Source organism: Helicoverpa zea, chromosome 9 (assembly GCF_022581195.2).
Source record: "Helicoverpa zea isolate HzStark_Cry1AcR chromosome 9, ilHelZeax1.1, whole genome shotgun sequence".
Taxonomy (NCBI): Eukaryota; Metazoa; Arthropoda; class Insecta; order Lepidoptera; family Noctuidae; genus Helicoverpa; species Helicoverpa zea.
Genome location: NC_061460.1, coordinates 88763 through 149710, shown reverse-complemented (window position 1 = coordinate 149710; position 60948 = coordinate 88763). Strand labels below are relative to the sequence as shown.

Genomic DNA, 60948 nt, shown 5'->3' with positions numbered 1-60948 from the left:
AGCGTTTAACGCTGTCCTTAAATTGCAACAATGGCCGCCCAACTGGTCGTTTGGCGTCTGAGATTTGTCCCAGGAGAGTTTGTCTTGGCAAACGAGAAGGCTCCATCCGCTACACATGCCCTAGCCAGCGCAATCTTCTTTGTTTAAGAAGTGCGGTTATGCTAGGCATGCCCGCGATACTAAGCACCTTCTCGTTTGTTACTCGATCCTTCCACGAAATATCCAGTATACGCCGGAGACAGCGCATATGAAAGTTGTTTAATTTCCGCTCCTGTTTGGCATACGAGGTGTATTGTACGCTCATTTTATTATGTTAATCGACTCGCCAACGCACCACCACACAGGTCGACAGTCTGACAACGACCGACTCCCCACCGCTCGATCCGGTATTTATAACCGAGTGACGTATGCGCACGAGGCGTCATAATAATGACATAACCTATACAATGATGCACATGAACCTGCATACACTACATCTCTCCCTTGTTGTTTTGATTTTAACCTTGTTTCAAAAAGTTCAACAATCAAACTCATAAATATTTTGGTAATTTCTTAAAGATCTATCAAACACCTGCAGCACAACAAAACCACGCTATCAGATCAGTCCACCGATCACACTGCCATCAAACTGATTTACTTTGTTCCGTTTCCATTTCATTTCCCTTTCCATTTAAGGAGACGACAGATATCGGTGATACTGCGGGACACTACATCCCTTCCCTTGTGAAATAAACATAAATAAAAATCCGTCCCTTTGCAGACGGTAACATACCAGCATCTGCTTCAGGCTCAACAAGACAAATTCGTAGCAGTGATATCAGGCCGGCAAGTTTAACTTCAGGTTTTGTAGCCGCTGTTCCGGCCCTGTATTATATCTACACTAGAGATGATCCGTCCATTTGGCAGACATCCCGCCAATCAGTCCATGTGAAATCAAGCAAATCTCAAATATTGCTGTACCTTCAGATAATGAGCACTCATCTTGCTTGGTTCGACTTCACTTAAAACTGATACAGAATGCATTGTTCCAAGGTAAAAGATCGGCATTAGGGTACCTCATCAATGCTTTTCACTCATTCAAAACCGTACGAGCCGTACGAGGAAAGTAATCACATAAGATCGTCCCAATTGAATGGTGACCTAGATGGACTGTTTCCAATTTGATGATGACCATATACTTTGTCACCCATTTAATGGTGACCACATACTTTGTCTCCAATTTAATGGTGACTCCATACTTTGTCACCCATTTAATGGTGACCACATACTTTGTCTCCAATTTAATGGTTTAAATTGTAGTTCTATGTACGAGTTAAGTACTTTGTGTGCCTTGTAAGCAAGAGAATGCTAACTCAACTAATTTTGGTAATATGTAGTTTTTAATTTGAGAGTGGAATATCAAAGCCTATCATTATCTCAGCAATGTAACAAACAATCTGGTCTTCAACCCTATTGATCAGCGCTGGTACTTTGCACGTTTCTGCTAGTACACTCGCTGAAATTCTGATATAGGCTTTAAATACCCTACATCAATGTATGTCCAATATCTAGTCAAGAAACTGTAAGCTTCTTAGCATTCAACACCCAACATATGAATACCATACTGCATATAATAGTGCGATAGGAATACTTATATTTCGGTTAGGCATCCAAGAACACTATTATCACCGGACATTGCGTTCTGTAATGTTTGTTTGCTTTTCCTAATGTGGTTTTCAAAAATTTAAGTAGTCAAAGAATTATTATGCTTTGATGGTAAGCTTTTTAGTGTCATGGTTACATATTGATTATAACGAAGGTGTAAAGTAACATTACGAATCAGATTTTAACTAATTAGAACCATGTTATGCAACGAACGCACTTTAACAGGTGTCACTAACTTTGCACTATATATTTTGAAGCTGTGACATTCTGCATCACCATAAAATAGAAGAGTCCCTGACCCTCAACTCATGCTCTTCTTCCTTTCAACAAGGTGACAGCAGCTCACAAACAGTTTTCTAGTCGATGCAATTTTCCTTTTGCAAAACAACCGCTAACCTTTCTAAAACATTTGTCTACACATAGATAAATGTGGGATTCTAATTCTATATCTCAATTTCATGAGCAGCTATGCTGCTCTCATGTCATACTTGACCTCATCAATTTGATGATCAGCTTTGTGCTGCTTCCATTTTTAATATTTTACGCTTTTCCAATTTCATGACCGCGTATAGGTAACGTAATATTTTTTTTGTTTTTATGTAAGTATAGTTGGCTGCATAAGTATGTTTATAGTTTCGTTCAAAAGCGCTTACCCTTTATTGCAGCTGACTTTATCTACGTTGTTTTAGTTAGACAACCAGAATATAAAAATATTATTATCTTTTATAGGGACAGCACCCCAGTAAATTTTTAAACGATTTGGTGACTAAGGGCAATTTTACTTCCTATACTTTAAGGAACACTTACTCAGATTATATATTGCAGTAGGACTTAGGAACTTAATAATATTTTAGTTATTATTAACCAAATGTCGACGCAACTGTGTAGTTTAATTAGCACAAAAGAGTAATAAATGTCGATAAATGTAAATAGTGATAAAGTTCTTTACCTCTCGTGCGAGTCCAATTGTCTTACGGTAACCTAAGATTGGTGTTCTAAGATCAATTATTATTAACCCTAACGCTATGGACACAAGACATTATTTTGTTAATAGATATCCATCCCACCACCCATATGGATCTCATCTTATGGGATGGGTTGAGGAAATTACACAACTTTATATTACAAGTAGGTGTGCACTTCAAGAATATATTAATGTGATGATTTATTAACTTGAGATCAATAAATGGATTCTATTTCATATACGTTCATATATGGTTATGTTATTCGCCCCTATGGAAGCATATTCTTCCACAACTCTCAATGTACTTATACTGCTTATTGGTACTGCAATACTGTAAAACATAATTTGCAAATAACAATATTATAATGAGGGCCACTTTGTTAAACTATTTGTAAACACCAATGTAAATCAATAAAAAAGAGGCTAAGATACCAATTAAAATTCATTCAAGCCTGAATCTTGAAGGTTTTAAAAGCACACGCAATCATCAACTTTTGAGAACTTGATTGCAACAATCATCCATGAGCTAATCATCATTAGACAGTTCCCAGAGTAAGTATCTACATTGGAACTCCTTCCAGGTATCATCCTTAAAAGATTTTTTGTCACAGATGAGAAGGCCCAGTTGGGTAAATGATGATGATGTCCTCCTAGCCGATTATCGGCTACGGCGGCTGTACTCACGTAAGGGGATTAGCCAACTGCGCAGGACATATTATAGTGCACAAGCATTTGCGCAGACACAGGTGCACTCACTGTTCCTTCACTCTCATAACCCGATGGGACGGCAATCCGACACGACCGGAAAGAGATCAGGCGCAGGACCGACATTTACGTGCTTTCCGATGCACGGGTGTATCAATCACCAACTCATCAGCCGCGCTTGCGACAGCTAGACCAACGAGGCAGTTGGGTAGATAAAGTAGCATTGTCAAATAAATCACAGATTGCTCCAATGCTTAGTTCCATATTCTTTTGATCTAAGAGTTTTATATCAACCTAAAGTACTGAAATTACAATTGTGAGCTAGCATGTTTACCAAAGATTCTATCTATTGAATACCGAAATTTTGATCCACATTTTCCAGCTAGTATTGCTGCTTGTATGCTGTTCTACTGTTCTGTATCTTCTGGAATATCTCTGTTGTATAACAACCTCTTTAATACAGCAAAATAAAGTAAAAGTATTGAAATTATACCTAGGGTGACTGAGCAACTGTTATAATTAACACTATTATGGGTAGGCAACCCACTAGAGGTGTTGATGGACTTGGATGTTGTGCATAGGTGAATACATACCAGTATAGCTGGGCGAGTTCTTCAACATCCATGGCCAACCCACTACGGTCCCTCAATGTGCTGTTTGTTTAACTAGATACCTAGCACATGTTTGTCATTTGTAGAACCGTTGAGTATATAACCCACCAGTTTGTTCTTGTAATATCCTCTATATTGCAAGCACTTGAATTAAGTTAGTTAAGTACCAGAACAATATAGCAGGTATAAGTTGTTGACTAGACTCTGAGAAGTTAAGTTTGGAAGCTTTTTATGATCCAAATCACCGGGCACAGAAAATATAAAAATTAACAAGATTTACTATTTAGTTGTTGCAGTAGTTGACAACTATCGCCAGATAATTTATGCGTGTACAGTCAATTGAATGACCAGTAGACGTTCACTACCGTTAACTGTCAAGCTGTCACTTTAATGACCAGTAGATATAGACTACTGCCAACTGTCAAGCTGTCAATTTAATGACCAGTAGATATAGACTACTGCCAACTGTCAAGCTGTCAATTTAATGACCAGTAGATATAGACTACTGCCAACTGTTAAGCTGTCAATTTAATGACCAGTAGATATAGACTACTGCCAACTGTCAAGCTGTCAATTTAATGACCAGTAGATATAGACTACTGCCAACTGCCAAGCTGTCAATTTAATGACCAGTAGATATACACTACTGCCAACCATCAAGCTGTCAATTTAATGACCAGTAGATATAGACTACTGCCAACTGCCAAGCTGTCAATTTAATGACCAGTAGATATACACTACTGCCAACCATCAAGCTGTCAATTCAATGCCCAGTAGATATAGACTACTGCCAACAATCAGGCTGTCAATTTAATGACCAGTAGATACACACTACTGCCAACCATCAAGCTGTCAATTCAATGACCAGTAGATATAGACTACTGCCAACAATCAGGCTGTCAATTTAATGACCAGTAGAAACACACTACTGCCAACTGCCAAGCTGTCAATCTAATGACCAGTAGATACACGCTACTGCCAACTGCCAAGCTGTCAATCTAATGACCAGTAGATATACACTACTGCTAACCGTCAAGCTGTCAATTTAATGACCAGCAGATTTTTGGAATAGAATAGGTCTTTATTTGCTTAGAATGCAGGCACTTACAAAATAGGATTGTAAACAACATAATAAGATCCGTGTACATTCCGCCTTGTTGGCATGCAAGCACAACAATTATTAAACACAATTGATTATAAGGCAAATAGGTTATTGTATTATATCCTCTAGGAAATCCCACCACTGCTAAAGTCGTCTTGACGACAATTCAACAACCAGCAACTTTATATTGCTTCCAATAAATGCCTATTATTGAATAAACTTTGATGCAGGTTTAAGAATGAGTAAACTGATCACCAAGTAATGATTTTGTATTATTAATTACTCATTTGATAAATATTAACACCTGCAATAAATATTGCTACTTCCATTAGAATTGTAACAAGGTAAACTTAAACAAAGAATTACGTAAAAAGGTTAAAATTTGTTTGCAATTCGGGTGATACATACATGCAACATAAAAGTTATGTATACTTTGTCATTCTACTCTCTTCCCTTCCTTCTTTCCTTTTGCTCTTTTTAATATGATTGAATATTAACATCGGTCAGAGGTTACTTGTTGTCAAAGCTTATTTAGCATACATTAATTTGGTATAGGCATGAATAGGACAAATTATTTAGTATAACCTTGTATATCAAATATTTTTCTGGATCACAGAACTAATAGGTAGTTCAAAATTAAAAAATTAGATAATAGGTAACTGTTGGTCCAAACACTCACGGTTTTATCCTCGTCGCCAATGTATTGTACGCTCATTTTATTATGTTAATCGACTCGCCAACGCACCACCACACAGGTCGACAGTCTGACAACGACCGACTCCCCACCGCTCGATCCGGTATTTATAACCGAGTGACGTATGCGCACGAGGCGTCATAATAATGACATAACCTATACAATGATGCACATGAACCTGCATACACTACACGAGGTCCAGGTCTCCGCGCCATACAAGAGTATGGACAAGATACATGTCTGATAACATGGATAAGTTTAATAAGTATGCCTGGTGCAAGTGTTGCAGTATATAAATATGTTGTTTGGGACCATGAAGCACGTATTAACGTTGCGAACTGTACACGAGGTGTCTGCTTTTGTATAACAAAAAAACTCACATAAAAAAATACTATATCCTACTTATATCCTACTTATATTATAAATGTGAAAGTTTGTGAGTACAGTTGTCGGCACGGATATCGAGCCATGACCTTCACCTGCGCAGAAGCGATTTACTGCCTTATTGCCTTATGCGTACGGGTGCGCAAAGCGATCCCCACTCACACTCTTCCGCCGAGAGCCCAATATCCGTATGGATGTATGTTTGTTATTTAATCACGCAAAAACGGCTGGACCGATTTGATTGAAATTTGGTATGTAGATAGGTGATACCCTGGATTAACACATAGGCTACTTTTTGTCAACACACCACGTGGGCGAAGCCGCTGGCGGAAGCTAGTAATACTATATAATACCCTATGTAAAAAAATTCTTAGTTGTATTCGATCATACTTCAAGTCAACAACGTCAACTGTCATGATGAACGTTATGAATTAATGAATGTCATGAGTCATGATATGAATGAATGTGTGACTGACAGTGTCATTACTCGACAAATTCTGTTGTTTTATCTTTGCAAAGATAGTCCATCAAAATCAAATTAAAGTGAGAGATATTAATAGTCTATTTACATACAAAAGAAAGAGTGCAATAGTACTTTATGTTGATAATTAGAGTTAATTCCCCGAAACACTCCTTGTACTGTCTGTCAGTGAATGTGTCAACCAAGTGAAGATTGTTATGTCAGTGAATTGTTGGTGTTTTGAGAATAAATTACTTCTAGCCAGGAATGTCGGGATCAAAGAAAATGGTAAAAAAAACTGTTATTTCGATCACTATCAAATACTTGCAGAGAATAACGTGTAAATTATTTACTTACGAACGGTTCGTAGATTACGGTAAATTCTCAAGTTTTCTGTTGATCCACTAGTCAACTTTTCGAACTTGACTTTTTCTGAGCTACCTATATTAGTAGTATTTATTAGCTCCCGACTTTAGTTTTCAAATGGCAAGGCTGTCGAATATGTTTCAAAAGGAAAGGTTAGAAGTTACAATGATCGTGCAGTTTTGTTAGGCAAGTTAATTAGTGGTTGTCGGTAATCGGTATCGTTACTGTGTGCAGATACTGCGCGTGCAGTCGGCCGAGGGCACGGCGCGCGTCGAGATGCTGGACACGGACGTGACGGCGCAGCTGTTCGAGCGCGTGCACGAGAGCCTGCACCTGAGCACATTCGCGTTCGCGCTGCACAAGGACCGCCAGCGCAAGGAGGAGGTCACGTCCAGCAAGTCGCGGCGCCTGCGCGACTACGGCCTGCAGCACGGAGACATGCTATACCTTAGCCCTGTCAATGGTGCTGTGCTCTTTGATCAGCCATCCACCAGTGGAGAGGTGCTCCCATTCATACAAGTGCTATATACAATATTTAGTTATGCCTGGAACTGTTTCTTACACTTGCCTGTTCAATTGCAGACTAATGAGAATAACAAACCATTTGGTGAGCCTGTTGAGGCTGGTCCCTCAACTTCTAGTACAGTGGTTGCAGCCCAGACCACAGCTGCTCGGCCAATAGCAGTGGAAGAGGATGAGGTAGATTTACAATTGTACCGCATGTCAGGCAACATTCAAAGGCAACGAGATGAGAAGCTGTGAGTAATATTAACAAAATATCATTTATTTATGTGGTTTCATAAAAATGCCTATGTCACCCAAGTTTAGGGTGCCGACTTCCAAAAAAAGTGTTTTTGGAAGTCGGTTTATTTTTTTTGTAGTAGAGTTTTTAAATATTTGAAATGTCAAAACAAGCCAGACTTCCCCATTTACTGTGCATACAGTGCTTAAAACCATATAAAAATTAAGCAAACTATGTATATCATTGGGTCATAGATACATGCAATTTTAAACTTTGTCACTGCAGTAAATAATATTTTGTAGTTATGGCAGGAGCAATTATATTTTTGAATGTAACTGAACACAAATGGCTTTAATTTTTCAAACTCTTTTAATCATAAAATGTCAAAAATCAAAATGCCTTGACATCAGTGCTTGATTCGTGACATAGCAAATGATACGGGCCCCATGCATTAAGGCCTGCATTCCAATATGTCTTGTCTGACTGATCATCAAAAACAGAAGGTGAGAAGTTCTTAGGATGGCATGATTGTATCAAAATCTACAACAATTTAAAGATGTACCACATATCTATAATTGAGCACTGGCCATGTGAGCTTGATTATTTATTCACTGATACATTTCATATTTTTTGGTTACTTAACTGCTGAACTAGTTATTGAACATGCCATTCATAATTTTGAACTTACCAAAACTCCTATAAATTTAGAACTGCTTCTTTAAATCAGTGCCTTTGAAAAACAGCGAACATTCGCTGTACTTCGACTATATTATATTTTTGAATAAATGCTGTGTAGCTGAGAACATGACATAAACCTATACAGAAGAACAGTCTGAGATGTTATTTGATTGTAGATGCCGACATAACTCCAAGGGCTGTTGCGTGCACTGCTCTCCGCTGGAGCCCTGGGACGAGGGCTACCTCAAAGAACACAATATCAAGCACATGTCATTTCATGCATATTTGCGCAAAATCACATCTGGCAACTTTATCTCATTAGATGAGCTCTCTTGTAAAATTAAGCCAGGTGAGTCTGCATTGCTGCCATAGATAATAATTAGTTCAAACATATAGTCTATGTATATTCCAAGTGTTGGTGACAATACAGCAATAAATGAAAACATGGACAACAAGAAATCATCATCCTCCGAGCCAACAATGTTGGGGTCGGCTTCCAGTCTAACCGGATGTAGCTGAATACCAGTGCTTTACAAAGAGCGACTGCCCTATCTGACCCCTTCAACCTTTGGTTAGACTGGTGTCAGACTTACTGGCTTCTGACTACCCGTAATGACTGCCAAGGATTTTTAATGACAGCCTTGACCTACAGTTTAACGTGCCATCCGAAACACAGCCATTGGTGTCTATGATATACTTAGAAAGTACATCCAAACTTAGAAAAGTTGCATTGGTACTTGCCTGACCTGGAATCGAACCCGCGCATTTGTCATTTGTTCTACCCCTATGTCACATTGTCGATTGTCAGATTCTATGATATAATTAGTACCTAGGTGGCCTAGGAGTCATGGTGGCCTAGTGGGTAAAGGATCAACCCCTCACGTATGAGGGCGCGGGTTCGATCTTAGGTCAGGCAAGTACCAATGCAACTTTTCTAAGTTTGTATGTACTTCTAAGTATATCTTAGACACCATTGACTGTGTTTTGGATGGCACGTTAAACTGTAGGTCCCGGCTGTCATTGAACATTCTTGGCAGTCGTTACGGGTATTCAGAAACCAGTAAGTCTGACACCAGTTTATCCAAGGGAGTATCGGGTTGCCCGGGTAACTGGGTTGAGGAGGTCAGACAGGTAGTCGCTTCTCGTAAAGCACTGGTGCTCAGCTGAATCCGGTTAGACTGGAAGCCGACCCCAACATGGTTGGGAAAAAGTCTCGGAGGATGATGATGAATTAGTACCACAAATATAGTATAATGAAACCGAGCGACGGTCGGTGGTGGCGCGCAGGTTGCTCGGAGCACCCGCCGTGGCCGCGCGGCATCTGCTCCAAGTGCCAGCCCGGCGCCGTCACGCTCAACCGCCAGCCCTACCGCCACGTGGACAACGTGCTGTTCGAGCACCCCGCCGTGGTGGAGCGCTTCCTGGCCTACTGGCGGGCCACGGGCCACCAGCGCGTCGGCTTCCTGCTCGGCCAGTACGAGCGCCACCCCGACGTGCCGCTAGGTGGGTGTGCCGGGGCCCGGGCGGACCGCGGCCCGACCCCCGCCTGACCCTCGCCTGCGCAGGTATCCGCGCGCGCGTGGCCGCCATCTACGAGCCGCCGCAGACGTCGACGCGCGACAGCGTGGCGCTGCAGCCCGACCCGCGGGCGCCGCTGCTGGCGGAGCTGGCGCGGCGCCTGGGGCTGCGGGCCGTGGGCTGGATCTTCACGGACCTGCTGCCGCTGGACACGGCCACGGGCACGGTGCGCCACATCCGCGGCGTGGACACGCACTTCCTGTCGGCGCAGGAGTGCATCATGGCGGGCCACTACCAGAACCTGCATCCCAACGCCTGCCGCCACGCCTCCTCCGGGTACTTCGGCTCTAAGTTCGTCACGGTCTGCGTCACGGGTACCGTCTCTTACTTCTTACGACACTCGATCTTACTCGAAAAATACAACCTTACTGAGTATGCTATATTCGATGCATGTATCTGCCCAAAACGGTCAAAATGCAGTTGAAATATTTAGAAGTTATTCAGAAATACTTTCCAACAAAGTTTTCGAAACAGTGCCAATATTCGATCATTCACTTTTTTTTTGGAAATGACCAGATGATTTCAGCTTTGATTCTAACCAATTTTCATCTCTTCAATAGCACTATTATAGTATCGAATATTGAATACCTTATTTCGTGAAATATTTACGCTATATCGGAAGCAGGACGCAAGCAGCGCCGAGGTGGCTCAACTAATTTAAACTAATGTTGAACATTGAACGCGGGGCGCGTTCATTTCACCTTTTCATTTTATAAGGGACAGATTTTGGACATGTTCTGATAGATATCCTCAAGGTACGATTAGAATACCTGAGATTTTCCTGAAGTATCCCGAAAGAATTGGTCAAATGGTTTCAATTTACAGGCACAAACAAATACTGTTTCCCTGTATTATAATTAATAGTAGACAAGCTGTTGATTTGCATCCATGTAATATTAAAGGACGTAATTATCCTAATGATTCTCAACCCAAATCAACAAAAAAATTGGTGCGTATTTTTTTTCGTTTAATTTTTTTTCGGAAAGCCGTCAATGTCACCTGGCCGTATTTAAACTTGGCGCGTGTGTTACTGGTCTTAAAACCGTGCTGCGCCCTCACACAAACGCAAACACAAAGCATACGCAACGATCATTCATAAATGTAATTCATAAGATTGGGTTACTTCTGAAATACTACATTACAATGACAAAAAAAGCAGCGCATATTAGCTATTTACCGTCTACTGTGATTCAATCGATTATTTACGTATGTTATGTCCACTTCCTGAAATATTGCACAAATGCAAATCAACACCTAGTAGATTAGTAGGTGTCGAAAACGGCGTGGTGGCATAGTGGGTAAAGAAGCAACCTCTCAAGCTAAAGTGTGTGGGTTCGATTCCAGGTCAGGCAAGTACCATCAAATTTTTCTAAGTCTGTGTGTACTTTCTGGGTGGGCCCGGCTGTCATTGAACATGTTAGGGTCTTTACGGGTAATCAGAAGCCAGTAAGTCTGACGACTGACTAGAAGCCGGCCCCAACATAGTTGGGAAAGGGCTCGGAAGAAGTAGGGGTATTATTATATTATTATGGAAAACAAGTGCCATCGATGTTACTAACATACCTACCTAGGTTGTGTATTTGCTTAGTTTTGGCGTATTTATTGGTTTATCCAGTGTCAAATAGCACGATCTTCAAGTTTTCTTTTCTTGTAGTAAACTAGATATTCCAGAAACATGAGTATTTTAAGTTTTATGGGTTTGTTGAAATGCCTCGCCTATTTCAATAATAAAGCTAAATTTTTGAGTAGACGTTTGAACATTAGGCAAGTGTACAATAACACATTTTTATGGAAAGTTGTTCTTTACAACTTAATGTGAAGTGAAGCGCTCGATGGAGCGGTGTCGGAGGTCCCTCGTGGTTGCAGGCGACAGCGACAAGCAGGTGCACCTGGAGGGCTACCAGGTGTCGGGGCAGTGCCAGGCGCTGGTCCGCGACGACATCCTGCTGCCCACGCGCGACGCGCCCGAGCTCGGCTACATCCGCGACTCCTGCGACGCGCAGTACGTGCCCGACGTCTACTACAAGGTACCGGCCGTGTCCGCGGCCCCGGCGAGGTGCTCATCGACAGTCACTCATATTCCTACAATAACTGCAGGAACGAGACGCGTACGGTAACGAGGTGGGCGTGTCCGCCAAGCGGGTGCCCGTGGCGTACCTGCTGGTGGACGTGCCGGTGGGCGTGGCGGGCCCCGGCGCGCCGCCCACGTTCTGGGCGCAGGCCGCCTTCCCGCCCGCCCACCGCGCGCTGCAGCAGCACCTGCAGACCCTGCGCGCGCTGCACGCGCACCTGGCGGCCGCCGACAGCTTCCTGCAGGCGGCCTCCGACCTGCACGCGCTGCTGTTCCTGGCCACCAACGAGGCGCTGCCGCTGTCGCCCGACGCGCTGCAGCCGCTGCTGACGGCCGTGCGGGCCCGCGACGCCGCCGCCGCCGACGCCTGGCGCAGCACGCCCAGCGCCGCCACGCTCGACACGCTGTGCCGCGCCGCCGCCGACCACGACGCCGACAGGTACCCTTACCTCCACCTCGATATTCATTTGTTCCTTTGTTACGCTTTTTCGCTAGAACAGTTGAACCGATTTGGATTTAGATCATAGACATAATATTAGTAAACAGGACTGCGCATATAAACCCAAAAAACGAGCCGAGTGAAACAGTTAGTACGGAGGCTGTCTGTCCCTTTCTAATAGGGTGACTATGAGATTAAGCTATGTGAGACAAATCCGAATTTGCTAAGATTATTAAACACAGATTAGTATTGAAGTTTTAACTTACGCAGTTTGTGACCTTAAGATACTAATAAAGGCTTTTAATAATTAGCGGAAATTAGCAGTATAAAAGCAGGAAGATTCGAAGTGAAGACTGTTTTTTTTGTATTTCTACTTCATATATAGACTGCTGAGCCATTTATGTCGCCTTTCTTCATTTTTTGGGAAGCTATAACAATAGTACAACAGTTTTAAAATCCATCACCCATATTTTGACTCGTTACAAGAATTCATGGGCACCCTAGTTGTTTGGTTTACGAAAATGTTATTATTAGCTAACCTGTGGAACGATATATTGCAACCACCATAGGATTCACGTTTGCAAGTAGAAACGCAACACTTTTTCACCATTTTAATAGTTTAAATTGATTTAATACAAAAAAATATAAACAAAATTTTAAATGCTGATTACGCGCCAAGAATGTTCAGGGTTACCGCTAGAAAATAAAAAAAAGCAAAATAAAAATTTATGTTGTTTATGTTTTAATAATAAATACGAATAAATTAATGCGATTGTTATTAATTTGTTGACTTACAATAGGCATGATGACAAATTTTTAAATTCCTTTGTATGATGTAGGTATACGTCTATTTTATATGAAAAATTATTAATTTTAAGAAAATGCGAAGTTTTTTTATCAAATAATTGCATTTTTCTCTGTCCACTTTGAATCCGGCGCGAAAACGCTTGTCAGTGTCATGTCGTCACTTGTGACGTCACGACTGAAATTACAAGACGCAAGTAAACAACGCTCGTGCAATAATTAAGTTTTTTGTGTTATTAAATATGAATTCGAAAGGGCATAGGTGTTGTGGGGTCCCCCAGTGTAAGAACACATCCAAAACAACTCCTGATAAGTTATTTGTGTACGTTCCTCACAATAAAAAAATACGAAACAAGTGGCTTAAACTTGCAAGGCGAGATTCAAAAGCAATATTGCCCAGGGTACAACTTTATTTTTGTGAAGATCACTTTGATGTAAGTTATTACATAGTTCTCTAGATTCTAGCATAGTTTATAATGTAAATAACTATTTCGAGGTTAGGTTTCATCTCTCATTGTTTTTTAATTAAACTAGTATACTTACATGGAAGTTTTAACATTTCTAAATTCAGCTGAACAAAAATCTTTATTTGATGCCAAAAACTTTCCCAGCATTATGATATCAATTCTAGGCAAATTAGCGCTGTTTGCCTTGATAAATCCGGGCTCCATAACTCGTGTTATAAACAATTAATTAATTAAAAACAAAGATCGCAGTGGAAGTTCACAATAACGAAATGTGACGCTCGCGCGCTTTCGCGCGAGTTGTTTTGAGAAATGACGTCACGAGCTCTGATTGGTGTTCAAGATATCATGGCGGATTGCCTTATTTCGTAATTTTATTTTATAAAAATACATATTAATCACATTATTAATAAAGAAAACAATGCGCGTTTTATATTCCAAGCTTCAAGTTTAATTTAATAAATATATTATTTTAATGATTTTTGATTACTGTCATCATGCCTATTGTTAAAATAAGATAAAAATATAAGTGATTCAATTGTTTTTGGGAAGACAAAACTTTTGATCACAACATTTTTTTATGCTGGCAAGGTGTTAGAAAGAGACAAACAGCCTCCGTTCGAACTATCCCTCTCGGCTCGGATTTGCCTCTGTGTATTATGCAACCAATTTAGTACCTTATTGCGTTAGAATAGAGTTCATTTTCGTAAATATATATTTTGAGCGTGCGCAATCTTGTTTAGTAATATTATATCTATGATTTAGATTGACACAGCAATTTATAGATGATACCTTGGAGACCTCATATACAGTCGTGGTCACCTAATTAAAGACGCTGTCTTAACTTACCGGTGCATTTCATCTGTATTTCTTTTTTCAGATTGCCATAGGAACTTTCTTTTCTATTTCAAAATATTTAAGAGGGCATTGTGAAATGTTAAAACTAATGACAATATTCAATAATCCCCCGCACCTAGTTTTTTTTCGCTTTATCCGAATCGCGGACGGTATGATCCATAACGAGGCCTGGCCATCTAATTAAAGACACTCCATTTGCTCAGAGAAAGAAATACAAATTATTAATTAGAGTTAACTTTGTACAACAACATTCCCTACACTATAATTAAACATTCCAATAAGTATTAATATTTTGTTTATTTCCTTTTACCTCAATAACAGTAGGACATCCCTGAACGAGCACGTGGTCAGTTTTGTAGAAGTCGCTAAGGGGATTTTCTTCCATGCTTAATTAAAATCTATCAATGTTCCATGTACGACTTATTGCTATGGTATTTTTCGCCTATTACCATTTTTGGTTTTATTGGATTTGCAATAGGCCAAACCAAAACCGCCATAAGTTACCCGTTCTTGCAGTGTTTTTCAGAACTTTTCTAATTTGGAAAGTCCTAATGACCGGTAAATTATGCTTAGTTTGTAACAATATGCTTGTTTCTGAAATATTATAGTACTTGAATTTTAATAATACCTTTTTGAAGGGCCTTGCACTAAGCAGTGGCGAGCAGCCCCACACTATAACATTTTCGCCTCCTACGTTTGAGAACTTTCTTGGAGTACTTTGGTTCCACCACATGTTTTGGAGGTGTCTAAAATCAATATATATTTTTTTAGAATTCATCAAATCCTTTTGTTTTATTAGATAAAAAAATCATTTTTCAATACTTGTTCAGAGCAACTTTCACCTTTGATAGAAAACGCCAACTAAAGTATGTACATGCGGTGCTTTTCCAAAAGTAAAATCTTCCGATACCCATGCCCTACAGGTTTTCCCGACCCGGCTGTCATCTTAGTTCTGCAGACACAATTTTCGTCCATAAGGTGACTCCGTATAGTCAGACAGTACGGAATAATGTGAATGGTTCTCTATTTCCTCATAACACCACTGTAAAGTCTGGGGCCCGATTCTCCTAAGTTAATAATGTCAAAATCGAATAGTAATCGAATCGCAATACGATCGTAATAGCAGTTTTAACCATATCGGGCATTCTGCTACTAATAAAAGACCAATCGTATTCGATTGACATTTGATTGGTGTGCGATTGGTATGCTATTTTGGTAATTTTGGTCTATAAGGTAGTTTGCCGTGCAATCATTTTGCAATCGTAAAACATTTGCAGACAAAATGATTCATTATTGAATGACAGAAAAGAATAAAAACGTTTATTTCAAAGAAAAAATAGCGGAATGCCACATACGCTTCAATAGTAATCGAGTCGGGATTGGATCTCAGTCGAATCGAGTCGAACGTCAATCGAAGGTCGCTTAAGTAAAATTAGGAGAATCGGGCCCCTGTTTGCGGACAAGTTTTCCTCGGCGTCGGTTTTCAGTTGTTCTCAAACCTTGACTTTTTTAGTGCCTTTAACAAAGCATCTTTAATAATAAATTTAAAACCATGTCCTTATTACAATTCAAGTGATATGAATGAATCCCCAAACTTTATTTAAAAAAGCCTAAAACATTTTACTTACCATAATATTTGTTTTAGTCGTATTGATTGGACTAAAATGAAAAATTGTAATGAAGGGAACCTTAATTATTACTTAATTTGTGTTCTCATAAATATTTTACTCACTTTATAAAAAAGGTATGGCGACTATTTCTATCTCTCGTTTTTTTTCTTAACTCGGCTTTTACTCTTTAATTAGCTGACCAGCCAAGTATCTGCTACAAAAGTTAGTGTTCAGTTCCCGTAGAGCGTTAAATCTAAAGTATTAAAGAAAGTAAATATTTGTTGTCCTTAATTTAAAGAACACAATGTAATGTTTGTTTTAATAATAATAGCATAACATTTTATATCGTGGTTAAGCTCATGTCAGTACCATAACTATTTATTTCACTACGAGTCACGGGGTGGCTTTAATGATGTGACCACGACTGTATATAATTGTGACCTCGATCGATGCAATGGTGACCGTCCCGGGCGAGAGGACGGTGCGAGTGTAAGCGTGTTGTGTCGCAGCGCGGCGCTGGGCGGCGGCGCGGGCGTGTGGACGTGTCCGCTGTGCACCTTCCACAACGCGCCGCACAACGACGCCTGCGAGATGTGCGCCATGCCCAGGTACACACACACGTCATACCTCATCAAATGTACAAACTCAAATACTGCATACAAACAATACTTGACGACCTCGATGCGCGATGCTCACCGAGCCGGACTGCCGAACCTGAGGTCCCGGGTTCGATTCCCGGTTCGGTCGACATCTGTGTGATGAGCATGCGTGTTGGCCGTGGTCTGGATGTTACTATATGTATTTATAAATATTATATATGTAGCTATATGTAGTTTATCAGTTGTGTTAGCACCCATAACACTAGTAAATTAATAACTTACCATGAGGCTAACCGATCGTCTGGCGGCGGTGAAACGGCGGCAAAAGAATAGTTATAGAATTATTTTTATGAAATCGTATTTATAAAACCTTGCATGGTGATTCACAAATATGACTATGAATATGTCTACACACACAAATATTACAGCATTCCTTCGCCGCGGTCCATTCTGAACATCTTTTCATGAGGAGTTACGATAAATTGTAGGATCTCGGCTGTCATTTTAACATCTTTATCTTAGCCGAACCCAACATAGTTGGGAAAAAGCAAATGAGTGTCGGTACAGGGCTGCTGTACAGGTTGCTCATCAAGAACGACCAGATGGTGTCCCGCTGACGTGACCGATCCGAGCGACGTGCCCAAGTTTGTGGAGAAGGTTCTGAATAAGCTTCCGGCCGTCACCTTCGACCAGACATTATAAGACATCGTCTTTCTAAAAGCAAGTCTTGCGGATGAGCTGGGATATTCTTTGATGATGATGATGATGATGTCCTCCCAGACGTGTCCGTCGACGGCGACACCCTGTCAATTTCCGGCAATCTGTCTTCGCTCATGGGCCCGGTAGTGACTTGCGAACCCGAATTTGTTTTTAAAAACTCGGTCACATGATGCACAGTAGAGCTCTCCGTTTGCATTAAAGGTGTAATTAAATATTCTTTTCATCCCACCATCTCGGAAAGAGTAGTTTTACCCTTTGATATCTGAGCGCAAAAGTCGTTTTTATCCTCTAGAGCGGCAAAGTGATTTGAATTTAGAACATCGTGTGCAATACTCCATTTGTGACAATCTTGATAAGACTTTTCAAACAAATACATATTAAATAAATAAAATACTGCTTAAAATAATTATTCAATTAATTAAGTATTTTTTATTATTGTTTTTACACAGATTTTTAACGTCGTTTCATTTTTAAAGTGAGTTTTCAAATATGTTAACTTTAATAGGTACATCTTTTTAATTTGATACTCGTATGTGCGCGCCATTTTGTTTTTTTGCATTTAGTAATTTTCTCGATGAGGTGGGATGAAAAGTTACGTGTTGCACTCGAGTGCAAAGATTTTTCACCTTGTGCTCTTTTGATTCCCTCGCTATCGCTCAGGATTCTAATTATTGAAACACTCGCTACGCTCGTGTTTCAATTTTAGAATCCTTCGCTTGCTCGGTCATCAAAATTGAGCCCGCGGTTAAAAAGCAACTTTGCACTCTTGTATAACAAATAACTATTAAACTGTACCTAATATGTATTAATTGATGTGCGTAATATGTAAAGAAAAAACAAAACTAGAATTATTTTATGTTACGAATCGATTCGAATCGTGTATTTACGGCAAGGTTTTTATGGCAAGATTATCAACCAAATCACCGTGTTTTATAATAGATAGTTGAGGAGTGTCACGGAGTTAGGAAAGACGATCTGGGGCCCGATTCTCCTAATCAATCCCGACTCGATTACGATTGAAACGTATGTGGCATTCCGCTATTTTTTCTTTGAAATAAACGTTTTTATCCTTTTCTGTCATTCAATAATGAATCATTTTGTCTGCAAATGATTTACGGTTGCAAAACGATTGTACAGCAAACTACCGTATAGACCAAAATCACCAAAATAGCAGACCAATCGTACACCAATCAAATGACAATCGAATACGATTGGTCTTTTATCAGTAGCAGAATGCCCGATATGGTTAAAACTGCTATTGCGATCATATTGCGATTCGATTTCTATTAGATTTTGACATTATTAACTTAGGAGAATCGGGCCCCGGATATGCCATAATGCTGGGGCCCGATTCTCCTAAATTAATTATGTCAAAATTGAATAGAAATTGAATCGCAATATGATCGCAATAGCACTTTTTAACCATATACGCTTCAATCGTAATAAAATTGAGTCGGGATTGGATCTCAGTCGGATGTGAATCGTATGTCGCTTGAGTAAAATAGCGGAATCGTGCCCCTGGTTGGTCAGGCACCTTCTTCTAGGTCACATTCGTACGGTGAACATGACCAAAACGCACAGTTACGAGTGAATCAACTAGGCGTTCCGGTTCTTTGGGACTTCTGTCAATGATTTTTGGTATTAAATTAAAACCGGACAAGTGCGAGTCGGAATCCGCACGAAGAGTTCCGAACCATTTTTTAGAAAATGAGCATAAAAATCACGTCTGTTGTATGGGAGCCCCCCAAAATATATATTTTATTTTCGTTTTCAGTATTTGTTGTTCTTTCTTAGATTTTCTTCATGGCACCTCCGCTAGTCATTTTGTTCTTCATGAGGAGTGTATATTGTCTATACTAAAATTGATTGTGCATGCTATTTGTTTCAGAAGCAACGCGATGTAAATAGTGGTCGTCGGTCGGCGGCGACAGCGACCGTGCATACAGAGATAACGCGGACACGCGCCGCGGTGCCCGCTGTTCTATTATTTTTCTATTGTATTGTACTGTTCCGGCGGCGGACGTCGCATCTACATCTTAGTGAATTCTCGTATAAGTGTATAAGTCGGTCTGAACTTGCTGTAATGATAATAATAAATATCAGCAACTAAAACAAGCGGTCTGCAATTTTATTACCGGCGATATAAATGAGTAAGTTGGCATACTATGACAGATAAGACTATAGACAGCGCTTACATCAAAGGTTCTGTTTTTTATCTAAGCGACAACTTGCTCAAGGCGCAAAAACTTAGTTTTTAATATATTTTATCCTCGAAATCAATGTGGTCCGAAATTTTATGTTGGAAGGCAGGAAATCTAGGTGAAAAAAAATTCCTGATATCAGAATGGCTATCAACTTTAGATGCTGATCATCTTCAAAATCACGAGGGTAGCAATTGGTAGCAGCTAATGTTAGCTGGTAACAATTAGGTAGCAACTCTCTATACCTACATATTTATATGTATTTCGATTCTGACGGTAACCAGTAGTAGTATGTACAGGACAAAGAAAACCATATATTTTAAAACAGGTAAATAATAAACTAGAAGTGGTTTTGTAAAAATATTTATTTAATATGTACATTTTTGCACACGGCGTCTCAGCGGTGTATGCTACGTGTTCTTGTAAATATTGTGTCACTACAATCTTAGTTTACTTGGAATTTTACCAAGGGTGTTAATGTCTGAAGGACATCATCGATCACTGATCGAATGCAGCTAAATAAAATAAATATAACGTTTACAGGTCAACATCACAAATGTTGTATTTCTCTAATAACAGTCAAGTCTGCTAATTTTACTTAAATGACAAGCAACTCTGGCTCAATTCTGCTAATTTAATAATGTGTCAACTGGATATCGATTGAATCTCAATAGCAGTTTTAACCTTTGCGGGAATTCTGCTACTTACCTATACAGGAATGAATTTTATTCAGTGCGCAAACTTTGTCGACTTATAGTTAAATAAGTTTTAAAGATACGTATATTTTTATTTTGTTGTGTTTTAGTACAAAAAAGTACGGTCACAGTCGTCATAGTAGGCACGGCGGCAAAGCGAAACCGGTTAACTGACACGAGCTCTGCTCGGCGCGCGTAAGAATAGTTAGTATCCACATTTGCTGATTTTAGGGCGGATAAAAAATGAAAAAATAAATAAAAATACTGATGATGCAGATATTTTCTGTTAATGATTCTGGACCACAAGTTTTTTTTTTGTGCACTGCTTAAAATTCATTCCTGTATAATACCAATCGTTTTTGTAAAAAATAATAATCTTAACAGGTATCCACTGACTTGCCATTGGTCTGCTCTACAATCATATTGGGCTGACAAAATAATTCATAATTGAATCACAGAAAAAGGATAAACACGTTTATTTAAACGAAAAATTGCGGAATGCCACATGCTTCAATCAAAATTGAGTCACGGTTGAATCTCAGTTGGATATCAATCATATGTCGCTCAAGTAAAATTAAGCCCCTGGGGCCCGATTCTCCAAATTTTACTTAAGCGACATACGATTCACATTCGACTGCGATCCAATCACGACTCGATTACGATTGAAGCGTATGTGACATTCCGCTATTTTTTCTTTGAAATAATAGTTTTTCTCCTTTTCTGTCATACAATAATGAATCATTTTGTCTGCAAATGGTTTACAATTGCAATATGATTATAGATAGAGCAAACTACTGTATAGACCAAAATCACCAAAATAGCAGACCAATCGCAAACCAATCGAATGTCGTTGGAATACGATTGGTCTTATATTAGAATGCCCGAAGTGGTTAAAACTGCTATTGTGATCATATTGCTATTCGATTTCTATTCAATTTTGCCATTATTAACTTAGGAGAATCGGGCCCCTGAAATTTGACAGTCCCGACTCCATTACGATTGAGACAAATGGGGCACTCCGCAAATACCTCAATTGAGACGTAATCGAAAAGACATGGGGAATGGGGAAAGTAAAGAGTCCGTCTTTTAGATAATAGTCACGATTTTTTTTCGCTCACAATAAATAACAAAGAAGATACAACACGATAGAATTTCGTGCTACGTCACTTTTCAAGTACCTAAACATTTCACATAAAGTGACGTCACGAGCCACCTCTCAATATTTATTGCAAATAAATGAACTATTACTTTATACTTTTCTATTAATATGTAGTAATATTGTCTGCAATTGATTTACTATTGTATAGCAGACTACTCTGTAGACTAATAGAAGTCCAATGGATTGGTTTTATACATATTAGTACCAGAATGCCCTGTAAGGTTAAAATTGATATGCAATTGACACATGATTAAATTAGCAGAGGGACGTTTGCGCACTGAGAGACTTGTCATCCTACAAATTCGCCGAGCCGGGCGTACTATTTTGTAAAAAAACACAATATTCCTATACAACTACTCGCTGTTACTTGCGGTTTCACCCGCGTCTCGTGTGACTAACTTCCTTCCTACTTTTTTACCCGGAAAGGCTTATATCAACTTCCCAGAAAGGAGGTTATCAAGTCGGATGTTTGTTTGTATTTTTTTTTTCATTGGTTCATTGATTGAGAAACTATATTTTATCAGGGCACCTATAGTTAGTTGTTGAATTGCGAGAAGCAGCTAAATATGACGACGAAGGGTAGACACGCCGTGGTCATAAGGACGATTTTAAGATACGTAATTTATCTTTTTATCCCTCTGTTCTTACTTTTCTGTTCGGTACTTCTAGAATTATAAGCTCAATTATACTACACATATCACTCGATCGTTAGTGACAGCAAGATTGCTATACAGCGGCGACGGAGTGTGCACATCGCACACCATCGGCCCGTACAAGTCTTATGATGAAACACTACAAACTGAATTGTATAAAGAAAATAGTAATCAATAATGTAATTTTAATACAGTTAACGACTTGAATACCCACACAATTTTTGCTTATGTCCCGAATTGAGATTGTATTGTCAAATCCGTCATTAATTTTCTTGGAGGAAAATTCTATATCCCTTTTATAATCTACCGCTCAAAATTAGTTAATACATGTATACATGAAAGTCGTAAATGAATAAAACTTTATAAAACCTACAGAGAGTCCACAGACGCCAGTACATCAAGCTACTAAAATGTTTAAAACTTTAATAGAATTTCAACTTTATCTCTTACGTATAAGGTTCAATGTTGATGGCAACATTTGACAGATTGGTGTGCTGACGTCTGTATCTTTATTAGCTAGTTAGCTGCCTGTGAGCCCGCGTTGTACCGCGCGCCCGCCAGCTGTTCATAGCCCAGCTTCGATCGCACTACTCTAAGGATCCAAGTATTTCTGTTATAATAGTCGTGTGCGCACTTTCAAACAAGGGACGTCCGACGGCGTAGAGCTGCCATCACAACACAGTACTTGGCAATATCTCGGATCCAATGTAAAGAGCCAGGCAGCGTGTGTGCCAGGCGGCCGCCACTCACGACGCCTCGCTCTGACCGTGCGCAGCGGCACGACAATGGACGTCGACAACGCCGCTCATTAGGGAAGGTAATTACATAACCTCGTATTTCAAGGTAGTAATACCTTTTATTACATATGAAAAAGTAAATACGTCTCGAGAAAGTTGAGCGAATGAAACTGAAATGCAGCTCTTAAGTTATCGTATGCAGTTAAGAATGAATTTAGATACGGAGATCAGTATCATTAGGTACGAATATTCCCTTGGACCTAGACAGCAAAAGGATGGCAGCGCTAACCACAAAGTATTTATTGATGAATGTATTAAATATATATCGGTACATATATACATAAGTCACAATGTAATTTTATCTTAGGGGTTTACAGATTTTTTTTATTTATTCATAGCATAGAAACGCGACAGTAATTAATTTACACACAAAGACGCAAGCTCTCACGGAGTCATCCGTCGTCAGGTTTGATATCACATAAACATTGTATAGCTAAGTAAATCTATATTATACACATATGTACAAGCGGCGAGGTGGCTAGCGCGCGGCCGGCTCGCCGCGCATGGGCGGGAAGTGCTTCGGGTCCCGCAGGTCGAAGGGGCCCCGCGCCGGCGCCTCCAGCGCCGCGCCCAGCTCGGCGGCCCGCTCCGACTCTGTAACAGCGGCCCGACCGTCACGCGCCGCCCGGGCTGCGCGACACAACACACACACGCCGCGGCCGTGCCGGAGCGCGGCCGCGGCTCGTCGCCGCCGAGGACGCGGGGGATGGGGGATAGGGGACGGGGTCAGGGAGGGAGCGCAGTACCTGTCATCCGCAGCGGGTCCCGGCCGCGCAGCGCGCCCGCGTAACTGTTGCTAGTGGAGAGCGCCGCCGCTGCGCGGGAACAATACGTTAGAAGCTGTCCTACAGCGCCACCGCGGACGTCGCGACAAGCGAGCTAACCGCAGCTCATTCAGATTTCAAATAATAAGTATTCGATAACTACTCCAAGAGACCGTGTGCGACAACTTAGCCCGAACATTTGTTATTTCATATATTCCCGAGAATTGTTCCGTATCATCGCCGTCGTCAGAGGTGTGACTGAATTCAATATTATTATTATAAACCACATTGATAGTGGGCGCACGAAGGGAAGAATAGAGCCACCGACTTAGCTGCTCCGTTGACAGCGTCGCTAGTTTTTATTTGGTTTTTCCATTTAAGGATATTCACTGAGAAAAACGGAATATGTATAAAAAAGTCAATAGAAAATTATTTTATTAGCCTCTACTGTCCATCGCTGCCTCATCCATAGCCTTGCATCTATCTCAATAGGTCGCTTCTTGTGGCCGGTCGGAGAGGAAGCTATGCAATAAAATTATTGACATTTGAAAATTTCATTGTCAAAATTTTCTGTTTGGTATAAATAATTATGCCAAAGAAGACGGATCACAATCCATACAAAATTGCCCCACGTCCTATAACAATGTGACGTATCTCAAAAAAAAGATAAAAATGTTTAAAAAAATATGGCATACTCTCTAATTCATTTTTTTTACACCTTCATAAGAAAAAAATGCTTTAAAAATTGTTCAGGCGCTGTTATGAAAACATCGTTCATAGAACTATGAATGGACTATTTTATTAAATTATTTTTATGTTTGATAGGGTATACCTCACAGGTGGTCCCATAATCATCAGGTCAGGATCTGATGATGGAAACCCTGAGAAATTCAGGGCAACTTTTGAAAGTTGTAGGCATGCGAAGGATAAAAACTTGACTATAAGATGTATGTCTTATAACACTATGCAACAGTGAAGATTCGGAGCTTACCTGATGATGGAGACGCAAGAAGGTCGAGGGAACTCGACAACTGAATATGTAAACTACCTCGTGTTTGGGCTTGTATTATTTGTATTGAATAGACCTTTGCAACAGTGAAGGTTTGGAGCTGATCCGATGATGAAGACCAGAGAAGGTCGGGGGGACTCGACAACAAAATATGTAAACTACCTCAGAAGTCGGTGTCTAATGGATGTACCTAAGTTTATATCCCCACCGACTTTCTAGGCCGATGCTCCTAAGAATAGTTTTTTTTGGGAGTCTGTTTTATTTTATTGTAAAAAGTTTTTTTTTTTTATTTTTGACTTTTCAGTGACAAGCACAGTTGTCACTATCCGCATAAGTGGAAAGTTCTCATCAATACGAATAATATAAGCCCAAGCACGTGGTAGTTCACATATTCAGTTTTCGAGTTCCCTCGACCTTCTCTGGTCTCCATCATCAGATCAGCCCCAAACCTTCACTGTTGCAAAGGTCTATTCAATACAAATAATACAAGCCCAAACACGAGGTAGTTCACATATTCAGTTGTCGAGTTCCCTCGACCTTCTTTCGTTTCCATCATCAGGTCAGCTCCAAATCTTCACTGTTGCATATTGTTATAAGACATACACCTCATAGTCAAGTTTTTATTCTGCGCATGCCTACAACTTTCAAAAGTTGCCCTGAATTTCTCAGGGTTTCCATCATCAGATCCTGACCTGATGATTATGGCACCACCTGTGAGGTATACTCTATCAAACAAAAAAACAATTTAATAAAATAGTCCATTAATAGTTCTATGAACGACGTTTTCATAACAGCGCCTGAACAATTTTAAAGCATTTTTTTGGTATGAAGGTGTAAAAAAAAATGAATTAGAGAGTATGCCATATTTTTTTTAACATTTTTATCTTTTTTTGAGATACGTCACATTGTTATAGGACGTGGGGCAATTTTGATCCATCTTCTTTGCATGCTAAGGCGAGATATGAAGAAACATAATTGTATTTTAAGACCTATAATTGTAACTATATTTCAAGCAAATAAATAAATTCTAATACTAAGTTACTCGAGGAAAATAAAGTAAGAAGTGGGTACAACACAGAACCAACAAACTACGCGACAATAATTGTATCGTAGACTAGCCAATTCTCCTTGGTTTCACGGAACAGGGAACTACTGCCCTTACCCGGATAATTACTCGGGATAAATTACCCGGATGAATTACTCGGGAAGAGTAAAGCTTTCCAACAGTGAGGTTTTTCAAATAGGTTCAGTAGTTTCGGAGCCTTTAAGGAACAAACAAAAAAAATGTTTACTCTTATATTAGTATGTACCATTATTTTTGTACTTATATGTTACAGCCATAGTGATTAAATAAATATTATACATAATCACTGGTCATTGTATATAATACCCAAATTGACTTGACAATATGATAAATTACTTTATCTGGATATTTTTCATATTAGCTAGTCAATGTAAGCCAAAGTAATAAATATGGTACCTATAACCAAACCCAAACCCGGTCCTATTGCCCAAAACTCTCGTTTTTTTAAACACCTTTTTTACATGGCGAAACTATACCAGAGTTAAGTGTGGAACCCTAAAAATAATTATTAAAATTGGTTCTCGCAATCCAAAATTACTACCGAAAACCCAAAATACCTACTAATCTAGTTTTTACATAGAATATTAAGAACCCTATTTCCCGAGAGGTGTCGCTTTGGCCTACTTCGCGCCGATAATGTCAGCATCGGGACAGGTTCATGGTCTATAAATAGGGGCCATTATACTCAGCGTGGTCCGACATCCTCTTGGTCGGTTTTTTTTATATTTACTTTTACAATTTACATCCACTTTTAAAAGGTAAGATTAAAAGAATAGCAAGAAATTATAGTAGACTAATACTCTTTTTATTTGAACCGAATACGATTTTTTACGGCGAACAGCTGAACCTGAACAGTGGAACTGCTCAATCAATGCTGAATATCTGAAACGCTAAGTCGCTCGCACTATCATGAGGTATATATTATCGAACGCTTATTATTATTTATAATTATATATATTATTGTTTAATTTGAACGAAAAAGCTTATCGAGTGTTTACTGTCGCTATTCAATTTATATTCAGTACAAGTTAAAAAAAGCTACGCATAGATGCGTGATAGGGCCAAGAAATATTGAATGAAACTACGTACCTAATAAGTCATTTTGAGTTTATCAGTTTATTCCAAAATAATTTGTTAAGATTTTATATTTATTATACCTGTTAATAGTCTGAAACATGGATAGAAGAAGTTTCTAATGAAAAAGAAATTCATGTTTGATTTATTAAATTTCTCTTGGAATATTTTATGATCGCGATGTCAGTTAAAATATTTGTGATGTGTGAGGTTACCATACGATGTGGCGCAATGAGGAGGCGTGATCGAGGTGAGTGCGAGGTGAGGGACGGGACCGGACTGCGGGCAAGCAATGTGCGGCCGGGGCGGACCGCGCCGGACGACTGCGTCCGGGCGGGCCGCCGGGCCAGTTAGTGTGGGCGACCTGCCGGCTCCGGCGCCGGGCCGGGCCTGGCGCGACTCTCTCACTCACCCTCCTGCGGCGCCGCGCCCGCCGCCGGCCCCTCCAGGAACTGGTGCTGGCGCAGCAGCGCGCAGTCGCCGCCCTCGGCCGCGTCCAGCGCGTACACGTACAGCACGCCCTGCGCCGTGGCCACCAGCAGCCGCGGCGCCCGCGCCACGCTGCAACACGCACGCGTGAGGCTCGCGCCGGCCCGCGGGGCCGAGCGGCGCCGCCGGTACTCACTTGGTGATGGCGGCGACGGCGCGGTAGCCGGTGTGCGGCAGGCGCGCGGCGGCGAAGGCGCGGCCCTGCGCCAGCACGTCGGCCACCTGCGCCGGCAGGTAGCCCGCGCCGGCCGACACGGCGCTGGACAGCCAGCCCATCCAGCCGGCCGGCTCGTCGTCGCCGGCCGGCGCGGGCTCCAGCGGCGCGGGCGCGGCCTCGCCCAGCCGGAACACGTGCACGGTCTCCGTGTTGGAGGTGGCGGCCAGGTAGGCGCCGCACGCGCTGAAGGCCAGGCACGCGATGGACACGCAGCGCTTGACGCCGCGCCGGAACTCGTAGAGGCGCGTGCGCTCGGGCACGGCGAACACGCGGATGACGGTGCCGCGCTCCGACGCCGTGGCCAGCCGGCGGCCGCACATGGACCACGCCAGCGCCGCCAGCGGGCTGTCGTGCGCGCTGATCACGCACTTGGCGTTCTGCGGGGAGGCGGGCGGTTAGCGGGCGGGGGGCGGGCGGCGGGGTGCGGGCGGCGGGCGACACTCACCAGGTGCACGGCGTCGAAGATCTGCACCTCGCCGACGGCGCTGGAGCCGGGGTAGGCCACGTGGCAGTGGTCGACGCAGGGCGACAGCGCGCACAGGCCGCGCGGGTTGGGCGGCGTGTCGCGGATGGTGTGCAGGATCTTCATGTCGCGGATGTTGTGGATGTGCAGCGACTCCTCCAGACACACGATCAGCCTCTGCAACAGGCGCGGGTGATGGGTGAGGGGGGCGGCGGGGGGGAAAGGGGGGGGGGGGGCTAGGGCTGACACTCACGGATCTGTTGAGCTTCACTGCGAGGATGGTGTTGCTGTAGCTGTAGTTACAGATCTCGGTACCCTTCTTGTAATGGCATACTATCAGCTTTCTGCAAACAATCTTATTTAAGGTTTCCATAACATAAAGTTGATCGACTGTTGGGCAACTTCGAGTTAGTAAGATGGCATGATATTTGATTTTATAAGGTGTATATGCTGACCGTTTCACAGTTCCCAAATAAACTGACAGCTGTTAACGCCACAAAAGACTCGGTAGGCAGTTTTATCTTGGTAGCTTGTTGAACACACTACCGAACTGCTCATTAAATAACTGAGGTGGCACTTGTTTGCGGAACACCACGACCTGTGGCCAGGAACTCTGATCCGACACGAGGCGTCGGCAACACGTTGGACGCGTCTGCACTCTCGCGACTTCAGCTTGTGACGCACGCACTCTGTCCTCCGCCTTAGTGGTAGTGTATTGTATGCATTTTTTTGCAGTCGAAAGGTGTCAGCTTTAAGCCTTTGTACAAATACGTCTCGCAATATTTTATTTTATTATGCTCTCGATTATGCTCCCGTATACATTATGCTCCCGTATTAAATTTGTTTAAAAATAGTTAATTACCTGTATCTACTGAAATCTAATTACAAAAGTGAAGAAAATAGTGCAATACGTGTGTGGAAGTGTTATCTAAACGATTTATTCGACGTAAACTGCATAAACACAACTTTAATAAGTGAAATAAACTTTGTGACTATAATAGCTTTGTTGAGTGATAATAACCACTTATTTTGGACAAACAAAACTAGTTACTTGGCCAATAACACTGTGAGTTTTATAAACAATAAAAACAAAACGTAATAAAGCTTAAAAACTAAATTTTATAAAAGTGATACTTAGACAGTGGGTAAAAGCAAACATTAATATTTTTCTAACTTGACGGGTAAACAATAATCTTTCCGCTCCAAAGAGTCTACAGATTAACAATTTCATCAACTCGATAAGACGTCGCGCTGGCCTAGTGTTCTGACTACCGACCTCACCAGAAGTAACTTCTGTGGTCTGAGTTCGATCCCCGCATCTGGATTGACTTTTTGTGAATATTTGAGGTTAATATTATTTGAATTCAATAATGAATTTCTTCGAGAATATCACGTTCAGAAAATCAAATACTAAGCATCGTTCACTGTCACAGACTAATTCGGTAGAAACTAGTCCTAACAATTCTAAGATAGATGGCAGTAGCTGCAGCTTACCAAATATATCCACAGATGAAAATGATGCGCAAGTTCAACAGCTTCAAAGCCAAATACAACAGCTCAATTTGCAACTAAATTCGGCACACGAGGAGATTCAGAACCTAAATCTCGAAAACACTTCACTAAAGAAGACCGTCCTTGAACTGACATCTAAATATGATATTTTAAAAAAAGCTGCCATAACACTAACCAGTGAAGTAGGCACTCCTGGCAAAAGCAAGAATATACCTACCTCATCAACTCCACGTTCTAACTCTCAAGGGAGAAACAAGAAAAAGCATTGTAATAAACTCCCCTCCAATGAAAACCTAGACTCTAGCAAGACTTCAGTTATTATACCCAGAAACCATGTGAACCAAATAACAGAAATTGTAAACAAACCAGTAAAGAATAAATTATGTGTTGTAAGTGCTAATAAAGTTAATAAAATTACATCAATAGCTGAAGAAACGTTTAAAAACTCTCAAATATGTCACTATATTTTGCCAAATTGTGGTATATCTCAACTTATTCATAATTTAGATAAGAAAATATCGGACTTTTCAATGTCCGACTATTGCGTTATCTTGATTGGTGAAAAAGACTTTCAGCAAACAGAAAACTATGTAAATATAATTATAGAATTAAGAGAATCCTTGCTTAAAATTCAGCATACAAATGTAATTTTATGTGTTCCTACCTTTAAATTAAGTAATTTCTCAACTATGTTTAATTGGCGAATCGAGACTTTTAATAATTTACTGCATCTTGATCTTCAAACTTATGGTTACGCGACTGCATTTGACACTAACTTCGATTTATCGTATGATTTTTCTATGTTCTCAAAAATCAACAGAAGGATAAACGATCGTGGAATGCGCAATATCTTTAATAACTTACTGCTAACTATATCTGAGAATTCAACAAAAGGTGATACCTTAATTAACGAAAATGATAACAACGTCGTCGCATCTCCAAGTCATGAGTTTTTTCTTTGATTCTATGTATATTTTTCACCAAAACATTGCTGGACTTATAAATAAATCAGACCTCTTAAATATTTATATTCAGGAATTGTTGAGTCAGCAAAAAGTAGTTGACGTTATATGTATAACCGAGCACTTTATAATGTCAGGCCAAGAAAAATTATTATATATTCCTAATTACAAGCTGGCGGCATGTTTTGCTAGACAGAATAAAAAACGTGGCGGTGCCTGTATCCTAGTAAGAGTTGGACATGAGTATAAAGAACGACCTGACGTAATGAAATACTCGATATCAGGAATTATAGAATGTTGTGCTGTAGAATTTCCTTCTCAAAAAATTATAATTATTTGTGTATATAGACCTCCTAAACTATGTAATCTAAGTAAGTTTTATGAAAATTTAGATCTTATATTAAAAAATAAGTGTAAAAAACCCTTTCCAAAAGTAATTTTATGTGGAGACTTCAATATAGATGTGTTGAACAGAAATAGAATCACCTCAGAATTTGAATGCTTTCTCAGGAGCTTCAACCTTAAATTAGAAATTAATCAGCCAACTAGATTTATCAGTAATACTTGTTTAGACAATTTTGCACATAATCTTAAGCAGAACTGCCAACATGAAGTAACTGATTTTGGATTATCTGACCACACTGCTCAAATGATGAAGATAAAAGTCAATAAAACTAGTCAAATAAAATCATGGAAAACATTAAAACGAGATGTAAATCAAGAGAACCTTATTAAATTTCGATCGCACCTCGAAAGCCTTTCATTTTCTGATGTATATAATATAGAGGATGCTAACAAAGCCTACGATAACTTTCTTGATATTTTCCTACTGTTACACGACCTCTGTTTTCCATGCAAATTAGTTACTGTGAAATCTGAGAAAAAAATTAAATGGGTCTCTCGAGGGATACGCATATGTAGCAAAAAACAACGGCAACTGTTATGGCAACAGAGACTAAAACCTACTAGTGAAAACAAAAATAAATTTAAGATTTACTCAAAGAGGTTTAAAAAAATTATCAAACTTACACAAAAAGCTCAAAATAACCACTTAATAAATAACTCAAAAAACAAATCCAAAACGGCCTGGCAAATTATTAATAATAACAAGATTATAAAGGAACCCATTTCCCAAATAAAAAAAGGAGATAAAATAATATCAAACCCCAATTTAATTGCTGAATCTTTTAATGACTTCTTCATTGACCAAACCTCCGGCATACCTAAGCATACGTTACGTGATACAATTAACATAAATATCAACCCACATACAATATTTATGGCCCCAGTTATACCTCAAGATGTAATGCGAATAATAAAAACTCTAAAAAATAAAAAGAGCTCTGGCCTCGATGGCATTTCCACAACAGTTGTCAAATTTGTTTCACATTGTATTGCAGAACCCCTTTCACATATTATTAATGCAAGCATACAGTCTGGCGTTTTTCCAGAAAGTCTTAAAACCGTAAAAGTCATACCAGTATATAAAAAAAACGATAAAGAAGAAATGGTAAACTATAGGCCAATTGCTCTTATTTCCATACTTTCAAAGATCATAGAGAAAATCATCTATGAATCTCTCGAGAACTTCCTAATTAAATACCACATACTATGTAACGAACAAAAGGGCTTCAGAAAAAACAAAAATATAAACATGGCCATCTTTGATTTTCTCCAGGAAATAATGCCTAAAGTAGATTCCAAGATACCGGTATGTGCAATATATGCGGATATGTCGAAAGCTTTTGACCGCGTGGACCACGATATTCTCTTAACCAAACTTCATGCATACGGTATTCGTGGTAATGTTCTTAATCTAATAAAAACGTACCTTAAAGGCCGCAGACAATGTACAGAGATATCAAGCCTGTGTTTAAAATCTAGAAATGAACTAAAATATTTATCGTCTTTTAAAGAAATAAAATATGGAGTCCCGCAGGGAAGTGTCCTCGGTCCTTTACTATTTTTGTTATATATTAATGACCTGCCACGTCATATATCTAATCCAATGGTTTTATTTGCAGACGACAGCACTTCAATAGTTTCATGTATCAATAAAGACTCGTACGTAACTGATATCAACAATTCAATCAGCAGTTTAATAAAATGGCTTGACAATAATAACCTAGCTATCAATCTACAAAAAACTAAAACTATGCATTTTCACCAACGAATATATGCAGGTGACATGGAAATCAACTACAGTGGTCAAAATATCGACAAAGTGAATATCACAAAATTTTTAGGAATTCTTATTGATAGCCAGTTAACTTGGAAGCCGCAAGCAGAAGATATCTGTAAACGTTTAAGTACAGCCGCGTTTATGTTATTTAACCTATCCAAAAAAGTAAATTTGTCAACAATATTGGTGGCCTACCATGGTCTTGTAATTTCTACCTTGAGATTTGGTGTAATATTTTGGGGCTATTGTAGCGAACGAGAAAGCATTTTTAAAGCTCAAAAGCGCTGTTTGAGAGCTATATTTGGTCTCAAAGTTACCGACAGTTGTGTGCCTATATTTAAGTCTCAGAAACTATTAACTTTCCCATCACTCTATATCCTGGAATTATCATTATTTGTTATAGCGAACCGAAATTTATTTACAACACTTTCAGAATCTAGAAAACGAAATACATCATTAAGATCTCAATATCAGCACTCACTATCCACAGGCAAATTTAAAACTAGCTTATTAAAAAAAAGTGTTATCTGTATGGCTCCTGTTATCTTTAATAAAATTCCTCATCAAATGAAAACCCTGCCATTGATGAAATTTAAAAAATGCTTCACAAAGTTTCTTGTAGATAAATGTTATTATTCTGTTCAAGACTTCCTAGATGATACAATTCAATAATCGATTTGCCTTAAACAATTTTGTATAATAATTATTGCATTTGCATGCCAACAAGGCAGAATGTACACGGATCCTATTGTATTATTTACCATCCCATTTTGTATGTACCTACATTCTAAGCAAATAAAGACCTATTCTATTCTATTCTATGCTGGTATTTTCGGCATGGCAGCACGGTTTTTTGCACTGAGCTCCTTAGGAGTCGTGTCGCAGCGGTTCTTGTTAGTTCGTTGACGGCGCCTCATCCTTTGCCGTCGATGCACCTCGGCTGCCGGTCGAGCGTTCGAGTGGCGGTGATGGACGCCGCAGGGACGGAATTCTCCGTCACTGATTTAAACAACTCATTGATTTCGCTGCGCAGCGCGGTTCAGCGACAGTTTCTTGGGAGCATCTAGCTCATTCTGTACATCCGCTAAGCTTGCCTTAAGAAAGGGTTTCAGCAGGCTTGCCACATTGACGTGGTCGAATGTGCCGGGAGGGAGCTTACCCAAGTCCTTCGCCACAAACTTGGGCACGTCGTTAGGATCGGTCTCGTTTAGTAGCATGATCCTTCTATGCAAAAAACATATTTTTGCTTGTTTGTGATGTGCCAGTGAAACTACTTAGATACCATTACCTGTGTAGAACTGTATGACCGACTGTACTATTATGACAACATGTAGTGTTATTTAATGTATTCATGCCCATATACATACAAGAGAATAGAGACGTGAATATAATGTAAATAAGATGCAGGCCCGACACACAGCAGACGTGACGCATCGAGTGCGCGCTCGCAGCTGTTCCCGCGTGACGCGCAGTGACGCGCAGCCGCGTCACCGCCGCTGTCCCACATCTTGTGTAGCGCTCACACTATCAACGAGTCGTGGTCCAGTACTTACTACTGTAATCAAATGCAATTTGCGCTTCGACACATCAATCCTGTAGTGTGCACTAAGACACAAGTAGGAGTAGCTGTAGGAGCGCGCTAGACGACGCGGCGTGCACTAAAATAGAGCACTACGTCACGAAATAGTGGACGGCCAGAGCTATTCTGGTGGCGATATGTTTAGGCACGGCGACAGTGAGCACCTGCGACCGCGGAGGTCACTATCACGTCCTCCTCGGTGACGCGAGCCGCTCCTCTCCTCCACAGGCTGATAAGCAGGGCCTCGGCCTGCGTTGACCGCCTCTTATCTTCCGCTTCTTTATATCGAGTTCATTATTCTTTGCCAACCGCGGATAGATAGGTACTAATGCTTTTTTAATGCCACCTCATTTTAGTTTTAATATGATCTCCCAAATTAATTCAAATGGCGTATATATCGGTGTATCATACCTGTTACCACTGCCATTGCAAACACGAGCTCAATCTGAAGTAACAACTGTATAGATCGCACTCGACGATTTCAGCACAGCTTAAAGAATAGTTGGATCCGCCATTAAATTACGGCTAGCCGTTATCAATAACAGGTCCATTTTGAAATGCGGCGGTTCAACGATAAGTCTGATTGTCATTGCGATACATAGTTCAATAAGGCGGGCCACTAGCTGAATCGCTGGTACTTGGCGCTGAATAACGCATCGCGACAAATACATTTCAGCGGATATTTATTGAGCTGCACTCAATCCGGCTAATCGTTGAACCGGCGCATTTCACCACGGCCGTGGTAGTGTGACGCAGTGGATATTGGTAGCGTGGTAACCTGGGTGCGGATACTGTGACAACAGCCACCAGAGAGCTGCTGAAGAGACGGTCGACGAGGCAGGTCTCCTGACCTGAGCGACTGGCGTAAATTTCTTCGATGCCATCATCTGGGGTCAGCGCGAACAGATGGTACCCGCTGCTGCTGCCCGCCACCAGAGACCTGCCAACACAACACCTCTGATAAACTACTCTTCATTAAGGCTAAAAACTACTTAGGAAAAAGTTTAGTGACTTTGGTATGTTTGTCTCTCAATCACACTGAAACTTGGCAGTAATATTGTTGATACATACACTTACAAAGTTAACAATATCAATTTATTTATTTAACTTTATGCAATCCTAAATTTACAAAGGCGGACTTAATGCCATAGGCATTCTCACTAGTCAACCTTAGGGCAATTCATTGTATTCCTGGCATATTCATAAGACTCGCACTTGTTATAATTTGTTACTTTTGTGGAGAGAAAATAAATTAAGTTATTATTATTATTACATAGGAAGCGGGTGAAATTAACTATTATATGATATGCTACATTTCATCCGGGAAGGTGATAAAGCATCTGCCACTTCAGCCTTCAGTTCCTGGGAATCGTACTTGATGATGACTGGCTTACTACATCATCATTGAGAAACATTGTTATATTCATTAGATCTTTTTCAATTATTCTTTTGCTCAAGACCACTCCATGCATATTGTTATTGGATGGAGAACTAAATTATTATTTCTACCTAAAAGTTGAAGAATAAAAAACAATTAAAGTATTCATATCAATAAAAAGAGTGAAAGAAAATTACATTTTTACAACTACAATAATATACTAAACAACAACATTAGTAAACAACAGCTGTTACATTGTTTAGCGAGTTTCCTTTGTATAGTTTACAGTGGCTATGACTAATTATTGTGCAATTAAGCGGTAAGTGATGGGACATGGCCCCCGCTGCGGTATCTGTGGCCGCGCCAGGGAGGCGAGGCGCTCGTCAGCCTCGAACAAGAGACGGTAAGCTCGTCCTCGCCCGCCATGTTTGTTTACCGCGAATGCTGCGGGCGAAGACATTACGAAACAGCTGGCAATGACATATTGCATCATCACGCTACCAGCGAAACGCAGTAGGTACTAACAATATCGACGCTAATTTGTGACATTGTATACTTTTGCACAAGCATTCAGGGCAATCTTGACCCCCGATCCTACCTATGTCGAAACATTAAAAGCAGAATATATTACTACCGAGCGTAAAGTACAAACATATGTGCTTTACTTACGTGCAATCTTGGTTGAATTGAACAAATATTTCTCCTGCATTTGAGCCCTCAGTGTTTTGACCTCCTCCCAAACTCATTGGAACGTTCGAAGTGTATGGATTGCTCTAAAAACTAAGATCTTCAAACAACAGCTTACACTCAAGTCAGTTACTTTAACCAAGTACAAAATAATCACTCACTGAATTAGGTAAATACTTGAAAATAATAAATGTTCGTCACTAGAAACAAGAAGTAGAATTTTGACACAAAGAACGACCTTGCTGCTAAAAACAAGCCCCCTCCCGCACACTGCCCCACTCCGCCATCGTTCAACTCGTTCGTTCAATCATTTAATTTGTTACCTTTCTCCATGGAAGTACCTATGTTAAATTATATTTTTATTTGTACATAAGTGAAATAGGTGTATTAAAAAACAATAGGCCTTGTTCTAATATACAATTTGTGCGATAAGCTAGGACACCCATAAAAATATGTTAGAAAGAAAAACATGCACAGGCTATCGATTTTCTTGTTTGGTTAAAATAAAAATAACTCAGGATTTATAAGAGTGGGTGACCACTGTGTGGTGACCACTCTCAGGGCACCGTACTGAGGACATTATTACTTTGGGCCTGTTGTTCAGGAAATTAGGGTTCCGTATTTACATGATATGTCATAGACAATATTGTTGCCACAAAATTATCAAAATTGACAATGTCAATGTCACGTTAATGTAATTGTCTGTCACTGTCTATTTAAACTTTTCAAATGCTCGAAAAGACGAAAATTTATGCTGGATTCTCGCCACAGAGTGTCTTTGGTTAGCACGTGTGCCTAGAATTTTCAGCTGTTTTAAGTGTTTTGGTGAACTTTTGTGACTTAGTTTTGTGTTTGTGTGTTGTCCTTGTGTTTGTCTCCAGTGGTGTACTGTTATTTCGGTAACTAACAACTTTTTTACAAGCATAATGGATCAAAATAAACCCCCCGATCCCGATCCTCCCGACATCTCTGCATATGCTCCACTTTCCCCGAACTATCCGCTATCCCAACTCGCTGATGTTGCTTGCAGCATCGCGGACTCCCAGACCCCATCAACCTCGAATACCAGAAAACGCTCCGGAGATGATGCCAACATTGGCGTGTCAACCCCGCCATCTAAACAACAAAGAAACCTAGTTGGCCGCAGCAGGTACTCTGCTACTGATAAGGCACCTTTTATCGTTCATGTCTCTCGATTGGAGCCCCAGCCTAACGCCGGTACCTCTCTTCATCCTGTTACATTCGGAATATTCCTACAAAAACATAGCATTACTAACGTTGTCCGAGATGGTGTTAAAAAAGTTGGTAGGAACCGTGTATCTGTAGAGTTCAAATCCCCTCAGGATGCAAACTCATTCATTATCAACAGCATTTTACACAAGAACCGCTATGTTGCCTCTATCCCCACTTTTAATATAACTCGGATGGGAGTTGTGACTGGTGTTCCCACTGATTTAAATGAAGAGGAAGTCCAAAAGTACTTACAGGTCCCTTCAGGTTGTGGTGAAATCCTGAAAGTTCGTCGCATAAACAGGAAAGTAGTTATTGATGGGGTGACTGAATTCAAGGCAACAGAGACATGTGTACTTACATTTGATGGCCAAGTATTACCTCAAAGAGTATTTTGCTGTTACACCTCCCTTCCAGTTCAGCAATATGTTTATCCCACCATCCAGTGCCGTAAGTGCTGCAGGTTTGGTCATGTGGAACTAGTGTGTCGGTCCAAGCCTCGCTGCAGTAAGTGCGGCCATGATCACCCTGGTGATGGTTGCAGCACTTCTGAGGCGGAGGCATTCTGTGTGCTCTGCTCAGGGAATCATTTTGCAAATAGCAAATCATGCCCGGAGTTGGGTAGACAGAAGGCCATTAAGACGGTTATGGCTGAGAAGTCCCTTTCATATGCTGAAGCTAGCAAATCTGTCCCACTTCCTTCTCGCAATTATGCTAATGCTGCAAAAGCTATTCCCGCCCCCACTCAGTCATACCGCAAAACTGTTTTCCTTAAGCCAAAGACCCATGCCCCTCTATCTCCCTCTTATGATAAAGCTGCCCATCAGCAGATTATTAACTCCCCTGCACCTTCACAGCCTGATGGCTGCGCTCTGAATAACCCATTCATTGATAATAATGTTTCCTCAATAATAGATATTCTTATTATATCTATTATATTATTAACTTCTATCTACAATTCTATCCACCAATAATACCCAATTACCGTCCAACGTTGCCTACCAACTAACTAACCTTTTATTAAATATTAGAAATGGCGCCTCGCCAAGTATTCCTTCAATGGAATGTGAGGAGCGTGTGGCATAAAAAGCACGACCTCATATTCCTCCTCAACAAATTCAAGCCTCTGGCTTGCTCTGTAGCTGAGACTTGGCTCACCCCGAGTCTCAGTTTTAATATGCCACTATTTAATATTCTCAGATGTGACAGATCTGATGGCTATGGAGGGTCGGCTCTCCTTGTTAATAATCGTGTTCCCCTTTCCACCTTGACTCTTCCGGTTCTGGATGGTGATATGAATATAGTTGCGTGTAAAATTGAGGGTATCACTGTTTTATCAGTGTATATTTCCCATCCTCAGCGTAGGTTTTTGACCACCATTAGGGACATTTTGAATAACATAGTGGGACCTGTGCTCGTCATGGGTGATTTCAACTGTCACCACTTTAGATGGGGCTCCAATCGTTGTGATTCGTTTGGGGAAGGTTTAGTAGAAATCTTGGATGATTTAGACCTTTGCATCTTAAATGATGGTAGTCCTACTCGTAGATCCCTTCCAGGACAGCAAAAGAGTTGTGTAGACCTCACATTCTGTTCAGTAGAGTTGGCGGCATCAATTCATTGGGAATGTACTACTCTGACGCATGGTAGCGACCATTACCCCATTGTTGTAACTTTAATTAATAAAACTTATTTAGAGAAAACGTCTCCTCCACTATTGAAGTACAACTTGTCCAAACCTGATTGGTCGAGGTTTGCATCTTTACTGGAGGAGAAAATTAGTGTGCTTCCAAATTTAACTTCAAGTTTCCAAGATTCTTCTGGTCACTGCCATGCTAAGAGCTGTTACGATGGCTTTATCTCGGCCATTACCTCAAGCGCAGACTCTACATTTCCGTTGCGTAACTGTGCCAGAAATAAAATCCCGTCACCCCCGTGGTGGGATCAAGAATGCACATCGGTTATTAAAGAAAGAAAAGAGACCGAAAAACAGTACAATGATGCGATGAATAGCGACAATCTTATACGGTACAGACGAGTGTTAGCTCAATCTCGGCGGCTTCTTCGCAAGAAGAAACGTCGCGGTTGGGTTAAGTTTTGCACTTCTCTATCCCCTTCCACTCCCATTTCAGCAGTTTGGAAGAGCATTAATCGTTTCAGGCGAGGCTGCTCCCCATCTATCTCTTCCCCTATCTCGAGAGAAACTGCTGAATCCTTTTTCGACAAAATTGCTCCAGCCTATGTTCCTTCTTCCTCAGAACTTCTGCTCCCGTCTGTAAATATTGTGGATGATCCTATGAATGAACCATTTTCGTTGGAGGAACTTGATGCGGTATTACGTCATGTTAGGGATTCCGCCCCTGGCATAGACGGCATACCGTACTCATTTGCAGTTCATTTTGGTTTTGAAGCAAAAAAATATTTTTTAGGAATAATAAATTATTGCTATCAATTTGGTTGGGTTCCTGAACAGTGGAAAGCTCAGATAGTAATTCCCCTTTTGAAGCCCGGCAAGACTGCTGATGATCCGAATGGCCTTAGACCAATTGCTTTGTCCTCAGTGTTGGCCAAGATATTGGAACATTTAATTAAAAACAGACTTGAGTGGTTGGTGGAGTCTAGGGATCTACTGCCGAGTAGTCAGTTTGGCTTTAGAAAGGGGCTTAGCACCATGGACAGTGTGGCAATTTTGGTTACTGATATCCGTACAGCCTTTTCCAAAAATGAATCCGCTGTAGCCACTTTCCTTGACATCTCTTCCGCATACGACAGCGTCCTTCTTCCTGTTCTCAGGCAAAAATTGCAACAGCTGAGGATTCCGGGTAAGATGGTACAATGTATATGCGCACTCCTCATGTCTCGCTCTTTGATGCTCAGAGTGCAGGGGGAGGTATTTGAGGTGAGACAGACGTGGAAGGGCCTTCCCCAAGGCTCAGTTCTAAGCCCTCTACTATACAACCTGTATACAGCAGACATTGGCTCCTGCCTTAATTCTGACTGCCACCTTTTACAGTACGCTGACGATCTAGTGTTGTATGTAGTAAATCCATCTATTACGGACGCTGCCTCATCTCTCTGTCTCTCCCTGGACTCTCTGCACACATGGCTTTTGGACCATGGTCTCTCGTTATCCGCCCCAAAAAGCTCGGTAGTGATTTTTTCCCGAAAACTACTGATCCCTCAGGTCTCAGTTAACATTCAAGGACAAGATATCCCCATAGGCAACAAAACAAAATTTTTAGGCGTTTTCTTAGACTCAAAATTATCCGGGATTCACCACTTTAATTACTTGATCAAAAGATGCGAAAGAGCAATCTCCATCTTGAAAGCTCTCGCTGGTGTCTGGTGGGGGGCCCACCCCTTCACTATGAAACTGGTCTACAACGCCTTAGTCCGTAGTATCCTGGACTATGGGTCACACCTGGTGATTCCAAGCAACAAAGGTGCCTTGGCCGGTTTAGATAGGATTCAGTCTCAATGCCTTCGAATCATCTCAGGTTGCATGAAGTCGTCGCCTATTAACGCCTTGCAGGTCGAATGCGCTGAACCCCCCCTAGCCCTAAGACGTCAGTACCTCGCTTCCCGTTTCCTATCCAGGGTTATACCCAAGTCATCTCACCCCCTCATCCCAAAACTCAGAGAGCTTGACACTCTTTGTCACAGCTCCAAATATTGGGAACACAAAGAAATTCCCCTATTCCTAAAAGCATATCGGTTTTTTCAAAATTTAGAATCCCCCATTGCTCCACATCCCAGACTTCCTCTATTTAATTACCCTTATGAAGTACTTTGCTTCACCCCTAAAATATTTTATAACATTGGCATATCCAAAAACTCCCCGTCTGCAAATTCGGCCTTTAATGCGGTTTTGGGTGAACGATGGATTGGGTTTCAAAAGTTCTTCACGGATGCTTCCAAATCAAATGGTGGCTGTACTGGAGCCGCGGTTTACTATCAGAACTCTAAAATAATTTTGAAATTCAGATGTCCGAAGGAGTCTTCAGTATTTACAGGCGAGTGTGTGGCACTATTGGAAGCTTGTCGTTTTATAGAGTCCCATGAGATTAGCTATGGAGTTATATTTACTGACTCCCTTAGCTGTCTCCAAGCCCTATCCCAGAATCCCTTTAGAACTAAACTCCACTGTCCTATTGTCCTGGATATTAAAAAGTCCCTTTTCTCCTGCACTAGGCAAGAGAAAGAAGTACACTTAGTCTGGATCCCTAGCCACTGCGGTATAGCGGGCAATGAATGTGCCGATGCATTGGCCAAAGATGCGTGTTCATCTGAGTCCGCTGACCTTGCACACTTCTCCCTTCAAGGGCATGACCTGCTAAACCTCCCCAAATTGAGTCTTGAGACCTCGTGGCAGGAATGGTGGAACATCTCAGGCAAAAAGAAGGGTAGCTCTTATTTCGCCATTCAACCGGTTGTAAAACCAAAACCGTGGTTTTCCAATTTCAAAAAATACCCTAAACGGGTAATCTCAGTCCTGTGCAGAATACGGTTAGGTCACTGCTGTACACCGGTCTTTCTGCGCAAAATTCGGGTGCAGGATTCATCCCTCTGCGAGTGTGGTCTGGATGAAGGTACCCTGGACCATATATTTTTTGACTGTCCTATCAACTCATCCTTTGATTTATATGGTCGTCTCCAAAAACTTAAAATCCCTCTCCCGACTAATTTCCGTTCCCTCCTATCCCACTCCTGTCCAGAACTGCTCCAGATGCTGTTGATGTTTATTAATCAAAACAATATTAAATTATAAACTGTGGCCTATATTTAGGCCACAGTTTGTATGGTTGTGGTATATATTTTATGTTATGTGTTACTAACATTTTGTTGTTGTTTTTATATATGTAAGTGTATTTCTGTTTGTTTCAGTGTCGTCCTACTAACACATTAAGTTACACAAGATCGGCCACAGCACCATCTTAAATCAATATATATATATATATTTTTTTATTTATTTTTTTTAATTGTAAGCACTTCTTGCTTCTCATTTCACTTGTCATTGGCAGAATCGTCGAAGTTGACATCGACACGGATTGCCATATACAAAAATAGAATAGAATAGAAAATTTATGCTTAATGCATTAAATATTTGATAAGTAAATTGCGCTTTATAAAATAAATATCTAGTGTATATAATAAAATATAAACATACTTTTGTATTATAATAGTGTTGTATAATAGTATAACAATAATATCTTCAAGGATATTCCAACATGGGACGTAAAATTCCAGCAAAGAAACATCGTGGTGTTAAAGATCCTCTAGTGCAACAAGCTAAACGTTTAGAGAGGTGTGATATAGTAGTAATGATCCAATATAAATTAATGAAGACCATGATTCATAACCTGTGATTACAAATTGCCCTAATTTTAATTTTAGCTTAAAGGGCAAAATAAATGCTCCTCCCAAAGATCCTGACGAGCAGCCAGTGCCGAGGTCACTGACACGGCTTTTCGCATTTCAGGATCAGGACAAGAGAAGAAGGAAAGTAAAGAAGAGCAGTCACAGTCCACTAACACAGAATAAAGGTAACTATGTTAATGTACACACTGGAATCTGTTCTGTGAAGGCACCAGGACAGTTGGAGATTGGCATTCAGTGCCCATTTTCAGTCAAACCAAAGGTCCTGATGAGTTTAGTCTTATTTTTGGTTATTCTATGTGATAGAACTCAAAAAACATTTGTTAGAATTTTTATTTTTGATGAAGTCCTCTTTTTTTTTACACCCTGTGCTGTACTCTGACCAAAGTCTCTGATGTTGCTATGCTAGATCTAATATATAGTATCTGTTTGATGAATATTTCATGTTTATTTTCATACAAGTAATCTGTCTCCTATTCTTAAAGAAAATTAAGTGTTACTACTTGTACTCAAGTTACAAGACTTGGTTAGAAACAGTGTTACCCTCCATGTGGCCTGTATGTTGTTTCAAAGTGTTATGTTTATTGTTTCTAATTAGATGGTAGCATAAGCAGTATTGCTCGTAACCCGCTGTCTGGTCTCCACAAGCTACCGGGCGAGTCGGGACGTGCTTTCTCTCTCCGCATCAATAGTGCAGTCAAGGCTCTCCACAATCCTGATGAAGAATTGCACTACCCGGTATAGTGATGATCTTGTTTATGCTAGACTGGAATCACGTTTAAACATTAAGCCGGATTTACATTTGTCTGACGTGTTGTGTTGTGATGCATCAGAATGGTATCAGTTTCATACATTTAGTATGGTGAGATTTATATTTGTGTGTCGCGATCTGTTGTGATGGCTTTGATTTAAAGTTTTAGAAGAGAATTTAATTGTTTTTTTGCATTTTAATCGCATCGTTCTCAATCTCTTTAACGAGACAGTAAAACTCGCCTTTAGACTCTCTTTTATTATTCACTGGATGAACCCAATATCTTCTTCTGTTAATTTTGTTTTTATAAGAGTTGCCAGCACCAAAAATTCATATCTTCTTCATACTCTGAATCAGAGTCAGATGATTCATGAGATAACATCGTAATCGTATGAACTCTCCGAGAGCTATGACTGTATTGATTCAAAATATCGTCAGAGGCCGTCAGAACACAACTTAAAGATGTGAACACTAGCCATCACGTCAGAGCCCGTAGTGACACAACATGTCAGACAAATGTAAATCCGGCTTTATACTTTTATGGCTGTTCCCAATATTGTATCTATCTGTTGTTTTCCTTTCTTTTACTGTGTAGCCAAGTAAACCGATACATAGCCATCCCAATGAGGCGGAATACCTATTTGCAATTCAGCATAGAAAATAAGAGAGTTGTTGAGTTTACATATTTTGTTGTCGAGTCCCCCCGACCTTCTCTGGTCTTCATCATCGGATCAGCTCCAAACCTTCACTGTTGCAAAGGTCTATTCAATACAAATAATACAAGCCCAAACACGAGGTAGTTTACATATTCAGTTGTCGAGTTCCCTCGACCTTCTTTCGTCTCCATCATCAGGTTAGCTCCGAATTTTCACTGTTGCATAGTGTTATAAGACATACATCTTATAGTCAAGTTTTTATCCTGCGCATGCCTACAACTTTCAAAAGTTGCCCTGAATTTCTCAGGGTTTCCATCATCAGATCCTGACCTGATGATTATGGGACCACCTGTGAGGTATACCCTATCAAACAAAAAAATAATTTAATAAAATAGTCCATTCATAGTTCTATGAACGATGTTTTCATAACAGCGCCTGAACAATTTTTAAAGCATTTTTTTCGTATGAAGGTGTAAAAAAAATGAATTAGAGAGTATGCCATATTTTTTTAAACATTTTTATCTTTTTTTTGAGATACGTCACATTGTTATAGGACGTGGGGCAATTTTGTATGGATTGTGATCCGTCTTCTTTTCTAGCTATATAGCATGTGTTTAGGATGGCTGCTTTCTGTAGAGTGAGGTAGGTATACTTAGATTATAGTAGGTATACAATTTGAAATGAACATTGCCAGAGACGTTCTGTCAGCACTTTTTTTTCCTGGCAAATTAAATATTGACAGCAATAATGTATTTATTTGTTGTTGTGTAATGTACCTTACAGTCTTCTACTTGATGATCATCAGTAATATTGAAGGGGCTATTTTAATGTATTTTTTTAGTTGCCAGACCAACACTAGGGACCAAACAACCCCTAAGATATTAAAAGAAATGGAGTATTTGCGCCTTGTGAAATAAATTAGTTAGGTGAAATTTAAAGTAGGCTAAAAACAGTGTCTATAGTGTATCTGTCATAGTATGCTAGCTTACTAATTTATTTGGCAAGGCGTGCGGCCGTGACCGTGAGAACTGTACATAGCTGTTGAAGAAGACGGCGTCGTGTATGCGCAGGCCGACATGGAGGCGGGCGACGAGAAGGGCGAGCGCATGGCGGAGCTGCGCGAGCGCCGAGCGCGCAAGCGACGCCGCGCAGCCGCGGGCCCCGCCGGCCCGCCCGCCGCCGCCGCCGACCCGCCCGCGCTGTCGCGCACGCAGCGGCTGGCGCTTAAGAAGAAGGCCAGGAAGCTGAAGGCCTCTGAGGTGACTGCTATCTATACTGTATACTTGCGAAGTTCAACCGATTCTAAACAGGCGTCGTCCCAAACTAGGACCCATATACTTAACGTTATGTTCAACTCGATTTTCAAAATGACGGCATTTAAGGAAATCCCTACTATAATATTATAAATGCGAAAGTAACTCTGTCTGTCTGTCTGTTTCACTTTCACGTCTGAACCACTGAACTGATTTTAATAAAATTTGGTACAGAGATAGAGTTGATTTTGAGAAGGAACATAAGATAGTACTTATTCCGAACTTTTGAGAAGTTCTCTTGAGAAGAAATGCGATATAACTGAACCTGACGCGGGCGAAGCCGCGGGTGGAAGCTAGTAAGCTATATAAAAGTAGACTTAAGAATCTCCGAGCCTTTTTCCCAACCATGTTGGGGTCGGCTTCCAGTCTAACCGGATTCAGCTGAGTACCAGTGCTTTACAAGAAGCGACTGCCTATCTGACCTCCTCAACCCAGTTACCCGGGCAACCCAATATCCCTTGGTTAGACTGGTGTCAGACTTACTGGCTTCTGACTACCCGTAACGACTGCCAAGGATGTTCAATGACAGCCGGGACCTACAGTTTAACGGGCCATCCGAAACACAGTCATTGATGTCTAAGAATACTTCGAAAGGGGTATAATTTAGGCGGTCACCAAAAATATTTTTAAGACTCTAAGCTGAGGCACCAAATAAAATAAACAACTCCAAAAAAAATAAATTGACTTTATTAAAAAGGTACTAAAGTATACAGGGTTATAGGTAAAACACTAACAACCTCTCAGGACCATATTACTAATATCATAAACTAAAACTTTTGTTCTATGACTTTAATAATTCTCAGATTTTAGTTCATCAAAATTTTCACACAAAAATTAAAATATTTCAAGTGTACGCTCTAAAAGTTACGAAGTCTATGCGAAGCACAGTAAACAGTAGTACAAAAGACAGCGGAGGGGAGCAGGGAGCGGGGCTCGGACGGGGGGGGGGGGGGGGGGGGGGAGCGTTTGACCTATTTACGAGCGGCCGTCAGTCGTTTTTATGCGCCCGCGTCGCAACATACGTGTCCTTGTAGGGAAATTCGGTCAAATCAAATCAAATCAAATCGTTTATTTTGCAAAGAATATGGGTACAAAATAAGATGTTAGATTTGGATTTTGTTAGACGGTGGTGCGAACGTAATTATCTTTACAGTATGTCGTATCGATATTCAAATGTCGAGTACACGGAAATGGTGCGAACGCTGGCTAGGTGTGATGACAATGTTTCGGAAGCCTGTCGCCAATACGCCATACGATTCCCAAACATCCCTACACCTCATGCTAGCCGCCACATAGCGGTTACGAGATTACGGGCAATTCCGGCATGCCATCAGGGATAGAGATCGTCCACCGAGGCACACAGTACGTGAAGAAGACGATATTTTGTTTTTTTTTATTTGACCTTTTCGTAAAAAGGCGGGAAATCGTAGCGTAGCGAGTTACCAATTCAAAAGTATGACTAGGTACGAGAATAGTGCGGGAGGCGTAGGGTAGACAAAATTTTGCATTCATTCTAAAAATGCAAACCCTTCACCAAACGAATTTATTGTAATGTGTGATAATCTCGACTCGTCCGCACACTCTAAGGTCGACTAATCGCTCGACTGGTCTCGATCGGGCCTTTTGTTGGTGAAGAAATGGTAGGGGCGCGCTTATCACTATAGCAAAATAGAGTTGAAATGTGTTAGATAGACCAATGAAATCTTTTAGGTTTGTTTTTGGCAAATGTATTATGTTTTATAAAAAGTCATAGAACAAAAGTTGTAGTTTATGACTTTAGTAATACAGTCCTGCAAGGTTGTTAGTGATTTACCAATAACCCTGTAGAAAAATCGCAAATCTCGCACAAATATTATTTTTGGTTCCCAAAATGGATTAATGGTCACCAAATTCTATCCAATTAAAAGATACTACTTTTATTACTACCAAAAAGTTAGTGACGAAAACGAATCGCTGCAAAACAGACTCCACGTAGTCTGGTCTGCCCTACCCCTAGAGTGCAATTCAAAACCGCGTAGGCGCGGAGGGGCGAGGCGGCCTGCGAGCTGAGGCGCAGGTAGTTTTAAGGCTCGCCGCCGGGGCTGAGGCTGGCCGGCGGGGCCGGCCAGCAAGCCGAAGCTGCGGTGGTGAGCGTGAAAACCATCTGCGACGATAAGCTCGCATGGCACCGCCGGAGCCCTGCAGCGCCGGAGCCGTGACAGAAGCCATGCTTGCTGCATGTTGCGTGCTTACATTTTAAACGCACTGAGTTACACACAAATTCATATATGTAACAATAAATAAGCGACGTACGTTTGGGAACCCTAGTATATTAATTGGTATTTGGGAAATATTCTAGCGATCGTTAGCTTTTTTAGTCTAACAAAAATGACCAAATTAGGAGTCATGGTATTACATAATTGGTAACATCTAAGTAGTGACAATATATAATATTTGGTCTAAAGTGTATTTTAAAGGCGTCCATATATTTTTTTAGTAGTCAATAATACGAAAAAATGGTTTTATCTAATAATATTTTTGGAAACGTTATTTGGTGACCATTTATCCATTTTGGTAACCGTTTAGACTTTTTTTGGTAGTAAAATAGGTACTTTTTTGGGTGGTGTTTAAACACAAGCCCTTAGAAAGTACATACAAACTTAGAAAAGTTTCATTGGTACTTGCCTGACCTGGAATCGAACCTGCGCCCTCATACTTGAGAGGTTGGTTCTTTGCCCACTAGGCCACCACGACTTTTTTTACAAGCTTTTATTTAACTTGCAATGTATGTATGTATGTATGTATGTATGTATGTAACTATGTGTGTTCGGGTGGAATTTTACAACTCAATTTTAAGGCACTTGCCCTCAACCGATTGAGCTGCAATTTTGCATACATGTTTAGTTTGGATGACAATGCATGTTAAGCTATGTGACGTCATCCTAAATCCAACATGTCTAAATATACAAGATGGCGGACTAGTTATTTTTAAAGTACCTATACAATATGGGTATCAAATGAAAGGGATTGACAAGTAGAACACATCGCACTTTACGAAATAAAAATCCAAAATAGCCGCCGCTACAAAATGGTGAATAACCTATTTTTTTCAATCCCATCCATACCTATGGGTATCCCATGACAGGCAAGTAGAATAAAGTGCACTTTACCAAATCAAAACTAAAAAGTATAAAATAAATTGAGGTAAAAAAATCTTTAAAAACAAGCTTTTATTTAAATGCGCTAAAAATAAAAAAATAAACTTTTACTGTAACTTTACTGATTTATGTTTTAAAAGCTTGTCGCGATTTTACTAAGAAAGTAAATACGAGTACTTAAATCTCGCGACAAGCTTTTAAAACATAAATCAGTAAAGTTACAGTAAAAGTTTATTTTTTTATTTTTAGCGCATTTAAATAAAAGCTTGTTTTTTAAAAGTAGACTTAAGAATGTGTTATATTATTTATTTCTACAAAATATACAAATTGGGTAACTGCTATCTGCTGTCCCGTGCCTCAGCCCGAAGTTTACTTTAATACCCACATCATTAATTATGGCACTGATTTAAAAAGGCATTTCAGGCAATAAATTAACCATTTTGGTAAGGTAAAAATTATAAATGTCACGTTTAGGGATGATTTATATTAGGCAAGGCCGTGTCCGGGCTTTTACGAAATTATAAAGACGAGCGTCGTTTGTGGCCCGGACGGGCCACGGATCATGCACTGTGAAATATAAACTGTTTCACATCCGTGCCCCGTACGAGCCACGTACACGGCACGCCCCGGACACGGCCCGGCCTAATATAAATAACTATTTCAGCAATTCTTATTCCGTAATTTTTACCGCTCATTTGTTTATTGGACTGCTCAGATCTTTTAGAATTTATATTGTGTGATAAAATAACCGACCAAACGGTTTTTTATTACTGTCCATATTTTACTGTCTCGGTAATTAACCGACTGCCATTAAATTAAATAACTGCTCAATACTTATGTTTTTGAACTGATTATAATAACATCACGACTATTTAAATAACAGCGCAAAAAATTAGTTCCCACTAATTATCCGATAAAGTTCGTGAGTTTGTAACATACTTATAATTATTATTGTACTTACCTAACTTGGGGACAATGCAGCTTCCGAAAAGCGAAATATTTGTTCAAATCGGTTGAGTAGCTTCTAGGGCACAGTACAGGCGCCAGCAGCCCAAGCTGATAAACTTTACCAATCGATCATTAACCTTCGATTAAGTATCGTGATAAAGTTGAAAATCTATACAAGAAATGCATCCGTCCGCGCTTCATCTATTGGATATGGGTGCAGGTGAGACAAAGAAAAGACGTGTATCCTTGACGACTGTTATATTTCGAATGAGTGTCTATTATAGAATGTAGGTACGATTGAAGTGAACATTGAACGATTGAATGTTTGACGAATGATTGAAGTAGGTATGCTTTGTATAAACTTGGATATTTGTATAGGTAGGTGTATACGTACGTCGTACATAATACGTATATTCCAACATCATCTAAGGGCGCCAAAACAAAACTGCTATGCGATGCGATTCGATGCGAATTCGCAAAAGTCTGGAAGTTGGTGATTGATACACCCGTGCATCGGAGATAGGGCTGCCATCCGTCCGGGTTTCCCCGGATTTGTCCTCGTTTGGAGGTCGTTCGGGGGCCGTCCGGGCGGGTTTCAAGAAGTGTCCGGAGAAAACCCGGACACTTTTCTTGTGAGGAAGCACCTCATTGAATTTAAGTATATGTTAATAGTAAATGGATTACAAATAAGGTATTGTTTTGTTTTAGAAAATCGTACCCGTTCGGGGAAAAAATGCGAATTACGCCAAATGTCCGGGTTTTTTTAATGTTTGTCCGGGTTTGGCGAAATTCGAGATGGCATCCCTAATCGGAGAGCACATTAATGTCGGTCCTGCGCCTGATCTCTCTCCGGTCGTGTCGGATTGCCGTCCCATCGCGCTATGAGTGAAGGAATAGTGAGTGCACCTGTCTCTGAGCAAATGCTTGTGCACTATAATAATATATGTCCTGCGCAACTGGCTGATCCTTGAGAACAGCCGCCGTAGCGGATAATCGGCTAGGAGGACATTAGGTTTTGTGGTTAGTTGTAAATGTTTGAGGTAATGTGCTCTCATTGGGCATGTGTCGGGTTGCAGGCTCGGAGCGAGCGGCACGAGGTGGTGTACGAGCGCGTGGCGTTCGGCGACGTGACGCACGCGCCGCCCAGCCTGCGCGCCGCCGCACGGGTCAGTACGCTCTCATTGGGCATGTGTCGAGTTGCAGGCGAGCGAGCGAGCGGCACGAGGTGGTGTACGAGCGCGTGGCGTTCGGCGACGTGACGCACGCGCTGCCCAGGAATATCCTTCCTCCTTATAAATCCTTGTAATGAATTTCCTTCAGCGAATATATACGTGTATCCCCCCCACAGCCCGGGCGCCGGGAGCTGCTGCTGACGCGGCTGCTGGCGCCGGCGCCGGCGGGGGCCGGGGCGGGGGCTGGAGCGGGGGCCGGGGCGGGCGAGGCGGCGCGCGCGGCGGCGGTGGCGGCGTACCGCGCGCTGAAGGCGCAGCGCCCGCGCCCGCCGCGCAGCTAGCCCCGCGCCCGCCGCCGCGCCTGCGCACTGGCGCGTTACGTTACGTTCCAGTGTCACTCTGTATAAACATACTTGTGCGTGCAAAGTGTCAAGTCTCAATAATAACATGAAAATAAAAAGCTTATTTTATTGAACACAAGAAAAAGCCCATGATCTGTTTATTTAAACTGAACCAGCACTAAAAGAGTTCGTGCCGAGGCTGAGGCCGAACCTGTTCCTGAAACATGAACGACATTTCTCTTAGTAGATTTACAAAAACACGTCAGTGCGACAGCTCATCTGTCCTGACCCTTATCTACTCAGAAAGAACCTTAACCCATTTCCCATTAAATTGCGTTACTACTTCGTAAAAACGACATGGGTTATGTATGTTGGCTTTCGGTGGTAACTTGGCGCGAGACTCCAGTGGGGCGCCCGCCGTTGCGGCGCGCGCATGTTTGTATGTATTGCAGCTACAAAAGTATCCAGAAGATATCCAGCTATGCGGTTTATTCAAAATGCAAGGATGACAATACAATCTGTCAGCATAACCCACAGTCACCGAGTACATGATATCAGAACGTATTGATACTAGGTGTCAACTCTGTACTAGTGACGGTCACTGTGATTATTATCCACGGACGGACGGACAGACATGGCGAAACTATAAGGCGTCGTCCTAATTGGCAGCGATCGCGCGATTGCGCGATGCGTTCTCGTCGTGCGATGAGTTCAAACATACAGATTTCATCAGAGTGTCCTATTTGAACCTCGCAAGTAATCGTGCGAGCACATGAAATGCTTAATATGTAATCAAAGCAACAGATCTCTTTTGAGTGTCCTAATTGGTTACATACGTACGCGATGCGTCGACGCGCGAGCGGCGCGGGACGAAAGGGGCAAGGGCCAACACCAGTGACACACAATAGGTACTCGGCTCGCTCGCGGCCGGACGCCATTTTTTGTGTTTTCATACTTCGTGTAAAGCGTTTGGCTATTCTGTTACACACAAGATGACATTCGAAGAAGATTTAATTAACCAATACGTTTACATCCTATTGTTTGGAATAAACAGAGTGAGGACTATAAAAACAGGTTCAAAAGTGAAAGAGCATGGGATATAATATTGCCCGACAGCAAAAACTGTGCATCTCTATAAAGAGCCATCGTGAAAGTGGCGTAAGCGCGACGGAGCGGCGGCATCGCACGATAGACATCGCGCGATCTATTAGGACACCTGTTAGGCGTCGTCTTAATTGGCAGCGATCGCGCGATGGTGCGATGCGTTTTTTTTGATTGCTGCCAATTAGGACGACGCCTAAGGGTTTCTGGTTGACTACGGAACCTTAAAATCGGCCTCTAGACGGAATGTGTAAGATAGGTTCGTAGGTACCTATATAAAAATTATCCCCTATTTTTTCTGGTCATCGAATCAAGCTTCTCTTATAGTTGTTTGTTTGATCTTATTTATTTATTTAACAGTTTGTACACATAAAACACAAACAATCCTACTAATATTATAAACGCGAAAGTTTGTATGTATGGATGTATGGATGTTTGTTACTCTTTCACGCAAAAACTACTGAATGGATTTTAATGAAACTTTACAATAATATAGCTTATACATCAGAATAACACATAGGCTACAATTTGTAAACATATTGTTCGAAATACTAAACCTGCGCAGACGAAGTCGCGGGCACCAGCTAGTAATAAATAATAGAAAAAATTGTACAAGGGCACAGCTTATCTCTAATGAAATTTCTTCCAGCAGGCCCGTTATGGGAGAGTCAGAATAGAAGAGATAGGTACAGATAGACAGTGTAAAAAGAAAGAAGGTATAACCAATATATAATCACTAACATAAACTACTTAAATACATATACCTATATATATATTATATATACACTCTTTTGCAAAAAAAACGGGCACCTATGCGAAATCTTAGTTTTAAGGACTTTACGTGTATTTCAAAGGGTTATAATGATTGTAGTATGTTTCTAGCATCAAAAGGGTTAGCCAAGCATGCGTGAGAGTGTATTCTAAATTTGAATTTTGTACAATTGCTAAGAAATTGGTTAAACCTTGTTTTGGACTAATTGCTAGCAGAAAGTTCGTCGGTGTTTTGAAAAGTTTTTGAAGTGATTTTCGGAAAAATGATAATGCATTTTTAATTAATGATTAATGTACTTTTTTGTTAGATCAAAACATTTTTGAAAAACTATGCGTTTTGATAAAATTTTCACCTGCTCTAAATGGGCTATACTGATGATTGATGGCAATGTTAAGAGTTTCGGTATTTTAGTGTAAAGCGTTCTATTGTTTAGATATTGTACCCACGTGTGTTAAAATATCGCTTTTTCATAAATAAACACTATTTAGAAGAGTATCAGTACCTTTGGCTGTGACAAAACCAATTTAAAGTAAGCAGTGCCGATCACGACTCGTCTCCTATCGAACTTTGACATTTTTAAAAGATCATTTTTCTGAAATCACTTCAAAAACTTTTCGAAACACCGACGAACTTTCTTCCAGCAATTAGTCCAAAACAAGGTTTAACCAATTTCTTAGCAATTGTACAAAATTCAAATTTAGAATACACTCTCACGCATGCTCGGCTAACACTTTTGATGCTAGAAACATACTTAAATCATTAAAACCCCTTGAAGTACACGTAAAGTCCTTAAAACTAAGATTTCGCATAGGTGCCCGCTTTTTTTGCAAAAGAGTTTATATATATATGCATCTATGACAGAGAGGAAAGATAGTGTTCTTTCAACTTGCGTTTAAACACATCAACAGTGTGGCAGCTCCTCAGTTCAGGCGGCAACTTATTCCACAGCCGTACAGCGTGCACGGTGAAAGAATAGGAGTAGAAGTCAGTGGAGTAGGAAGGGATTTCAAGAAGGGATTTGAGATGTGTCCTGCAGGACGCATCAGGTGAGCGGAGAAAGGAGAAACGTTCCCGCAGGTAGGATGGAGATTTAGGATTGAAGAGGATATTAAAAAGAAGACACAAAATGCGAGTGTTCCTGCGAAGACGGATTGGGGCCACTTGAGTTTCTTGCGAAAGTGTGAGACGTGATCATATTTTTTAAGATTGAAAACAAAACGTATACAAAGATTTTGCAAGCGCTCAAGTTTATTTAACAGCTCCTCTGTGGCATCCAGATAACAGGCATCGGCTTAATCTATGATGGGTGGGATGAGAGTTTGAGCAAGAGATATTTTGGTTTTCAAGGGCAAAAAGTATTGAAGGCGCATGAAAAGTGCAGTAAACTTTACGACTAACTTCATTGACTTGAGCTGTCCACGATAAGTTCATATCAAGGTTTTTTGCTGTATTAGCGTAGTCAATCTGAACCCCATTCAAACTTAGAGGTGGTAGTGATGCAACATCTAGCCTGCTTCGCATGTATCTGATCCCAATGATGACTGAGACTTCTTGGGATTCATTTGCAGCCCAAAGGACTGCGCCCAATCACCAATCGCATCCAGGTCATGATTCATGGCAGTAACAGCAGCTACTGCATCTGCACAAGGAAAATGTCTGTAGAGCTGTAAGTCGTCTGCATAGAGATGGAAGTGGGAAGAAATGACCTTTGTGGCAGAGTCAATGAAAATAGAAAACAGGAGAGGAGAGAGAACGCCACCTTGAGGTACACCCGCAGTGAGATTGCACCAGCCAGAGGTCAAGTTATATGACACTTTGTGAACGGCCTTTTAAATAAGAATCAAACCAACTTAGGGTGGAAGGGGAAATATTTATAGATTTAAGAATACCAAGTAGAATATCAAAGTTAAGAATAAAACATTTGCCAGGATTATTTAAAATACTGCAAAAAAAATATGTTTCTGCTCTCCGTGTTCGCGGGTGTTGAGCCAAGCTTTGCAATGCACAATAATTGTAGCCCACGATCACTTGGGTGTTCACACAATGGCGTATGGCTCATAATGAGCAGTGTCTGAGCCGCTCATTGCTGCCTGGCAAACCACTTGCGATTGACGTGGAAGTAATTACGGCTGCGGTTATTTATTTGTATACTGTTTTATTTATTTATTCATATTTTTTTTATTTGTGTACTGTCCCCGCAACACAAAAGTGTAGAGGAACTGAAGCATATTTGGAATACTAGTTTGTTTTTTGAAAATAAATTGAAGGAGAAACGGGATAGCTCAATAAAAAATACATTAAATTATTGTCAATATATTAAACTTTAATAATGAGAACAATCAAATATAATAAATACCAGATATTTTATTAAAATGCCTATAAAACTAAAAATACTCCAAAAACGTGATTTGACTTAGGGTGCAGATAATTTGGAATATACACTCAGCGGCACGGAATTTGGCCCAAACAAACAGAAGTAGATATCAGCCCAGATAGCTGTTGTAAATTCTAATTTCATATGACATTTTGTCTGTCCTTTCGTATTTGTTAATTAAAATACAGAAAAATGTGAGTCTGTTTAACTTTTATAACACTAGAAGCAGATTCCGTTGTTGGAACACAAATCAGAAAGTTAAGTTTAAATTCAGATAGAAATTGCCGAAGTACTAAGCACGTTCCAAAAAAAATTAATGATTATGATCGTTTTTTGTTTCTCTTTTCTCACAATTTGATCTGAAAATTACCCTTACTGCAGCTCAAGTTGCTCAAGTAGTGTTGCTAAGACGTCAAGGGCGTACGCAGTGGAAGATGGTTGAAACTTTAAGTGCACCGCGTATAAGTGAAAGATATGCATAGAAAATGCATGACCAGACTGGCCTTTACACAAGAAGACCAGAAAGTGGGGTGTAAGGTGTTCGTCGGCGCACGACGACCGATTTATCGTACGTGCAAAAATGAAAAATCGGTTACTCACTGCATTAGAGATACGCCAGCCTTTGCAAACAGCAAGAGAAGTCAACGTCCGTAAGTGCACAATAAGAAGAAGGATAGAGGAACGGGATGTGCGTGCTCAAAGACCAACTCGAGGCCCGGAACTCCTCCCGCACCATCGCGTAGCCAGACTTAGGTTTGCAAGAGAACATGAAAATTGGACGCATGACTATTGGAGTAAAATTTTATGGACCGATGAATGCAGAGTCGTCCTAAGAGCTCCAGACGGCCGTGAACGTGGATGGGGAAAGCGCGGACAATGGTTTCTTCGCACCACTACTAAGCAAACAGTCGGTTTTCATGGTGGGTCCATCTTGGTTTGTCGAGGCAGAAGTTCAGAAGCCCGTACTGAATTATTGGTTGTCGAAAGTCGTCTGACAACAGTGCGGTATATTGAAGAGATCCTTCTAAATCATGTTTTAACCTGTCAGGGATTCATAGGAAGTGAAGAATTTCGTATAATGCAAGACCATGCTCGACCTCACACAGCTCTTTGAATAACCGATTACTTGTTCGAGGTCGGTATTCAAAAATTGGACTGGCCTGCAAGAAACCCAGCCATGAATCCTGTAGAACATTTCTGGAACATGCTTAAAAGACAGGTCCAAGCAAGTCGTAACCCACCACGGACTTTCAGTGAACTGAAAACCGCGCTGGTAGCTGCCATGGAGGAGATATCCCAAGTGGAGATAAAAAACACGATCCAGAGGTTGCCAGATCGTATGCAAGCCTTCATCAGATCAAGAGGAAGAAACATCCATTATTAAAATTCGATAACTTTATTTTTTGTTAAAAATGTTGAATTTAAAAGTTTATGGTGATTATTGCGGTAAAGGACTCTGTTTTCTAACTCAATGAAACTTAATGTAAATCCTCATAATTCTGTTGTTTGTTAGTCATTTTCTATTGGAAAATGAGTAAATTAAACAATTTTAAAATATAAATTCTGATTTTTCATTTAAATAATGGTTATAAGGCCAAAATGTGCTTGGGCCAGATTCCGTGCCGCTGAGTGTAGTATTCCAAATTATATTCACATTTTTTCTTTAAAATTGCTAACACTTTTTCTTAGAAACTAATTGAATTCTAATCTTTGTAATAGTTTTATAGTCTTTAGTCCTTTACAAAAAAAGAAACTTTTTTTTTTGGCTTTTCAGTGACAAGCATAGTTATCACTATCCGCATTTGTGGAAAGTTCTCATCAATACAAATAATAGAAGCCCAAACACAAGGTAGCTTACATATTCAGTTGTCGAGTTCCCCCGACCTTCTCTCGTCTCCATCATCAGGTCAGCTCCAAACCTTCACTGTTGCATAGTGTTATCAGACGTACACCTCATTGTCAAGTTTTTAACCTATGCACGCCTACAATTTTCGAAAGTTGCCCTCGATTTCTCAAGGTTTCCATCATCAGATCCTGACCTGGTGATTATGGGACCACCTGGAAGATATATCCTATCAAAAAAAAACTTTTGGAAATCGGTACAGGCGTCTCCGAGTAATCGGTGAAGATAAATAAAAATAAAAAAAAAAAGAACCCGACGAATTGAGAACCTCCTCCTTTTTGGGAATTCGGTGTATTCTATTCAAGCGTATTCTCTTTTCTCTAACAGCGACAATAGCAGCGTTCATTTCCTCCATGTCCCACCTTTTTCTCTTCTTGTATTTTTGAGATGCTGACATTTCTAAAAAAAAGGGAATAATCAATATCTACTCATAAAATGTGCATAAAATTTGGAGTAGTCCAAATTATGTTCACTCCCGGTATTCCAAATTAACAACACACCAACCTAACTTAAAATTGCATGTCACATTTTTAATTCTAGAAATATTCACAAAATCATAGTAATATCTTAAACTAACAAGGTCACTCAGCATTTAAAATAATTATAATAAAAATTTAGAGTATTACAGCAAATGATTACCACTGATTGCATTCTTACCGAAAAAGTTTTCAAAGCAGGCGTCTCATTCGCTGGGGGCTGGTAGCCGGAATGTCAAAATGGCGTCCTGTTTTTAATGCTGTATGGCTTCGTGTACCGTTTGAGTTTATGTTTACGGCATAAAAACACAGATGGCGTTTATATATATTTAGATATCGAAGTATTCCAAGTTACTTGCAGTATTCCAAATATGCTGCAGTTCCTCTAGGTACTAGTATCCTGATAAGCGGCCGGCAGGGGGGGGGGACATTCCGTAGGTATACCTATTTTGACAGCTAAGTGAAGAAAGAGTCGCCACCTTGTATTTGGCCCGGAAACTATTTACTATCTAAAAGATACCTTAAATTGCCAACAGATGGCACTACAATATAATCGATTTTGTTTGTTAATATAAAATTAGTTACACAATATTAATTAGAGAAAAGTCATCATCATCCTCCGAGCCTTTTCCCAACCATGTTGTGGTCGGCTTCCAGTCTAACCGGATTCAGCTGAGTACCAAGTGCTTTACAAGAAGCGACTGCCTATCTGACCTCCTCAACCCAGTTACCCGGGCAACCCGATACCCTTTGGTTAGACTGGTGTCAGACTTACCGGCTTCTGACTACCCGTAACGACTGCCAAAGATGTTCAATGACAGCCGGGACCTACAGTTTAACGTGCCATCCGAAACACAGTCAATGGTATCTAAGATATACTTAGAAAGTACGTACAAATTTAGAAAAGTTGCATTGGTACTTGCCTGACCTGGGATCAAACCCGCGCCCTCATACTTGAGAGGCTGGTCCTTTACTTTGACTTCTTTTAAGTAGTGAAAAATTAATTAGAGAAAACTATGAGGAAAATATTAGACACTTTAAAATAAGATAAATACGATTTGAAAAAGCACAAATATCAAATTGTAAAAGGACCTGGGGCCCGATTCTCCTAATTTTACTTAAGCGACATACGATTCACGTTCGACTCGGTTCGACTGAGATCCAATCCCGACTCGATTACGATTGAAGCGTATGTGGCATTCCGCTATTTTTTCTTTGAAATTAAGGTTTTTATCCTTTTCTGTCATTCAATAATGAATCATATTGTCTGCCAATTATTTACGATTGCAATATGATTGTAGAGCAAACTACCGTATAAACCAAAATTTCAGATCAATCGCAAACCAATCGAATGTCGTTGGAATACGATTGGTCTTATATATTAGTAGCAGAATGTCCGATAAAACGGTTAAAACTGCTATTGCGATTCAATTTCTATTCATTTTGACATTATTAACCTAGCAGAATCGGGCCCCTGTGCAATGTGCATATTTGGCTAGGTAACCGGTCTCTCGGGTGGCACCCCGGGGAACAACTAGTACTTGATGTATAGGTACATGTAGGTATGTACTTATATCTGTGAACATATAACAATCTGTGATATAACGCTGATTCCTAATCATAGGGCTTGTTTAGTCCGCGTATTCACGTTAAGTATATCACGCGAACTAGCGGCCGTGCCTGTCTGACCAACAGTCGAATTAGTTCCGGTTTGGAAATAAACGTGATCTGATAATTCGAATCGGAACAAAACAGAACAGAAAACAAACGGCACTAAACGTATTGTAATGCAAACACATAAATATGCGAGTGGTCGTGCCCGGCGCCTGACGAGTGCTCTGCCAACCACGCTACGACAGTGTCTAATGACCGGCTTAATTGTGTTGTATATGTTCAAGACGTGCGCTAACAAAGGCTGAGCGGCAGCGTGACCGGAGACGGTCATCCATGTACACACTCGTAGATGACAGCATCATATCGACCCGCGCCCTCCTCGGCTGAACACGCGCCACTCTTGCCAAAATTACAGCTACATTCCAAAAGAAAGGGCTCCTGTGTTCGACTGCATGGCGCGAGGACCTATATCATAGATATAATGATGAATGATATCTGTAATGATAGTTTTAGGTAACATTTACAACGAAATAAAAATCATCATTAATGGTCTAGCCTTCCCAAAAATGTTGGGGTCGACTTCCAGTCCGCAACTGACTCATGTAATGTTTGCACTTCCTTCCCCCTAGTGTGTCACAATAATCGAGACAACAGAGCCACGTGGAGACAGTTGTCTCCGCGTAATGTCATTCCGTGCGGATCTGGCGATCTACGATGCTACCCGACGCGTTGCAGCCACTTCAATATCATACGTCATGCATGCGGAATATCAGTGTTGGGTTGGTTGTACTACTAACTGAATAGAGATTAGTAATTTTTGTGACGGAGAACTGCGGTCGGCAAATCCCAGCGGTACTTACCTTGTACTTTGGGTTAATTGGATGACGCCTGGGGCCCGATTCTCCTAATTTTACTTAAGCGACCTTCGATTGACGTTCGACTCGATTCGACTGAGATCCAATCCCGACTCGATTACGATTGAAGCGTATGTGGCATTCCGCTATTTTTTCTTTGAAATAAACGTTTTTATCCTTTTCTGTCATTCAATAATGAGTCATTTTGTCTGCAAATGATTTACGATTGCAAAATGCTTGTACAGCAAACTATCGTATAGACCAAAATCATCAAAATAGCAGACCAATCGCACACCAATCAAATGTCAATCGAATACGATTGGTCTTTTATTAGTAGCAGAATGCCCGATATGGTTAAAACTGCTATTGCGATCATATTGCGATTCGATTTCTATTCGATTTTGACATTATTAACTTAGGAGAATCGGGGCCCTGTTCGGCGATCGGTGCAAGTCGAGTATCAAGTATCAGTCAAGATCGGTATATTGCGTATTGCATACTGCAATATACTCGCTTTACTTTGTTAAAAGGT

The 60948-nt window shown here is 40.6% G+C and overlaps 3 protein-coding genes across 5 annotated transcripts; 2 read left to right on the top strand and 1 right to left on the bottom strand.

Moving 5' to 3' along the window:
- Positions 1-6543: 6543 nt before the first annotated feature.
- LOC124633380 (nuclear protein localization protein 4 homolog) lies at positions 6544-19608 on the top strand. Of its 2 annotated transcripts, XM_047168574.1 has the most exons (10): positions 6544-6852; positions 7165-7431; positions 7513-7688; positions 8527-8699; positions 9638-9853; positions 9916-10242; positions 11795-11955; positions 12026-12438; positions 16684-16782; positions 19382-19608. In XM_047168574.1, exons 1-10 carry the CDS (start codon positions 6832-6834, stop codon positions 19395-19397), a joined length of 1869 nt encoding a protein of 622 aa, XP_047024530.1. In that variant the 5' UTR covers positions 6544-6831; the 3' UTR covers positions 19398-19608. The 2 variants fall into 2 exon arrangements, with proteins under 2 accessions (XP_047024530.1, XP_047024529.1); XM_047168573.1 differs by lacking the exons at positions 16684-16782; positions 19382-19608 and adding an exon at positions 14472-14852 and having other exon boundaries at positions 12026-12519.
- A 433-nt stretch (positions 19609-20041) lies between these two features.
- Positions 20042-36887, bottom strand: LOC124633381 (WD repeat domain phosphoinositide-interacting protein 2). 2 transcript variants are annotated; one of them, XM_047168575.1, is made up of 8 exons: positions 36381-36887; positions 35112-35273; positions 28352-28442; positions 28081-28275; positions 27555-28012; positions 27342-27490; positions 23745-23813; positions 20042-23592 (listed from the first exon to the last, which is right to left on the bottom strand). In XM_047168575.1, the coding sequence occupies exons 1-8, from the start codon at positions 36455-36457 to the stop codon at positions 23477-23479; spliced, it is 1317 nt and encodes a 438-aa protein (XP_047024531.1). In that variant the 5' UTR covers positions 36458-36887; the 3' UTR covers positions 20042-23476. The 2 variants fall into 2 exon arrangements, with proteins under 2 accessions (XP_047024531.1, XP_047024532.1); XM_047168576.1 differs by lacking the exon at positions 23745-23813 and having other exon boundaries at positions 36381-36881.
- Positions 36888-42710: 5823 nt separating this feature from the next.
- On the top strand, positions 42711-51441 carry LOC124633382. Its single transcript, XM_047168577.1, has 6 exons — positions 42711-42933; positions 43023-43171; positions 43603-43742; positions 45482-45670; positions 50886-50975; positions 51158-51441. The coding sequence occupies exons 1-6, from the start codon at positions 42857-42859 to the stop codon at positions 51320-51322; spliced, it is 810 nt and encodes a 269-aa protein (XP_047024533.1). The 5' UTR covers positions 42711-42856; the 3' UTR covers positions 51323-51441.
- Positions 51442-60948: the final 9507 nt, after the last annotated feature.

What these genes read in the sequence shown, in the direction of transcription:
- LOC124633382 (XM_047168577.1), top strand. Translation starts at nt 42,857, where the DNA reads ATGGGACGTAAAATTCCAGCAAAGAAACATCGTGGTGTTAAAGATCCT. An exon ending in TCCACTAACACAGAATAAAG is followed by an intron (nt 43,172 to 43,602) that starts GTAACTATGTTA and finishes GTTTCTAATTAG; the next exon opens with ATGGTAGCATAAGCAGTATT. An exon ending in GCCTGCGCGCCGCCGCACGG is followed by an intron (nt 50,976 to 51,157) that starts GTCAGTACGCTC and finishes TCCCCCCCACAG; the next exon opens with CCCGGGCGCCGGGAGCTGCT.
- LOC124633380 (XM_047168573.1), top strand. Translation starts at nt 6,832, where the DNA reads ATGTCGGGATCAAAGAAAATG. An exon ending in CCACCCCGACGTGCCGCTAG is followed by an intron (nt 9,854 to 9,915) that starts GTGGGTGTGCCG and finishes TCGCCTGCGCAG; the next exon opens with GTATCCGCGCGCGCGTGGCC. An exon ending in TGCCCGACGTCTACTACAAG is followed by an intron (nt 11,956 to 12,025) that starts GTACCGGCCGTG and finishes CAATAACTGCAG; the next exon opens with GAACGAGACGCGTACGGTAA.
- LOC124633381 (XM_047168575.1), bottom strand. Translation starts at nt 36,457, where the DNA reads ATGAGTTTGGGAGGAGGTCAAAACACTGAGGGCTCAAATGCAGGAGAA. An exon ending in TCTTCGACGCCGTGCACCTG is followed by an intron (nt 28,013 to 28,080) that starts GTGAGTGTCGCC and finishes GCCTCCCCGCAG; the next exon opens with AACGCCAAGTGCGTGATCAG. An exon ending in GCCGTCGCCGCCATCACCAA is followed by an intron (nt 27,491 to 27,554) that starts GTGAGTACCGGC and finishes TGCGTGTTGCAG; the next exon opens with CGTGGCGCGGGCGCCGCGGC.